At 36.7% G+C, this 72,089-nt stretch overlaps 2 protein-coding genes across 6 annotated transcripts; one reads left to right on the top strand and one right to left on the bottom strand.

The window, feature by feature from the left end:
* Positions 1–15,986: 15,986 nt before the first annotated feature.
* Positions 15,987–30,007, bottom strand: arm (armadillo). Of its 4 annotated transcripts, XM_074088156.1 has the most exons (16): positions 29,876–30,006; positions 29,520–29,586; positions 27,368–27,492; positions 26,725–26,830; positions 26,432–26,642; positions 25,353–25,935; positions 24,810–24,956; positions 24,041–24,178; positions 23,266–23,436; positions 22,277–22,447; positions 21,662–21,859; positions 21,126–21,240; positions 20,444–20,598; positions 19,355–19,421; positions 18,870–18,902; positions 18,175–18,231 (listed from the first exon to the last, which is right to left on the bottom strand). In XM_074088156.1, exons 2-15 carry the CDS (start codon positions 29,554–29,556, stop codon positions 18,898–18,900), a joined length of 2,229 nt encoding a protein of 742 aa, XP_073944257.1. In that variant the 5' UTR covers positions 29,557–29,586; positions 29,876–30,006; the 3' UTR covers positions 18,175–18,231; positions 18,870–18,897. The 4 variants fall into 4 exon arrangements, with proteins under 4 accessions (XP_073944255.1, XP_073944256.1, XP_073944258.1 ...); XM_074088154.1 differs by lacking the exon at positions 18,870–18,902 and having other exon boundaries at positions 15,987–18,231; XM_074088155.1 differs by lacking the exon at positions 18,870–18,902 and having other exon boundaries at positions 15,987–18,231; positions 24,041–24,163.
* A 413-nt stretch (positions 30,008–30,420) lies between these two features.
* On the top strand, positions 30,421–56,595 carry LOC141427822 (uncharacterized). 2 transcript variants are annotated; one of them, XM_074087409.1, is made up of 8 exons: positions 30,421–30,881; positions 33,840–33,995; positions 35,909–36,029; positions 36,344–36,447; positions 40,770–40,919; positions 46,755–46,835; positions 52,416–52,574; positions 55,784–56,595. In XM_074087409.1, the coding sequence occupies exons 1-8, from the start codon at positions 30,537–30,539 to the stop codon at positions 56,129–56,131; spliced, it is 1,464 nt and encodes a 487-aa protein (XP_073943510.1). In that variant the 5' UTR covers positions 30,421–30,536; the 3' UTR covers positions 56,132–56,595. The 2 variants fall into 2 exon arrangements, with proteins under 2 accessions (XP_073943510.1, XP_073943512.1); XM_074087411.1 differs by lacking the exon at positions 30,421–30,881 and adding an exon at positions 32,148–32,340.
* The last annotated feature ends 15,494 nt before the right edge of the window (positions 56,596–72,089 follow it).

The following is a 72,089-nucleotide window of genomic DNA, read 5'->3' as shown; positions in this document are numbered from 1 at the left end:
CGAGCCGTCTCTTTCCTGAAATGGCCTTCAATGCAACGGCGTCCATGAGCGGCGGTGTTTGCTTTCCATCAGGGGTCCACTTGTTTCACCCCCAAAAAAATCATAAGATTTTAGACTTTAGATCCTATGTCTCGTTGATGGGGCTGGGAATGTCCACAGTATCTCCATCCTCTACATTAGCATTTTGTTGTACTTTGTTTCGTTTATTTCATACTTTTTTTTACTAGAAAACCATTTTTGCTGTTTTTCTCAAAATTAAAACCTAAAATTTAAAAGTGGCTCCGAAGCATTAACGTTTCGTGTGCTCTGCCTACTTAATTTGGGAATACAGGCGTGATGTTTGTGTGTTTTTCACTTGCAAACTTTATCGGAGAACTTTGTACCTAATAATATATCACGATATGTTTTCATTTACTTAAAATTTGGAGCCCTTTATATTCCCACCCTAAATTTGCGAGTCCTCCTCGTGTCGTCTTCTATTGTCCTCACGTTTAACCCCGAAGTACACCAATTATAAAGTTGCCACCTACGCAGTGTCGTACAAAGACCGCAGTCATAGTATAAATCAGTGACATATCTACAAATAACGCTCTACGACCCGCTCTTAGCCGCACTTTTCAAGCCTTATTATAAACACAGGTCTTAAGCCCACTTTACACCGCGAGCGAAGCGGACTCCGTACGGACTCAGTTTAACGTCATTTCCTTAATGAGTCCCTTTACACTACGAAGTCCGATTTCCAATTTCGTATTGTGCCATCCCGGTTACGCTAATAGTATTTTATAGGAGAGTAATAGGGACTGCATGATACGATTTTTTTAATTCCGTAGTCGCGGCTCAACGAGCGTTTTCTTTATTCATTACGCGTAGGTTAGGTTATTTTAAGTACGTTATAAATACCTGTTTAACTTGTTTTTGAGAATACGTTAAGTAATATTGTGAAAATAACATTCTACCGCATGAAAACCATTTGCTTTTAATATGGTCCTTGCTTTTAATATGCAAAGTGGCGACGCAGGGATTTTATCAATTAGTTTTTTAATTGTGTTTGTGATTCTGGGTGTCGCTTGAAGATCGATCGCTTCTGCGAGATGTTGCGTTATTGTTATTACCCGACAGTCCAAAGGAGGGTTATTTTTAGATAAGTTAATTATTTATTTTTAAAACGATTACAAATTGAATTTACAGTAAATACCGAACCATTCACAATGTCAGTTGTAGTAAATTACTAAAAAAATGAATGTTACTAATGTCAGTTGTTGTGAGTTACTGGGTTTATACTAGGCCGCAGTATGTTATAGAAGTTGACACCTTATTGCCAATACTGTTTTGAATGGTGGCGTGTTACGAATTGCATTACGTCTCGCTGCACGCTCTGATTGACTCTTGTTACTTGTAACAATAACCAACGTTATTGTAATTTTGACACGAGTTTTTGGAGGCACAATTGTTAGTGATAATAATACGTGTGAGTAATTTAAATGTGTCTTCTTTGCTAATTGTGAGAGTTTAATATATAAATGTTGCAAATAAGGCAAAAAGACTAACGTTAAGGACTGCTAGGTAAATTGTTTTGTTGTTTATAATTTTCTGGGCTATACTTAGTAAAGGTCGCCTGAAAGAGATTGCTCTGAAGCAATAAGGCCGCCTATTGCTTGCCTTTTTTATGTAGGTACCTTACTTACTTGTGTTTTCTGTACTGTTTACTATGTCATGGTTAGATATAGTATTTAATAAAGAGCCATTGTATTTTTTTTTATTTATTTACTACAAGTTTTTATTTAACTTACAATCCTCGTATGTACGTGTGTCGTGTGTCGTATGTGTGTATTTATCTAAGTATGTTTATCCGTTGCCTAGTATCCATAGTACAAGCTTTGCTTAGTTTGGGACTAGGTCAATAGTTTCAATTAGTGTCCCATGATATTTATTTTATTTACTTCACATAAGTACCTAATCTTAAAATTATGCAAATTATATTTGGTCAACTTGAAATTTTGTACCGTCGACAAAGGAAGGAAAAACGTAAAATGATGTTTTATCAGAAATTATGAAATGGAAAGTATCGAAAATCGTAATTTACACAAGATATTTATAATACCAAAATACATCTTTTGTAACTAAATGTGCGGCTGTAAAGACCTTTAAAGTCAGTTCTAAGCAACGACCACAAACCGGCCACCTCAAACGAATTCACCTTCTTTACAACCGTATTAGTAGATATTTTATCATCAAGCCTGTATTTTTGATGCCGGGGACTGAGGACGACTTAGCAAAGTTTCAAAAGCCTCAAAGGTGGTTTCCAGTAACGAATAACTTAAAAGTTTTACCGGAGTCGAAACAGAGACTGGTACTACAGCAGGACTGTCGTGCTTTAAGCGAGAGACTACAAAATTGGACTGCTATTGGTGTGAGTGTAAGAAAAACAGGCATTTTCCTTAAGTTTATTGCCAATGGGCTTGTAAAAAAATAGTATCGTATTATATCGCTTTTTCTAATCTCATGCAAATTATTTTACAGTATTTATGGTCCTTGCCAACAACCAGTTCTATGACTGTGATTCTAGAAATCTACAATTACAAGCGAAAACCGATATACTTTGTCAAATTTCTAGCGATAAGGCCGCCTGATGCTTATTTTTTCTGTATCGCTTACGATTTTTGGTGTAGGACAAAGACTCATTGCATTGAATTGTATTGTACAGTGTACTTTTCAGGGTTCAGCACACAAAAGACCGCAGTGATAAAAAACTGTTTGGTTTGAAACATGTCGTGCAGATTTCGACTACAAATACCCGCGTGAGGGACCCGTGTAAGTAACTTATTTTAACAATTCAGTTTGTATTCCATGCTACTAGTAAAACCAATAAAAATAAAAAAATAGTAAAAATTTATCTCGAATATAAATTTAGGTCATAAACATGATCTTAGTTACTATACCTGCTGTATGTTCTGTTCACTATGAAATTATAAGACCCCTCGCGCCTTGGGGCCGCTATACGTGGCCAGATTATAATGCTGGGACGCTAAAACGCAAGAAGTAACGCAGCTTGGAAACACCTATTTTAAATAAAAAACTCTTTGAAATAAAAACAATACCTAGATTACTCTTTATTGAACACTCTTTTGTAAGCAATGGAGAAAACAAGTACAGTCTATACCTAATCAAATTCTCTATGATTTCCTTGACAAAAGTATGCGAAGCCAACATGATATTAGTAGCAGAAAGGTTCCACCCTGGCACATGATTCAGTTTGTCCGACTATACATGGCGAAAAAAGACAAGGTCTGCATAGACGTCGCTTACATTGCGAGTAAAATGCTGCCACGCTTTAGTTTAGTCCAATTAGTCTATGTAGATGTAATATAGTAGATTGTTCAACAAGGGACTAAAACAAGCCATAATGACACGAGATGTTTAGCCATCCGAGCAGAGTGGCGCTGGCTATAAATCGAGTGGCATTTTGGTTGTTTAGTCTCGCGTTAAACACTACTTTTCACTTTGAATGCGAAGAAAAAACAATGTTCTGTTCAAAATTACAATTTTGTTTTTTAAAACGTAGGTACGCTCAACTAATCGACAGGCTAGGCTAAAAAAATTGTTTCGCGGTTTTTTCTTTTCTAAAACTACCTATTTAAAAAGTAATTGGACTATATACATTCGTAATGAATAATTTGTGTTTCACGAAATTAAATCGTGTTTTTTTTAAACTAACTATCATGAACTAAAAGTACAGAAACAAACAAGAAGAAGAAAGAAGAAGAGAATGACTAAAACAAATTATTTAGAAGAGTGCGCTAGGCAAGGTTGCCACTGACACGGGATACTTAATGAGCCGCAGTCTCCCAAGTGCTCATTATATACTACGTCGAAATATCGGGAGCTTTTAACCTTAACTATTAACCTTTCCCATCTCACAGACATGGATTGAGCTCATTTTGGGAACAGTGTGACTGTGGGATAGAATAGGTTAAAGGTATAGGTAATCACGATAAACTGCCCGTAACAAATAGATATTTATCTAATGTAATTAACAGTGAATCTTTAACACTAAAATACGTCTAATATTTTCTGGAAAAATTAGTTGCAATACCCAGTAGCAAATCAATAGCTACACAATAACAAAGCCAATAACCTCTCAAAACCGCAACACTAATCCACCCAGACGCATATCCAGTGAACAAATAATAACGAAACACACTCAATCAAGAAATAATGAGGGAGCAGATTAGATAAAATAGTCTCCGTTAACTTGGCACGACAGGGCATAAATCTCTCACTACCAATTACAACTATGATCGCAGTGTGGACAATGGGCCTGCTGGGAACGGGAGCTGGGGGTTGCAAGTCTTTGCATTTATTTGTCGAGATAACCTACAGAAATGTGGATGGGAAAACTAAACTGGTACGAGGAAATACGGCCAGCTTTCTGGGCACCTTGCCCATTGACGGCGATTTAGGCCAAATTTTCTACCTATAGTTTAATTATGTTTTATTATGTTTGGTATTTGACTGATGTTTAGGATATGTTATTAGGTATCTTGTACTTGTTTTCCCTCTTCTATTTTATCCTTTGAAACTTTGTGGATGTCCCGTTGGAGATGTACTGCAATTTGATGCGGACAGAAGTAAGATAATTGATTGATTATAACGTTATTCTGCAGAGGTCAATTACTATAATTTACTATAACCTTTTATCTCGCTACTTCGCTGCGCTGCAAGACAACTATTTCTGTACCTACTTATACGCCTATATATAACTTTAAGAGAATATTCGACGTTTATTTCTCCACTGGTAGCCTTACCACAGCATGCTACTGCAAGACAACTATGGCTGTACGTATATATGTTTTGTGATTGAGAGCCTTTTGAAAGAGACTGCTTGGATAAAAAAATGCCTTCTTTTAATTGACCAAATAAGATAGGTACAATCATACGCCATTGGATAAACAAGCCCTGAACAATAAAACAAAGTCTATTTCGTCACAACCATAACACTACGACATCCATATCCGTGCAAAACAAAGTTATCAAGAGGGAAATAAACGAAAGAAATCATAATAAATCCGCCCTCGAATAAATGAACTAATCAGTGTGGAGCAGGAAAAAATCCTGTCCTATAAAAACAACACTTTTCTGTTCGTAAAAAATCTCATTTTCCTTTATTGCAGGGAGCCTAATTTGAATTGAGTGCTATGCAGTTATGAGTCAAGAAAGCGAATAATTTTAAGTACCCACAGTGGGGTATACCTACGTGCTTATTTGAGTTTATTTTACGGTTGATCGAAATGAAAACATTAATGATAGGTACTCCATTTATTCCGAGGACCTAATATTTGTAGAAGTACCACTGCTCAAAGCCTAAAATAACAGAACTTGTGTAAAGTTACAACAATTATGTCCGAAATGGGCAAATCGTTGTAACTATTATGAGGTCAATTATAAATTTTATCATAGGAAACTAACTTTTTGTTTGCACTATCATATTTAAATATTATGATTTATATTATTATTATTACTTAACATACTTAAATATTTGTTACGGGATGTAGACCGCGATTATCTTTAATCCCGTAACAAATTATATCTTATTTAATGAACCGTGAATACTTAAGTAACTAAAAATTGTCCAACGGACGGGCAGATGATATAACACTAGCATCCAGTCCGTTTATTACTGGTTTTTGAAAATATAATGTGCTATTATCCTAAATTGTCTCCTGCCTGTAGGTACGACTCCTTTTCCTCCACTCGTCCTTGTCCTCGATCCTATATATCTCTCAATATTTCCTTGTAAAATTGGCTTACATTGATTTTATTTAAAAAAATCTTGGAAACGCCATTTCCTTTTTGATGATTACAAGAAACCAAAATAATTAGCTCAATAAAACTCTTTATCTCAAAATCTGCTTTGTCTATGTGTGAAATATGTATATATGTAAATTTTGCAAACTTTAGCTAAAATAAAGTCTCATAAGTAAACAAAAATATTAAATTTTAGCAATGCACTCACAATTTCAAACTTTAAATTTTGTAAAGTTAGCTAAGATAAAATCTTAGAAGTAGGCTAACCTACGAGGCTAATTACACTCAATTTTGGCTATGCACGCACAATTTCGAACAGTACAGACGTCTACAAAACAAACTTTTTGCTGTCTTAACCCCACGTTAAGCACTCCCAAGTAAAATTCGGTTAAGATCGAATTTAAGGGTAACAGATAGGTAATTACTGGTATGAAGAATTAGGAGTACCTTCAGGCGACAGCACCCCGGCCCTGTAATTTATGCAAAAGTACTAAGATAAGAGGTAATAAATAGGCAGCAGGAATAATGTTTTAAAATAACCACCCTTAAATTGCTGTTGCGATTGAACATGAAATTCTGTGGAGCCGTTTTATTAAAACTTTTTAAGGTTTTACTATTAAAATTAAAGATTCATTAATCACGTTAAACACAACAAAGGCACGTGATACTTTGAGATTTTGTCCAGGTGTAGACCAACGTCGCTCTATATAGTTAAATAATTGCCTCTCTAAAAATCTTAATTTGTTTCATGCACCGACATTAAAGGTTGAAATAAATTCAATTTTATTTTAACTTTGTTCGTATTTTTTACATGCTTTTATTAAGTCGATGCTTGGGACATATCTAAGTTTGTAACGAAGTCTTATGATCCAATTCTTTTCTGTTATTTGGATCCAGTCGTCACTTTAAAAAAAATTGGCTCACCAATTTTCCAACATGAAAAGAGACCAAAATATTTTTAAATATCGTCTCTATTACATTCTCTGCCCCTTTCTTAGACTAAAGAAAAGAGTGGCTGTTCGAGGAACGCCGGCGGCACCTTGACTCTCGACTTATAGACACTTGCTCTTATTTTATAATACATCTCGTTCAGTTTATTACCTACTTCTTAACCATCAAAATATAGAAAATTTCAAAAAAGAAAGAAAGAGCAAGATTAATCGCTATAGTCGACTCCTACACGAAAATAAAAGAAGAAAAATGGAGTTAAAAACGTACAGGTAGGTACTTACCGAACAAATTCTGCCAAACAGTGGGAAATTCGCCCACTCATCATTAAACTGATAATGAGGGATAATACCAGAAGATGCAGCGTCTTCTTGACAACCTTTACGTAAGCGTGCAGTTTGCTACTAAAGCGTGGCGAGTATTGACAATGGCAGTGGCAGCCCCTCCTAAGGATGCCTCCAACTAAGCAACTTCGGATGTGACGAATGCCTATGTACAACAGTGGACGTCCTACGGCTAATGTGATTAACTATATACTTAACATAAGAAATTTTCAATCATAAAACAGGTAGGTATTTTCTATTCTCAGCTGTAATTGGAAATAAACTTAATTACTTTTGAGGTTTCTCCAGCCAAACTTTCTTCGGAGCTAACGGAAATAGATAACACTGAAACATCTAAAGTCTACCGTAGGTATTTAATTAACGTTCTAGGGTAGATGCGGCAACACTGGACACGGGGGACGCTGGGTCCTAATTGCAACTGTCAGCTTCAGGCACCGACACCCCGATTTTGGTGAAGTTTTTCCGATGGATGAAGACTTACGAGCCAAATTTTTTGTTGTACGTATACCTACAATGTGATATTTTTTGATTTCCGCTAACTTTAAGGGGACATTCAACAGGGCTAATGAAGTTAATTACGGGAAGACATTAGAGGTACAGTCAACATCATAAATAAGTAATCACTTTTGTACCTTGTCACTTTAACGTCATGTTTGAAAAGCCATACGAATTTGTGTACCTAACGACTGAAAGCGACAAGGTACAGAACTGATCACTTATATATGACGTTGACTGTACCTAGTCTTATTATTGATTGGTGGTGTAAAATCATCCCGAGGGAATATCGTAATAAAAAGTAGGTAGCCTATGAGTTATTTCTAAGATCCAGGCGTTTGAGAAAAAGTAACAGAAACACACAAATAATACATTTAAGTATAAACTTTCTCATTATAATAATACTAGCTTGTGCCCGCGACTTCGTCCGCGTGGAATTAGGTTATCGCGCGCTGTTCCCTCGGGAACTGTGCTTTTTCCGGTATAAAAAGTAGCCTTAACAATCTCTATGTCACTCTCTGGCTCATTAACTATCTCTATATCGAAAATACAAACTGAGACATGGATGCACAGAAAAACCAGAAAAAGAGACCAGCGCTGGGAGTGGGTGAGCGGTTGGTTCCGAAAGAATGTGACGTCTCTCGATGAGAGCGAAACATAGATGTCGCTAGTGCTGCTGCATAAGTAGCGTAGTAGAAATAAGCAACCTGAGATATGTATGCATAGGAAAAATTCGTGTCTAAATTCCTGTCCAGCGGTGGTGTAGGGGTTATAGCACGCAGCACGGATTGCTGAGGACCTGGGTTCGATTCCCAGCGCTGGTCTCTTTTTCTGGTTTTTCTGTGCATCCATGTCTCAGTTTGTATTTTCGATATGGTTTCACGGGATACCCGTAAAAGTAACAAATTTGGAGTTGAAATAAAAAATACAAAAAGACTCCAAATAACCAATCATAACTATCTCTATGCCAAAAATCACGTCAATCCGTCATACAAACACACACTTTCACATTAATAATATTAGTATGGATTAGTTGCATTTTAGGTTATTTACCACCAACATGCTGAACTAGTATACTCGTATGTTTACGTTTGTATTGTTTTGTAGCCTGTGTATGATGATGTTATAACTAAATGTTTTTTTTTCTTTCTCTTCTGAGAGTTAATACAAGTCTTAACTTTCTACTTATACAGAGTTCATACAACCTATTCATAAAGCAACCCAAGATAATCTCAAGGCGGAATATAAAATCGTGGTCCGCGCCGCGCTGCCTTTTAAAAAGTAGTAAAAACTCTCCAACATTAATCTAGTCGCAGTTGGCAGGTGCCGCTCGATACTCCTTGTTTACTCTTGCCCTTATTATAAAATTGAAGGAAATACTGCAAGGTAAGACCGTTTTTAGGGTTCCGGAGCCAAAATGGCAAAAAACGGAACCTTTATAGTTTCGCCAAGTCTGTCTGTCTGTCTGTCTATCAATGCTAGAAAGCTGTAATTTTGCACGAATATATATCTAAACTATGCCGACAAAATGGTACAATAAAAATTAAAAAAAATTTTTTTTAGAATACCTCTCATAGACGTAACGTTTTTTTTCTCATCCGACCTTGTAGTGTGGGGTATCGTTGGATAGGTATTTTAAAATCATTAGGGGGTTTCGAAAACGAGTTTTCGATTCAGTGATCTGTTTGCGAAATATTCAACTTTAAAGTGCAAATTTTCATTAAAATCGAGCGTCCCCCTCCCTCTAAAATCTAAACCGGTGGGTGGAAAAATTTGAAAAAATTCAGGATGGTAGTAAGCATATTAAACTTTCAAGGATAACTATAACGGCTAAGTTTGCTTGAGAATTATGAGTAGTTTAAGAGTAAATAGCAGCCTAAGGTATAAAATATACCTAAACTTGGAATATTCCGTACAAAATACGAAATCCTTAGAAAAATATAACTTATTTTTTTCGTAATGGCTACGGAACCCTATTTAGGGCGTGTCCGACACGCTCTTGGCCGGTTTTTATATTAATGTAATGTACAACTAGCTAGTGTTGAAGTAGAACAGCTGGTGATGCTAAGTAGGTAGATAAACATAACGTAAAAAAAAATTGTGAAAACGTGGGCTAAACCAGCTAAACGCTAAGTTGTGATATAATGATTTAGTTTAGTAGTATCAACTTTGGCCAGGGGATTACCAAGATTTAAAGGACTCTACAATCCAAAGGGTAGTAGAAAAATAATTGATGGGGTTTGGTGTGGTGCTGTGCCTCTATTTGGTCAACCGAAAAGCTTTGTCGCTTTATTGCTTCGCTTTATTGATCAAATGAAAGGACATTTTTGGATATCAAACTATAAGCCTGAATTTCTAGAGAGAAATCTACACCAGCTACCTATAATACATTCATTGAGTGGCCCGCTGAACTTCTATGAGTGGCTGGGTATAAAAAAATATGTTGATATTCGACCACTTTGTTTTATAATTCTGTTAATACTGCGGCGGTCCTTTGAACCTATTGCTACAAAATCCACGAAAACCGACGACATTCGAAACGATACTCTTACACAAGTACCTAGGCTAAGATTAATTTCAGAGCACCCTTGTCTAGGCGACAATATACCTAGCTCTCACCAGGCGCATGATAAACCTAGGAAGAAGGTAACTACATGTTATGCATGTTATTTATGGTAGTAGTGATTGGGGACCACTTCGTTGTAAACGCATTTTTTTTCTTGCTTTTTTTGTTCCACACTGACATGAAATAAATGTTTTTTTTTTCCTTTTTTACCTACCTACTAACAAGATTGTCAATACAAAACAAAAACATGAGATGTCTACCCAGTACCCGGACTCTAAATTATTTAATCAAGACCACTGATGCACATTCTGTGTTAATCATAAACCTGCATTATTCCCGCATAACCTTAAAATTTTGCTTATTAAAGTGTCGTAAAAATCCAAGTGCAGGGGACGAAGTAAAAGGGTCCAAGATCGTGAAGTAAAAACACAGGAACATCTGTGTTTACGTGAGTAAATCCGTCTTAAGTTTCTAATAATCTTCAAAAATTAAGATTAGGATCTAAGCTGAAGAATATTGTCGTTATTTGAAATAAACAGTTTTTTTTAATTTATTTTTTAGTCACTTTTCCTGCGAAGTTGTATGAAGAGCGCTACGTTATTTTTGTTGTTTGCAAATTTCCCTTAGGAACACGTATGAAGTATAAGTAGGTAGGTATATATAATATAATATAGGTCCAGGGAGGGACTGCTCTAATGCGAAATTGTCTACATCGCTTTTACGCCTTTCAAAAAGGGCCCAAGCCCTCTCAATCTAAGAGGAAGCCTGTGCCCTGCTATGGGACATACGAGTATAAAGGCAGGGATGAAATGATGTTTTGGCTAAGAGTTTCTTCATTTAAGCACTAGGTTTGTACCTACTAAAAAATTAAGTGGCTATTTTTTTCGAATTGTTGAATAACTAATTCATCCTCAAGCTTTCCATTCTGCGAAGCATTACACACCATCGCCCTCTGACGGCCGGCCAGTACCATGATAAACCAAGTTAAACACACGTTCACCTCGACGTTTAACGTGTACAAGTTTAATTCGTCGACACGCCTATGATCGTGCCGTGCTATTAAAAATGTATGGTGTAGCAAAGTTTGTGAATGTTGAATATAAAGGGTTTTGTGTTAGGTATTTATTTTGGTTAAGAAAAAAAACCAGTTTGGGTCAATTGTGTTCACATTGTTAACGAAACTCGGTCGCCCAGGTACCTACTTAACAGTAGAGATATGCGTTGATAATATACGTCAGTAGAGGTAGGTACTATCGAACCAAATGGATCGTGACCCACTTTGGAACCTTTTCTTACAAACAGTCATAGTGACATCTCATTGTTTGACAAGGGAATTAATTGTGACACTTGCTGCGAGAACGTTCTACGATGGGTCCGGATTTATGGTTAGACTGTAGGTAGGTAGGTACTGAGTAAAAGTCAGCAAAACTCTAGTACTTATAATATCTGTGAGTCCACGATAGAATCACTTTCCAGGCACATATTATGCCTGGAGAAGGAATGTGTTAAAACTAGCTACCCACCCATGATAACTATCCAGATTACTTACTACATTTGTTATCGGTCCCGTCTGGACCAATTTCAAACGAACATTTAGATGGAGACGTCAATAACTCTTAAGAGTCCACTTCCAATAATCACCGAGCCCTACCGATTGTCTTAAGCCCTCCAATGAAGATTTCAAATTCAAGTTTAAGGGTTTCAATTTGCGTTGTTCAAACGGATGGATAGAATATTGATTTTTAACGATTACGTTCGGGAAATGAATGTAAATTAACTTACTCGTAGACATTTATTTACGAGATTTTATGAAATATACCTAGGTACATTTGATTTTGAAGAAAAAAAAATCGCTGATCATCTTCAACCGGCTTTTGTAAGTACGTCCTAAACTGGCAATGTCGTCCTGAGAATCGAGTGTCGCTTCTGGTATTTGGGGTCGTAATTAAAAAAGTTTGCAAGAGCTCGAACCGCGGTCAGATGCCATTCACTAAATCCGTCAGCACCACGTCAGCACTAATTAATGATTTCATAAATTAATACTTAAACGAGAAATAATCATGGACAATCACCAGGACTGAACTTTGCAATAAAGGACTGTGGTGAGCAATAGGTACTTATCCATTATCTAATCCAAAATATGTGAAGTAAGCAAATAGACGGTACATTTGACATCATTATAAGCCACTGTAATTTTAGAATCCTTTAAAACACCACCGTTCGATGTCAGTATTTTACCTCTTCAGTTTGAACAATAATTATCAACAACATTTCACTCCTCAGTAATCACCGGTTGTTCGTCCAAAACCAATCGAACACCGACTAAAATACCTTAGAATAAGAACTAAATGTAGTTTATGACCCTAATTACCAATTGTCTCCCGGGAGTCGACCGAAAACCATTTTGGTACTCGCCCGGTTCAAACATACATGAGTAAATTTCTTGATAATTGTCAGGTACAGGTTTGTGATTTGTAAAGTCCCGCCTGAATAAGTAATGCATCGACATACGTTGCCACGAGCAAATATTAGTTCGTTTGACTAATTATAGCTGTAGGTATCGCTAATATAAGTAATCAGCGGGTCAAGGGGTTGGATTAAACTTTTGACCAAACCACGAGGGAATTGTTATTTTAAAACATATTTTTGGGTTGATAAGAGTCGCTTTACATTAAGAAGAATAAAGCCGAATAGATAATTACTTATAGCTGGAGGGTTAGATAAATATTTACAAAGGAATAATATAATATTATATCTCTCTAGGTAGGTACAGTCGAACCATTTAATTCCTGATCCACCGTAGAACGTTCTCGCAGTAAGTACCTACCTAAGTGTCATAATAAATTCCCATGTCAAGCAATGCGAAGTCACCGTGCGAAGCCATTTAACAGTTCCCCAAAATAAATAAATATACCTGTAAGAATTGCTCGTCCAAAGGTATTTTTTTAACCAGAAAACTAACCTATTACAGAATGCCAGTAACGCGGATTTGCACTTGATAAATTATGATCGTACCTATACTCTTTATGTAGATATATTTTTAGTCCATTTGTTTTCGAAATATCGAAAACGTGTGTACACTTTGACCGTTAATTCAAACCTTAAATAAAACGGAGTATAGTTCAGATATTCTTGAAAGTTTGGCTTGAGAGAACTTTCAGTCTAAGTCTAGGTGTACGGATAAAAATGTTGCACCTATGTCGATACACGCTCCAGTTGCATTAGCGACGTTAAAGTTAGTGCAAGATTAGTGCGCGTACCTCGGTTTTAGTCCTAATTGTGCATAATAACTACGTTCAAAGGTGGGGGGAGCTGCCTCGTGCGGTCTGCGGCCGCAGCTAGCTTCTGAACAATTTGCGGGGAGCTAAGTTATGTCGCCTTTCGCTGATAGACGTCTTCTACGTATACCTATTGTTTAGAACGTTTAGGTGATGCGTTAAGACTCAAACTGAGTAATGATAGATATTACAATGAACTGAAACAATTAGGTTGCTCACCCGCGACCTTATGAAAGCTACTTTTATGCAAGAAATGCGCGTCATGCAATTCTTCCACCTCCACACTGTAAGAACACACAAATCACACAGCAGCTAAGCTTTGACATTTGGTACCATTTTACATTCTGGAGAAAACTTTCTACGATTGTTTTATAAAAAAAGCTAACCTATCCTAAGCAGATAATTGAAAATAATCATGTAAAGATTACTTTTCCAGTAAATTAAATTACACTAAACTTTGTTTTTATCTATAGGTAGAGCCGCACCCAAGTTTCGGACCCAATAAAGAAAGAAAGAAATAGGTACATTTATTAACAACACAACAATAGACAACACTACACAAGACACAACCATATTATTACGATACGATACGATATATTGTATTCAGATCCAAGTTATGAAAAGCGTAAACAAAACAAAGAGGCCATTAACCCAACCATAGACATTTAGTGATGTGAAAACCTAGAACCTATTGCAAAATAATTAATATGTTCTGTAACTCGATTTATTTATTAATTGAATAGATCAACGTATTTTTGTCTATTTTATTATTTACAATACTTGATTTAATTCCAAAGACTGTTTATTCAATTATAAAAGCAGTACTTAACTATTTTTTAATTTTAAGGAAAGTAAATAAAAATCGCTTATTCATCCGCGCATTAATCGATTTTGAAAATGTCAAATTTTCCACCATCTCTACTTGATCTCTACGCTAGTCTGCAATTACAGATTATACACATGTCATGTTTCAATCAAAAAATAACGTCAGATGATTTTGACGAAGATTTTTCAAATGAAAAAAAAATATATATTGAAATCAAGTGAATTTTGGTGAAAAAAGTGATTAGACATCTATTTAAAAGACACGAATTATAGATAAATGTTTTTTATTTAATTAATTTATTGTGAAACGAAACGGTCATACAAAGGCAGGTTACAAATATTTTATATGTAACTATTACAGACCTATAGTTTCCAAAAGTACTATATAAGAAATATGAGAAATGCAGCATATTACCGCAATTTTCAAGTATTTGTTTAAAATTACAACTAAAATGTGTTATTGATTTGATCCAGTGGGTGTTTATGTTTATACAAGAATCGGTTTGTTTACACTTTAAATAAATTGGATAGGCATAACGTATACACTACAGATAGTATGTCATTAAAAAAAAAATAGAAATAGAAATAGAAGACAATTATTCACGTTCACAAAGACACACAAATACAACCAAACTAAAAAACAACAACAGCAAACACAAATAAAACAAAAAAAAAGAAATACAAAAATCATTGTCGATACTAGAAGCATTAAGAAGTTAGAAAGTCCTCATTCAAGATTTGAGGGAGGAATATACATGCATCCTGCAGCATTTTATCAGCTCCAGCCGTATGCCAAGTTTGAGTTCTCATATAATGGCAATGTACAAAAAAAAACCATGAATAACGCTATTTTACTGATAAAAAGATTTGATATTTTTATTGGACTAGATTTTATCGAGATTCAAGTAAAAATGTCCACACTTATTGCATCGTCATTGGTGAGCAGAAAGTGGGATTTTCCTCGCCTGATTGCAAGCTGCTGGCGATAGATTAGTCAGTTCCAAAAATGAAATTTCCAGAACCCTACTGTTCCATAAATCTATAGCCAAAAAAATCAGACAGCGAAAGCGTGACTACTGAGATGTTATCTATTAGGTACTTATCAATGAGGGTTTTCATAGAGGCGAAATATCGCTAGATGGCGTTAGCATTGAGAGCTACGTTTGACGTTTGCTTGCGATTGGCTCATTTAGTTATTTAACCAATCAGGAGCAAACGTCAAACGGACCTCACGAAACTAACGCCATCTTGCGATATATGGCCTGTGAAAATCCTCAATACCAAGTTTGAAGAAGATTCCAAGGAGCTAAAACTTTGGGGACCCTGAGGTTATATTATCTACGCACTCGGGATCATAATCGCTTTCATACTTTCATCGATTCTTTCTGTCGAATGGTATAAAATAAGGGTAGAAAGAGATGGTGATTGCGAGGCTCATAGCAACAATAGGACTAAGATATTGTAATGGACGCGTTCGAGACCATAGGTAACGGCTAGTTTTATGTTGCAAATCGTAAATTGCAAAATTATCATACAAATGGAATAAATGAAACAATTTTTAATTATATAATCAAATTTATTCATTATCCATACATAAATGGACACAAAATCTCATACTTCGACAATTTTTTCATAGACGCACATAAAAAAACATTGGCAATGTCTATTAAATATGTATCAATTAAAAAATTACATATGGAGGCCCTAATTGAGGGCAATTACGTAATTAACTCTAAGTTTTAATTCTTATCTAACAATTATAGCCTAAAAATTACATCTGCTATGGTTCAAGTTAATTTCGAGTGCATTGTCTACAATTGAAATACAGAACGTGCAAGGTTTATGTTAGAATGCATTGTTGATAAAATGCCAGTTATTTTTTGAATGTAAGTACCAAATGCAAAGGTAAAATATACCTGACAGTTCTTTTGTTCACTCTAGGTCACCAATCTATGGCAACACAAGGTTTAAAGCCGTTTACATTAAGTAACCTAGTGTTTAAATGCGTAAACCTCTCCACAAACCTGTATTGATTAAATAAAGATTCGTGTACTCCCTCACTATAATCAACTAGCTGTTGTCCGCGACTTCGTCTGCGATGAATTCGCTTATCGCGCGCCCTCTGAAACCGCTGATTATTTGATGTTACAAAATTACATGGCAATCGGTTCAGTAGTTGAGGCATGAATGTGGAGTAAACAAACATACTATCGTATTTATATGATTAGTAAGGATTAATGTTTGGAGTACGGGTACCTGCGTTATAGCAGGAAGTTCAAATTGTCATTGCTACTGCAACTATGGATGAATCAAACTATTCGCTTAAAACTATTGTCCGAAGAAATACTAATCACATAATTAAACAAATACTAAACTACAATAATATAAACTCAATCAAAATAGCTAATTTTCGAACATTCTCAGCCATGGCATCAATCGATTATTGAATAAATCGTAAACCATATTGATCGAAATAAAAATGGCAGTCAAAACTAAAATTACATTTAAATACACGCCTTACATAATAACAGGACAGTCTTATCCATTTAAATTTTCAATTAAAACATACATTTAAGTGTAAAAAAGTGTAACAAAAAAAATTCAAACATTCATTAGGAAGAAATGAAATAATTAAAATTTTAATACCGTTAAATACTATAATGATTTTAAAGGCTACAACACCTTACAAAATGATTTACCCTATTTTCCGAATGCACGCATGACAGATGCGCGAAAAGGACCGATATCTTCAACGCAGGGCTTGTTTCATAAATCGGGTAACATTTCAGTTTTGCGGTGGATTCAAGGTGGATTACATTTTCATAATAAATATTTAGTAAGCTGTTTTCAACTTAGCACCAAATAAATCTTCAAATACACAGGCGGTTGGATTTAATAATAATGATCTTGTTACCTAAAAAATTAAGCCATACAATGGGTTTACCAATAATTTCATAGTTTTATAAATTGGCAACATTGAATCGATATAAAGCTGCTATATGTATCACAGGTTTCTTGATTAATGCATTCGAAACATAATGCTTTGCATGGAGCCTCAGTATGCTCTGTATTTACGTTAGATAATGTTTAGAGGCGTTTGTACAGCGTTATCAGATATTACTACAAGTAAGTCGACAATTATGGAAAAATAATTAAAATTCTCCACCCTGGACTAAGTCTAGCATAGTGCAGCGTGGAAACGTCTCCTTGAACGACCTAATATTGCCGACATTGACAGAAAGATTTAAAAGATTAACACAAAGAAAGGATTCGATTTGTAGCATTCGAACATGGCGGATGTAGATAATGTCTAATTTTGCTATTTCTGTTTCTTTGGCTAGTTGAAGTATAATTTTATATTAACCTTAACAGTGAACAGTGATCACACAATTCTATATTGCTCTCGTGTCTGAAAATTTTGAATGCGCAAGTTGTCTCCACGTGGTTGCTGGAATTTTACTATCAAGTTGCAAAAACTACAATCACCGTACAACGTCCCTCTCAAAGAGAGTTTACTTTGACACTGGCGAAATTGTCCTATTAATTAAATCAGAAAAGCCATATTTTAAAAGAGAAGAAGGACACAAAGAAAATGAACGCGCCTCAAAGTAGTGTTCACCTGCCAAGACAGCGAGTGAGAATGCACAGAATTACTCAGTCAGGACAACTAGCACAAGCACTAGCACTTTGTCACTCAGTGCGTCCTTTTCTGGCTGACCCAGTGGGAAAAGGGCACACAGCGAGAAAAAGCCACGCTAGACCCGAAGTCAAAACGTGACGTAAAAATGTTCGGTTTAAAGGTCGGTGTCGTACCAAGCAGCGACGTTGTTGTTGTCGTGTGGAGGCTCTGGGAAGGAGAGGTCCGCTGACGCGGCCCCCGCCCCCTCGGTCTCACCAATATCCATGTCCATTCCGAATCCGCTGCCGATTTCAAGCCCCTGCATCGAGTCTATTGGTATTTGATCGTATCCTAAAACATGAGCGATTTTTAAATAAAAAAAAAACAACAAACATGATGTTAAGATGTGGTCAAAAAAATTCATTGGGACTATATAAAAGCTCATTAGTACAAGTATTGGCACATTTTGAAGTCACGTTACCCAATGCGAATAATTTACTTATAGTATGGTTGTTTTATAAAGCGGAATAGCATTGAACTTACACACGAATATTGTTAAGCGCAAAAAATGTTATTCCGAAAATCACAACGTATCTACATTTGCACGTTTGTTAAATGATCAGGCGTAGTAATTAATCATTTTATGTCAGACCATGACAAAATTAACTCATAAAACTGCCAGTCCTGGAGGCTTTATCAACGTCATCAGTAAATTATTTGGGCTTATTTCCTTTTAAAAATAAGTTACTTTATAATTATTTCATGGGCACTATTTCAAGTACAATATTATTGGATATATTGTAATTGAAATAGTATGGGCTCAATCTGTTAGTATTTAATTTAGATCTAATTGAAGATGTAACAGAGTATTACGAAATAATTTATAATGTATAAAATGTACATGCATGTTAGTTATTTTTTATGTAAAAGTTAATTAAGCATAGTAAATATGTAAAACACCAAACGATAATACAAATAGTACCCTTCACCTGTGTTTAGTGATAAATAGGTCCCGGATTAAGCTGCGTGTAAAGAAGAGAGAAACATAATTAAACAGTTGCACCAAAAACAGTTATAATTGCAGAAAAACAAGTGCTTTCATCTCAAAACGTGGGCGTAGTGTAGATACTTGACACCATATTACAGGACAAGCAAATCATCATAATAACCATAATAAATAAGTACTTATTACAATACTTGGATGGTATTGGCTCTTGTGTTTTAACGCCATTTTCAAATTTATATCCAGCAATGGGAACTGGTTATTGAGCTGAAACGATATGGACGCAATGTTTATTAAAGGAAGGAGTAAAGGATAAAGCATTATTTAATCACCATAAAATTCACGCCATGTTAGTTTCAGGTTAGTTTAATTTGTATTCTTATGTATTGTTAGTTCGTAAATCGTGTAATAGGTTTCGAATATCTACACAATGTTAATCTAACAAGCTGGGACACTGCGACTAGGTCTTACCTTGCTGGTGGAAGGACGGTCGGGTGCCGTACAGTCCCTCATATCCCTGCTCTGGCCCGAGCATATCCTAGCAAACGGGCAATGCACATCAAAATCAAATAAACAGGACCGGACTAAAACTATAAGTACATAATATATATGTGAATGAAGTAGAAAAAAAAATTGAGCGTTAATTTGATTTGAGCTCAAGATACGGTCAAATAAGAAGGGAAAATTACTTTTATTATTTATAATTAATAATAAATTTTATTACTTTTCGATGTATAAAAGAAAATAATTCACTCTGCAAAAATCTTTCACGCTGTTAAGACCAAACTAAAAATTAACAAAGCAATAAGCTATCTACACAAAAAACATTACATCACACTTCCAAAACCACACAGTTGGTGAAAAACAAAACTTAATTTTCATTGTATTTTGCTATCTTGTGCTGCAAATTGTTCAATAAATTATTATTATTAATACAAAGTAGGTCAAAACTTCAAATCAATATGTCAACAAAATTGATCCTTGAAATATCGATGAAGTTGACTCAATAAATTATCGAATTTGATGCAAGTTTTTTTTAAGTAGTGACGACTTGCTCTCAATTGGTGATTCCGAGTAGCACAGCTTTACCCACAGTAGGTATTGTTCAAAACCAATCATTAAAATATTGTCTAGTAGCTTTATAAACACGACCAAGTTAAGTTTGCACCTCGCACTTAACAAGAACAGCTCAAAAATTAAAAATTCAACAAAAACGAGACGAAAATACGTAAGACGCGTATCGGCGACAAAGAATGAAAGCTGCTAATGCTAAAGCTTCCGTCTCCTATTTGTTGAATTTAATTTAGCTTGGTCGTGTTGTATTTAGTCTATTTCCACCCCGCATAGCTAACTCAATTTGCATGTCTGTGCGCATTATGTATCCATATTCTTGTACAAGTCTAGTTTTGTTCAGTACTAGTCTTGTTTAGTACTGACACGCAAATAATGTATTTGTAATAAATGTGACTCCCACAGCAGCGTATCAAAATAAACGTACCATTGCTATCTTCAATCAATCAATGTATCATTTTATCCTTCTGTAAGTATATACGTGTTTACCTGTAAGTCGGGCTGCATGCCGAGATCGTTGGGCCACATCTGATGGTCGTCGCGGAAGAGCGAGTTGGTTAGCTCCATCGACAGCCGTTTCTTGTAGTCGTGAGGCTTGTCTTCGGACATGCGGAAGAGGACCGCAGCGGCGTAAGTCGCTACACCTGGCGGATGATTAAATTATATAAATGCAGCGTGTTTTTACAAAAAAAAAAGTAAACAGCTTTAAGTCTCTAATTCGAGTATCTGTATGTTGATGTTCACTATCATCATATCAGCTGTAGGATGTCCACTGTTGCTCAACAATAGAACTTCATTTTCCAATATCTAAGTAGTCAACCATTAAAAATTACCACACTTTGATCTTATTTTGTTCTATTACAGATATTTTTACATAAAATAACAGGAACTTTTTGGAGAGTGGTAAAACTGGCCCGCAATTTAGCAAGTAATTCTGCATGTTTCTTTTTTTTCTAAGTTTAACCTTTTTTTAATGGTAATCTTCAAATCATGACAAAATCTATATTGCAGACCTAGTTTAACGTAAGGTAAGGTTTGGAACAAACAAAAATCTTAACATTTAATATGAAAAAATCTTAACCGGAGCAAATTGTTGGTGGTAAAAACCCATTTTACTGGCCTAAGCTCTTATATTCAAAAATTTGGACTGTTCAAATGTTTCAGCACTTACCCTCATTACGAGAATGCAGTAGCTCGGTGAGAGGCGCGGTTGCCCCTTCGGCTTCTATCATTTCGGCGCCTTCCTTGTCGGCAGCCAGCTCACAAAGCACTCCAGCTGCCACGCGCTATAAATTGAATAAAACAAGTCATAGACTCTATTTTTCGCCCATCCTTTTCAGACTAAACTAATAGGAAAGGGATGCACCGAGCGCCCGTAAGTGCGTGAAACAGCGTCCGTGCAACTTGCACGTTGTGCTAGAGTTAAGAAGACAGCATCTAAGCGGACCCAGGGGTTTGATTGATTTATTGCATACTCAAAAATGAAACGTAGATAAAATTAAAATCCTTAGGATTTTTTGAAGATACATCCGGTCCAGGACAAACAATTACGGCGCTGGTACAATGAAAGGTGACATAGACATAATTCGAGCATTTCAACCGCCTCATATTCCTGGACACATTTTTTAATGAATGGGCTGTAGTAGCATTTGATATTTTCGATCAATTCCTTAAAATTTAAATTGAATGTTGCACTAATAAACTGACCTGTATATTCTCAATCTCATTGAACAGCAGCTGCACGAATATCGGCACGACGTTCTGCTGACGTATCAGCTGCCGGTTGAGGCTCTCGCGAGCGAGGATATGCAGTGCTCCCACTGCGCCCTCGACTATCTCTTCCATGCGCACGCCGTCGGCGTAAGCACCGCCGGTTCCCGTGCCGCCTGACACGGATGTGCGTTGCTGTAATGGAATGGAATGAGTTTAGAGATGTTTGGAATAGTGGGAATACAGTCACCTGCGTTGATATCTGCCACAGCGTAGCGCGCAAAAATATGTGACACGTCTTACCGGCTCTAGAAATAGAGGCGTATCAGATATTTTGATATTTATGCACGCTTTGTTGTGTCAGATATTGGTGCTGGTGACTGTATTTTAGTCGACTGGTAAGCAGAACGAGACTTGATGGTAAGAGCGAACTAGTGATATAGAGTAGGCCACATGCAAAAGGCAGGGGGTTGCAAGAGCTTTCGCGTACTGAATACTTTGGGGAAGAGTTGCGCCTAAGCATAGTCCGAAAAGCAACTTCCGTTTCTTTACTCGGCCAGCTAGGCACGACAGTGTGCGTGCGTGCGTGTGCATGTGTGTGTGTATACTGACCCGCTGCGTGTCGTTGAACGCGCGCATGAGCAGCCGCACCAGATGGTGCACGGCACCGTGGTCGCGCAGCGGCGCGTGGTTGGCCGGGCACAGCGCCAGGTTGCGCACGAGCCCCACCACCGCCTTCACCAGCGGCCAGCGCGACGGCGGCTGCAGCAGCTTCACTATCACCTGCGACACGATAAAACTCAATATTTATCTCTATCTATACAATAGTATAAGCGCGCCGTAGGATGTCCACCAACGAGATGGACAGATGACCTGGTAAAAGCGGGTTTACGGTGGATGCAGCCCGCTTGTAACTGAAGCAATTAGAGGTCCAGTGGACGTCCTAACGCTGATATTGTGGTGATAAAACAGTATGGAGACGGAGCGCCTGTTCTCACTTGTCGGCTGTCGGGCCCCATGAGTGCCCTAAAACCAATACAGTTTTGTATAGAAACAACCAACATCCAAGATGAAATGGATCAGCACCTCCCATCCGACAAATAGGAAGTGTCTTAAATCACTGATTGACAGAAAACACACCTCTTAAACCAAGAGTGACAAACATGAAATCTGACAGCCATATGCTTTCATTATTAGCACCGCACCAAGGAGGAACTTTTAAAATTGTCATTGGTTAAGCAACTGCTCAATTTTTTCGTTCTTTTTCTTACAGCTAGCTTCTATAAGCCAGTAATATTTAATATTGATCTGGTAGTTTTTTAGATCTCCCAAACTCTAAAGGGCCAGCTGGCAGGCCTAAAAACAGTGATGTCGATCGAATTCCTCTTAATTTCTTGTAGTTGTACCGATTGCAGTTGAGCAGGTGCAGTAAGAGTTAGGAGCGTAGAGCGTACGGAGTTCGATGTCAATTCGCTTTCCACAAGTTTGAAAGCGCCACACACGTCTCAGTGATATTTTTGCGTCCACTCCCACACGTTGACACACCATCAACAACATAACCAAAATTGACAACTGAGAAGTAACACGAAGCAAATACCTACCGGCAAGCCATAGTGCAGGCGAACAGCGTTTTGTGCCATTTCGCTTTCCACGTGACGCGATGTCAGATGACGCAACGCGCACACAGCAGGCTCGGTGATCTCTTCACGGTCCCCGGCCGACACCACGGTGCGAACCAGGGCGTCCACGCCGCCGGCCTGGCAGACGGTCACCTAAGAAACAGAGTAATTAGGTAATAAATCACTAAATTACGGCCAATGAGGTTTTACTGGTTTGCCAGTTCTGACCGATCCGGCGCTTCATATGGCAACAGAATAATTAAGAATTCGGATAGTTTTTTTTTTTATCTATATGGGCATTGGAACACCATGTATTGAATATGAATTTGAGATAAGTATTGTTTAATTGTACACTACGTACAGAACAAAATGACGTCCTAGATATATTATTACAAAACAAATTACGGCATATTTCGTTTCCTCATATAAATTCGAAAATATGCTTTGAACATAGGTATCTAACCAATTCCAAAACTGGACACAATTACGCGGAATAAAGGGTAAAATGCTGTCTACAATTCTCAGGGATAAATGACAAAAAAGATCTCCACATTAGATGGTCTGTCAAGTTACTTGCGGCGCATTATTCTTGGTAATGGTCTTTCCAAAAGTGCTGATAGTACAAAAAAAAGGATATGTAAAGAAGCCCTTTGCGGCTCATTTACCGACTCTATACAGTAAAATCTTACACACCTTTGCATTCCTCCCACAAAGCTTTCAAATAATAATAAACTACAACAACAAGTAAAATACTGACCTTGTTGCGCTGATTGTTGCAGGTCAAATTGGAGAGGATGCCAGCAGCGCAGGTGACGATGTTGACGTCCGTGGAGGCGAGGACCTGGACCAGGCTAGAGAGCAGATTCTCCAGCCCCTCCACCTGGGGAAACGTCAACTGTCGCCAATATTCACATTGTTAACTCTATTTGATGCTCGAATTTATAGCATAGTGATTTTTTTAAAGGAAATGAGATGCTAATGTTTGTTACTGCTGCTAGTTGTGTGCAATTCTAAACAGAACTCTCGGAGTACTAGCAGATAGTTCCAAATTTTCCTAGTTGTGGTATATTGTACATTGCTACTTTTTATTACTCCGCAAGTCAGTAAACAAAATCAGATTCAGGTATGCTGTTAAGAGATGTTAATTGACATATAGTATAAATTGCAAATTATATTTATTTATTTCGGGGACCTCGGTATCGGCTTTAACGATTTTGATGAGGTACGTAGAGGTTTTCGGGGATGAATAATCGATTTAACTTTCTAAGAAAACGCGTGTTTTAGAATTTGACCCTGAGCGAAGTTTGATCGCCCAGGTACTATAAATTTTAACGGTAAAGAAAGAAATTTTCAATTTCCCTCAAAATAGCAATCCGAAGAGACGAAAGGGTTTGATTGTTTAACCATAGTATATTTTACTTGTAGTTTTTTTTTATACCTTAGCCCACTCCAATACAAACACTAAACTCAAGCAACTGGCAGCACTAAAACAATAGCACCTCATTCATCATTAATATCTGTTTTACCTTGGTGGCGGCATCCGAGAGATTCCTCAAGGTCCAGAGGCAGTTCTGCACGAGCCGGCCGCTCGGGTTGCCGAGGTGCATCGCGAGGGCCTGCATGCCGCCAGCTTCTACTATAGCTGGCTTGTTGCTAGAGCAGACTGAGAGTACCTGGGAACAAAAGAAAATGGGGTTGAAGTTAAAAAATATACATGAAGACACAATCAACCAAAGAAACAACATATTTAAGTAGATATATCCCGTATATCATATCTCCCATATAATCTCCGACCTGTATACGCCCTACCATTAGGTACAGGATTTTTCTAAGAATAGAGAGGGCTCGGGTTGCAGTTCTCACGTGGGCCAAGTGCGAATCAGGGTTTACGTTGCAGCATATATTGCTTTGCAGGTGTATCCCAGTTTCCTCACGACGTTGTACTTCACCGTTAAGCACGTGGTACATTTCAAAGCATAATTTCGCACACGAATTGAAATGATGTATCGGCGAAATGTTGAATCAACTAACACCCTTTCACCCAGACAACTTTTAAAAAACAGACTTACCTTCAAAACTCTCGAAGTGGTCCACAACAGCTTTTCGTAGTCGTAGGAGCGCATGATGCGCACCAATTCGATCGGTCCTTGAGAAGCCAGTATGATAAGCTTCGACTCTTGATTCCCATATGCCAAGATTTGGAGACAGTCAGTGACAATAGCCAGGAACTTCACATTGTTTCTCTGGAGCAGGGCAACCATTTTCTGGAGTCCACCAGCCAGACGCACCGCCATTTTGGAGCCGTCTTGGTGCAACAGTAAGTTGTGTAAGGTGGTGATTGCGTAGAACAAGACAGCTTCGACTGGGGAGCTGAGTAGTTTGACCAAGGCGGGTATTCCACCGCTCTTGAAAATAGCGAGTAGACCTTGACGATGGTGAGACAAGTTATGCAGAGTTCCAACAGCCCCCTTGGTAGTTTCGAGGTCGTTGCTGTTGGAGATGGCTCGCACTAAGGCGGCCACCATTTGTGGGGAGTTCATGATGGCGTGGCGAGAGGCCTCCTTCTTGGATAATTGGTGGACCATCATGGCGGCTTGCGATACCACCACTTGATCTTCATCATTCAAGAGCTTGATCAACTCAGGAATAGCTCTGAAATAATAATGTGGAAAAATATTATTAAACCAAGTAAGCCTGTATTGTGTTTTCTTTCATGTATAAAGTCCACATAAAATTTTGACTATTAGGTATAATTTGAAAGTTGTCAATGAAGATTACAAAAGTTAACATTTGCTTTTACTTTATTACTTTTACTAAATGAAGTATGCTGGGCCTTAGGAGGTTTAGAGAAAATCTCCAAACATGACTGTTCCAGAATAAACAAGTGATATTTGAGACCAATATGAGTCACATATGTAGGTATGAGATGCCTGTACAGAATTACAACTTTATTAATACAGTACCTACTTTACTATCCTCAAGTATAATTAATTATCTTTGCAGGAAAGCATTGTAATGAAAAGAAAATACCTGAATTAACTTCACACCTTTTTAAAATAGCTTTTATACTTATTTGTGTCATATTTTTGAGAAATTTAAATAAACACACAAAAGACGAGTCCTATCAGTGGTAGTAATTTATTTTTACCTGGTAGCCAAATCAGCATCATCCTGGTAGTTGATCAGATTCACAACAGCATGCTTCAGCATCTGCGAGGGTTCTGACAAACGCTGTACAGCAGTGGGCTGAGCTGGGTCCAACTGGGTCGAGGGGATCTCAATGCCTTCTTCCAGGGTCTCCGGAAACATGGCGGCTCGGACACGCTGGGAGCGAGTTTGAGACAGCTGCTGGTTCATATCTGATGGACAGGGAAATAAAATAAAAATAAGCTTTCTCTTGTATAGCAAGCAATGTACTGTAAACACAATTACTATACATACCATCAACTTGTTCCTGGGTAAAGCCCTGGGCAAAACCTTGGTCCAGGTCAAACATGAGCTGATCACCTTCCATCTCGTCATCTTCCTTGCCAGTAAGTGATGGCACCTGTACAATAAAAATAAGTATATGATAAAGTATTCATGGAGTAAAATAAAAAAAATGTACCTACAGTTGAAAAAGAGGATTGCTTTCCTCCATGGAACATTTTTACATTATATTTTGATTTATAACGAGGATGCTGTGAAATTTCATGTACTTAAACAAGTATTACTTACCACTGTTGTTGATTTCTATTTTGTTAGCAAATTTCTTTCATACAAGTCTTGTCCTAACAAATAAATCTGTAATAGTGGTGGATGATGTGTTTTTTTTATTATGACAGAGGGAGGAAACGAGCAAGCGGGTTGTCTGATGGAAATGATAACCACCACCCATGAGTACTAACTACTTGCGGAGAGTCAAAGTCAAACTCAAAGTCAAAGTCAAAATATCTTTATTCAATTTAGGCTACAACAAGCACTTATGAATGTCAAAAAAAATCTACCACAGGTTCGGAAAAACCTCTGTTGAGAAGAGGACCTCTGTGGAGAGAAGTCATTGGTTTGTTGCCAGATTTACATACAGATTCTTTAATATAGGTACCTGTGTGGCTGCACCAGAGTTGATGCCTGAATCCACCAGGTAGGAGTTCTGCTGCCACAGCAAGGTTTGTTGCTCCTTGCTGGGAGCCATTGGCACATCAGATCCACCGTAGTTGCTGTGCGACACTGAAATATACAAAATAGTGAGATTAACAACAATACACTCACATACAATACACACACACATATATACATTTGTGAGTAATTGTAACCTAAGTAATTTGTAATGCTTAATTAATAAACTGGAACAAATTATAGTGTTTTACTTGTTGCTGTTGACTAGGTAATAATTACTTGTTCTTTATAAATACCCGAAAGTCACAGTTCAGTAGAATTAATTTTAAAAATTCGGGGTCTGTGTAAGGCTTTGAGTTTCAACTGCTGTGTCCTATGTGTTACGATATAGTATATTTGTCAAATAAAAAACCCAATAGATCATAGACTTAGTCCCGGCCCTAGGGTAGAGCAAGAAGAGAGGTCGCTCTATGGTTATTAGTTTCCAGTGCCAAATAAGTTATGTTGACGTCTTTTGAGATTTGTGGAAGCAGTATAGACAATCTTGCTCTAACTTGATCAAGAGCTAGAACCAGCACAGACTTTTTCATTAGATTGCCGTAACACATGAAAAGACACATGATGACACATGGCAGTTGAAAAGCTTCAGAGCCCCACACAGTGATTATAATTCAAGACAATTTTTTAAGCCATTGATGCAAATGTATAGTAAAAATCACTTCAAGCAGTTACTGAATTAAATATTTATATTGCTAAAAAAAACAAGATAATTCGTCATTTTTTGATATCACATAACCAATAGGTTCCCATTTATCACTATCCAAACAAAAACTGGTATCAAAAAGCCAAAGAATAAACCGCTTCTGTTTGTTTTCACATATATTTTTTTTATTAGGTACCTACCTAAACCCGGATTTTTAATCCCATGTAAAAAATGTAAACAAAGGCGTTGCCGTTATTAAAAAAACATTTGCCAATTCAAGATATTTTAATCTTTCCACATTTGCCAGAAATCGACTTCCCATTAAAAAACTGTATTTCTTAATCAAGATAAAATATTTTAATTTACTAATGAAAATCTTTACTTTGGCATTAACACTTTGATATATTAATTTACAAAGAGAGTACTGTTTTCGTATGCATAATTTGTTTCTTGTCCTGGTATTACACCCGTGTTTTTAAGCTGTGGGCCGCTTGACGCGAGACGTATTGAGTGACGTCTCGCGTCAAGCGCTCTAACATTTGAGACTGAATTCATAATTGTTTTCAAGTGACTTGTTCAGTTATTTTTTTTATTACTGTTGACATTGTTGTTATGTTCTCATTGTAGTTAAGTTGTTCATTGTTTCGTTTTCCGTTGTTTTTCGTTTATTTTTATATGAAAGGTTGGACTCCGGTCCAAGTACATCTCGTTCAAAAGACGACTTATTAGTTATCTCCCGTAAAAACGGCTCTTTTATCGAAAATAGAAATAAATATGGTAACAACAGAACTTTATATAATATTTCCAGCGGGCCCATACCTTGAAATCTCCTGAAAAGTCACTTTGAGAATGATGAAACTTTGTTTACATTTTTTCTGTGGGATTAAAAATCCAGGTTTAATGAGATATAAAAAGAATTGAACCTTATTTTAACCTAATAAATATAACACTAGTTTCAATAAGACACACTTGAAACCGAGGTCAAAAAAACTCAATTTAGTATTCAAAATATTACTTAAAATTGTTATCTCATTGAAAACTTTGTCCATAACATAGGTACTTTTATGTGTTTCACAATTTTTTTTACAATTGATTTCTACTTTATAATATATGCTAGGACTTACAAGTTAAATAAGTTAAATCATAAATAAATATTAAATCTTCACTCAATTTTTCTTACCACAAAAGGATGAATTAAAAAAGGAACATTGTGTTTAATATGTTATTTATACATGTTTTACTAGAGCAATTAATTACAGTGACCTATTATTATGATCTTGGAGCAATCTAAGAAAGTTCACACTCAATGCTTTTGACATGAGTCACCATAACAATCTAAATAGGTAGGTACCTACTTTAGCATACCTAGATATCCAACAAGTAAAGATAGTGTAATTATACATTAAAATCTAACGCATAAAAGTAGAAAACTTACTTGTGCGGCTTTGCGAAGATGGGATCTGATAGCTCATGGTTCACAGGATGCAGAGTGCACCCAGCGTCTGGGAATACAACAAAACCACAATCTAGATTACCAACGCAGACACTATCGATTCTTCTCCCCGAGAATCAGCAATTACCTTACACTTAACATAAGATATACAAACACATCCACCTGCTTCGCATTTTATTCAATCCATAGCCAAAATCAAAGGGATAAAACAAAACAAACAATTACAAAAGGGGATCGCATGAACTAAATACCACACCCGACTTTATTATTCCAATCGATTCAATGTTTCCGCGAGTGTGGCCGACAAGCACGTAATGTTAAGTTTCCTGCAATCTTACCTTAGCAAATAAGACGCACTCTATTGATAAAACACGTATTTTAACTGATTTTTATTGAAAATATCTTCGTAAGCATCCGCCTTCCACCGTCAAAACTCTGACATGACAATATGGCGTCGAAATGTGAATGTTTCGATTACAATCGGGCCAGACCGGTAGCTATATCGCTTGCTCGCACTGGCACGCTCGTTATGAATAAGTTTGTCTCTTTTAGTCATCAAAGAAAAGAACTACCAATATGAAGATACGAACAATTTAGCAATCCATTTTACGCACTAGACAGTCTGAGAATACTAAGTAAAAATATTTGTTTTGAGGAGTGAGTAGAATGAAATTTTATTTTGGGCTCCGCTGCCGCGCTTTAAGTGTAGTGGTGTATTTTTTATTATTGTACCGATAGAGCATTTAACAAAATGTTTAGCTAACCTACCAAAAACTGGGCATGAAAAATAATGCTGGGAAGGCTGGTTTTATACAAAACCATAATATTATTTAAAAAAAAAACGGCGCGAAATATTTGACTTTTCTAATCAGTGTCATGATGCCATCGGTTTTGCCCCTGAACCAAAGCCCTGAACAAACCGAAAAAAAACTAGACCTGCAAAAAGTCAATCAACAATCAACACTGTGTACTTTGTAAAAAGCAAATTAAAATAAAATAATGACTACGAGTGTGTTTAATATCTCAACTTACAGTCGATATACCTTGAACGAAGACGAATCCGACATCAATATATTTGTTAAAGAGTACAAAGAGCGAATTAAATTGCAGTTGGCTCGAGATGAAGAAAACTTAAGAAATCCTTTTGTATCATTTGCTGAGAAAAGGCTTAGTGTAGCAGAAGTAACTTGGCTCCAGGATAATGAGAGAAGGTTCTTTGTGGGCACTCCTAACGAGAGAATCCTTAAGTTGGACTATTTATCAGCTTTAGGTTATATTTTCTGTATGCTGTATTCTCCCGATGGTGAGCACATAATTGTGGGTTTTTCTTCTGGGCTGATCCAGGTAGGAAAGAGTTCCATAAGTATTCTTAATACTTTTTTCATCAGTCTTGCTCGTAAACAGTGTCGTAACATGCAGGCAGGCTACCTGTTGGTTGGTTATTTTTGTTTTTCTATTTACCTACCTAATCCCCTGCGAGAGAAATACACCTGTTACACTTTTCAAATAGTGACATTAATTAACTCATAAAGAATTTTGTTTTCGGTTTATCATCAAAATACTCGTTAACCGCAGACTTCATGTCCTCATCAATGAAAAATCGGCGTTCCCTTATCTTTCTTCAGGAGGCTGAACAGAAAATAGTTGCAAGGGGCCAGGTCTGGGCTGTAAGGAGGGTGATTGATTTCTTCGAAGCCATTTTTGGTCATGGCCAGCTTTGTTGTGCGAGCAGTGTGCACTGGGGCGTTGTCGTGCAACAGCAAAATTCCTTTGTTCAGTTTGCCTCTTCGTATTTAGGGTTTGAAACAAAAAAAAATGAAAAAAAATATATGGTAGAAGTATACAACGAAAACTATAACGGTTATGTTTTCTTGAGCATTATTAGTAGTTTAAGAGTAAATAAGCAGCCTAAGGTATAAAATATAGCTAAACTTGGAATATTCCGTACAAAATACGAAATCCTTAGAAAAATATTACTTATTTTTTTTGTAATGGCTACGGAACCCTATTTCGGGCGTGTCCGACACGCTCTTGGCCGGTTTTCTATTATTGATTCTCTAAGCTGATGTAAGTACTAAATTTGCATACCTACTCGTAATAATCAGCATTCATTGTTGTTTTTTTTTGGCAGGTAATCAATTAGTAAAATCCCAACAATCCCAACAAAATCCAAAATCCAAATCTTTCCTCTTTATAATTAACCCCCGACGCAAAAAGAGGGGTGTTATAAGTTTGACCGCTATGTGTGTCTGTCTGTGGCACCGTAGCTCTTAAACGGGTGGACCGATATGAATGCGTTTTTTTTTAATTGAAAGCTGGTTTTCTATCGATGGTTCTTGGACATGTTTCATCAAAATCGGTTCAGCCGTCTTTGAGATATTGAACTTTGAAGTGACAAAGTCGGGGGTTTTCCAACTTTTTGTTGGTTAAGGTTAGGTGATATAAGTATAGATATAGATAGACATGTACTATGTTGAATAAAATCTAGATGGCTTCATTGGGTAATAAAAAAATGGACAATTATACCTATACTCTCGAAGATTTTAAAACTCGACTTCATAATTATTACGAGAACGAAAACAACTGTCATAGTATTTGGTATCCGTTATTTTACAAAGGCAGAATAAACCGGAAAGATCGTTATCAATGGGTAAAAGATAACTATGTGACGTTTTTAAACGGAACTGCGAATATGGTTTTGTACAACAGATGGTATTTTTCGGAGTCTGGTTACGTTACGGCTGCAGTGTATTCCCGAGATGGATGTCACATTATCGTTGGTCATTCTACTGGATTAATACAGGTACATACAGATACACAATTAATTTTAGAAAGCTTCTGACTAGAATTTTTTTTTGTTAAAAATTGAATTTTTAATACAAGATTTTTTTGCCGATTGTACTTTTTGTTGTCTGAACTTGCATTGTCATCCAAACTACATTTCCGTAACAAATTTCAAGTCGATACCATTAACCGTCGAGGAGTTCCATCCTGCGGAGATGATCCTGGCTCAACCACCAGAATAATCACTGCTAGATTATTATATTGTCACCAGATTTACATAATTATGCCAAATTTCAAGTCAATCCGACCACTGGAAGTGGGTCGAATACAACTCCCTAGATTAGACCCGTAGGTTAAGTCACCAGCATTAATATCTGCCACAGCGGAGCGTGCAAAAATATCTGACACATCCTTCCGGCCCTAGAAACAGAGTCTTATCAGATATTTATGGACGCTTATTGTGTCAGATATTGGTGCTGGTGACTATACCTACATACATACATACGAGTACATTGCAAGTTAAATAAAAGATTGTAATAAAAAGGGAGTTCTTTTAATGAGCTATTGATCTCCTACTAAGCTCGGGGCCCGTTCATTCTAATTAGAGGTGAGGTAATGATAAAATAGTACCAACTTACAGCCCATCCAGACAAAAAATGGCATACTTAGTTACTTACTCTATTTTTATACAACAAAAGGTTCTTGCCAAATCTTACCTGGTGTAGGTGAAATATTGTCGTCCTGGTTATTTTCTTGTGGTTGCTCAAACAACAACGACCCCTATCAGATGAATCATTAAATTACACGTAGATCCAAGTTTAACGTAGTATATCGTTATGAGCGCAAGTGCGTGTTCAAATCATTAGGTACTACGGTATTTTTAGTTAGGTACGGCACTAAGTTAAAGTACCATATAGTATGTTTTTTAGACTGATTATTACATTCCTATCATTATAATATAATATTATTAAAAAATATGAACACGCTGCAGTGGTAAACTATTTAAACTCGGATATCGAATCCCAAGGAAAAAATGTAAACAACAATGTGACATTTCAGGGGATCTCAAGGTATCGGGCAGCTAGAAAAACCTATATAAAGTTGTTACTATGTTTTTTTTTTATATTTTTAATAAGAGCCATGATGTTGTCGTTGTTTTAACGGGAAACAACTTATAGTGAAGTCGTCTTTTGACCGAGAAGTACTCGGACCGGAGTCCATACAAAAATGACAAACACAATGATATTGTCCCGGATAACTCACGTCTTAAATCGAGTTTAGCTCCATATGTTTCGGGCTGCGCGCCACCGCTTTTAAAAAGGAATTTAACGCTGCGTTAAACGCAATGCGTTTGACGCACATCAATTTGCATCAGATAAATGAATTATCAAACATTGTCTTACGCGGGAGCGCAGCGGTAAACCTTTGATGGGTTGGTTGGATTAGATGTGCGTCAAACATGGTCAAACGCATTGCGTTTAACGCATAAAGCAACCAAGCGCATGACAAAACTTTCAGATGCGCAATGGAGCAACGGGTGCTGTGATGTGCACGCTTCGGAACGTCCAGTTTCCACCAAAGCCCGTGTACGCGCTGGAATACAGCCGCACGGAAGCCAGGGTCTGCTACGCAGCCTGTATGGATGGAACTGTTTATCGAATTGAGATACCTGATGTACGTTGCATACCGTTATTTTATTCAAAAGCAGATGCCAGCCGGATCAAAGGCCAATGGTCACAACGCTTCGACTTTTTCTTTAATTTCGTTTTCGTTTTGTCCTACCTGAGGAATGCAATTAATTTCGTTATTGCTTCATCGATTTAGAATACCAAATCGATGTATTGTTTGCTTAATTTTTAAAGTAAAAGGTAGTTGTGTGAAAGCAGTACCTAAGTTCAAAAACAGCACTTAAAATAAAACATTTACCTTTCAGCTTTCAGCTTCAATACATGCATGAAGCACAATTGAAAGGTTTACATAATTAACTAATTGTAGGTAAACAAAACAACGTCAAATTTAAGTAGTCTCTTAAATATTAAAATTCCCCGATTAGAAATATCTAAACAAATTTAATTTTCTGTATTGAAATACATTATTCTAGTTTGTATTACAATGATAGATGAGTAATTTTTTTTAAATTCTTGAATGTACAGTCGAGTTCATAAACTTGAGAGCAAAAATTTGAATAAAAATATCTGAACACGCCTTTACGCCATTAACACTTATAGTCGTGTTCAGATATTTTTGATCAAATTTTTGCTCGCAAGTTTATGAACTCGACTGTACCAAATCTGGCAACTGAAGTTCGTTTCGATCAATTAATCAAATCAGCCCACATCCACTTACTACTGAGAAAAGGCCTCTTTATTTTCACGCCACTTTGCCCCTGTTTGTTTAGTTAATTACCTAAACATTTCAAGAATACTTAATTGTGAATAATTTAACAGGCAGGCAGTTTTGACCTATTATTTCCCTGTTTCACCATCCATTGATTAAATCGTTTAGGGGGCATACATGTCCAAATGTCAGAAAGTCCAGGTGTCACATTGTCCATGGTCAAAAAGTCCGAAGGATGAAACGTCCTAGTGTCTAAAAGTCCTAGCGTCAAAAAGTCCATGGTCAAAAAGTCCGAAGGATTAAACGTACTAGTGCCTGAAAGTCCTAGCGTCAAAAAGTCCATGGTCAAAAAGTCCGAAGGCTGAAACATCCTAGTGTCTGAAAGTCCTAGCGTCAAAAAGTCCATACTCAAAAAGTCCGAAGGATTAAACGTCCTAGTTCTGAAGCCCTGAATCCCATAATGTCTCATTGTATAAAAATATGACTAACACAACTATAAATATAACTGAAATAGATTAGAGAGCTAGATTGCTCATCTGCATTATTTCCAGTCTGTTATCTAACACCCTGAGACCCATTCTCAGTAAGATCCAGATGCATCTATGATGCTTCGTACATGTCATGTCGAGTCGACAAGAATTGACCAGCTGATCCAGTCATGCAGATGGACTGGGGCCTCATTCTACATTGTCTCTTTCCATATTGTTATCGTATTGTCTACGTGGTGGCAGCTCTTATTGACTTGACAGTAAAGGCGATCGAGTCGAAAACAATTCGATTGCAATAGGTGTAAACAAAACCAAATTAGAATGAGTGAGACCCCTGGACTCTCGGACATATGGACTATCCGACATTAGGGCATTATAACCTTTGAACTTTTTGACAATGGACAATGTGACACCTGGACTCTCAGACATATGGACTATCCGACATTAAGGCATTATAACCTTCGAACTTTTTGACAATGGACAATGTGACACCTGGACTCTCGGACATATGGACTATCCGACATTAAAGCATTATAACCTTCGGACTTTTTGACCATGGACAATGTGACACCTGGACTTTCTGACATTTGGACATGTATGCCCCTAAACGGATTAAATTTATTTGACGGATAAATGTGATGCCGTCACACACTGTTTGTTTTGTTCGAATAGACGGAGACGGCATCACATTTATCCGTCAAATAAAATCAATCCATGGGTAGTGAAACAGCCCCTTAGTATCGCTTGTTGTTTCATCACCAGATTTCCATGCCAAGCGATGCACCGCAACTCTGCATTCGAGCCGACCCGGCATTAGAATGTCTGAACATGCAGTTCTACGGGGCGCCCGGCATTTCTGCCCATTCAACGCCTTTCATAAATCGTGAGTTAACCAACATTAAATGTTTTTTTTTCTTAACGAGCAAATTGTTATTGCATATCAATCACTTTCTAGAGGTTGCGGATTGCTTTACTGTATAGTCGAGAATTATACTTTTGGGAAATATTTTTAGCAAAAATATTAGAACAGAAGAAGAACTTGACTGTACGTTATAAAGTTTATTGATATGATTCCGCTAATCCATAGGTATTAATATAATAAATGTGTGTGTTTGTATGTTTGTCTCAACTTGCTTCTCTTATTATTACCCACCTTGCAATTAAGAAGCAACGCTAAACATTCAATTGTTATAACAGAGCGGAGCCCAGCACTGTCTCTAGGGCTAACGTCTGACCAAGCAAAACTCATTGTGGGATATGCTGACGCGTCAATAAAAGTGTTCGACATGGCAACCCAGGAGGTCGGTAAACATTCTGACGTACGATACTTTGAATAATAAGTAGCGTTTGTCTAGCACTTTAGAATACTCGTTTAAAGTATGTTCAATTTTTTTTTGTTATATTTGAGTGCGTTCGAATGCTTTTTCAACATCACGATACCTGAATAAGACTCGAGTCTAAGGCCAGTGACGAAAGCGTTAGTAAGACTTCTTTTTCAAGAATCGAAACAGTAGATCTAGATCCAAGAAAATTGGCTGTGATTTAGCGATCTTTTTATCTCTTAGGTCCAGACCAGAATCCTATTTTGTTTACCTTCTCTTCTTAAATTTAAAAGCTATGCTCTTGTCGGTGGAGTAATCGCCATCCGCACGGTCTTTGGCCAGCTGTTTGACTTCCTGATACGACAAGACACCCGCCCTTTCCTTCACCTGTTTAAAATAGGTCTTTCCCTACCACGTTTTCCTTCTATTTTGCCTTCCAGAAGGTTAAGAAAGAAATTGTCGTGTGGTATTAAGTGTCCTATCATATTTATATTTTATATTATTTTGTTAACCTATGAGAGATTAATTTAAAAAGGAAAATATATTTTAACGACTTTAATTAATTTTGTAATATATTTTAGATTAAACAAGGTCGAATAATTGTGTATGTACAGTCGAGTTCATAAACCTGTGAGCAAAAATTTGATCAAAAATATCTGAACACGATGCGACTCTATTGTTAACGGCGTAGAAGCGTGTTCAGATATTTTTGATCAAGTTTTTGCTCACAAGATTATGAACTCTACTGTACTTTTATGTGCTCATTAATAATGCACTACGCCTGGAAAAGGGTTAAGGTAATTTCTCTTAATGTCGCATAGTCTTGGCAAAGTCTAAAAACTTACATTTTCTTACACTGTGGTCTTGGGACGACCTGTATACCTACTATCATCATAATCATTTTTATATTTTCATGCCATCAGTTTAGCTTCCTTGTAATCGATTTTTTACAATCTAAATGTTTGTATTAATACTAGCTGTTGCCCGCGACTCCGTCCGCGTAGAAGTATGAAAAATACTTTACGTCCTATTCTCAGACCTACCGAATATACACAAAAAAAATCATAAAAATCGGTCAAGCCGTTTCGGAGTTTGATCACAAATACTGTGACACGAGAATTTTGATTTCACTTATGATCACATAAGTTATACGATTTCTTAAAGTAGGCAGAAATTAGAGAGCAAATGCTCACAATGAACACCGCAAGACTTTAAATCTTACAGGCTGATAAGTTATTAAACTAAATATTCGACATTATTATTTTGAGCCCCGTTTGCAAGTAACTTGTAATTTGTACAATAAGTTAGGCAAGTACCTTTAGCTCTACGTTGAAAAGTACAAAAGCCTCAGGCATTTATTAACTTTATTTACTCAACCAGGCAACTAAGTAAATTTATGCTCATTGAATATTTATTACTTTCAGTGGTAACTTTAAAACGTGTAATGCGTTTGGCGCTCGGCAGGTGTTGAATTTATTGTTATTAGCTTTCAATGTTTAGACTACAAATACAATTTTCATGCATTTATGAACCTTTATTGCTCTGTTTTTAACCCCCGACGCAAAAAGAGGGGTGTTATAAGTTTGACCGCTATGTGTGTCTGTGTGAGCTCTTAAACGGGTGGACCGATTTGAATGTGTTTTTTTTTAATTGAAAGCAGGTTTTCTAACGATGGTTTTAGACATGTTTTATCAAAATCGGTTTAGCCATTTTTGAGATATTGAACTTTGAAGTGACAAAGTCGGGGGTTTCCAACTTTTTGTTGGTTAGGTTATATCAGAGTAGGTACATTATCTGGTGCCTTAGTAGCAACAGCATGTTGGGCCAATGTCGATCAACCTGAGGGCTGATTATGTGTTAGAGTAAAATCCGCCATTCATGTATTTCCACCTTAACTTTCTCGTTCTGGCATTTAACATGAATATGCTAGTGCAGCCCACGGAACTCCAGTGTAGCATGACCGTTAATTCCTACGCTTGTGACAGTCCCGCACGATAATCAATTGTACACCCTACTCCACCTGTGAACATTTCTCCCTACGATACCCTATTTCGTACTTTTGCGCAATGACCGCCACCCGTACACTTAGGTACATACCTACCGCGGACTCTGTAGATGTATGTACATCATCTTCGCGGAACATTGTATTGCACTGTTTCGATTTCACCCTTCGCATGAATACAAATTAATCAAATACCTACTAATAACAACAGAACTCAACTACTAGCACATCTGAAAATTCTTATAGTAGAAATTTACTCTTTTAAAATTACATTCCTCGATTTAAGATCATTTTTTTTGCTTCTGAGAATTTTCTAATGATCTAATTTATATCCCGACCACTTGTTACGAGTCTGCGTAAAACGTAACCTCCAATAAACCGTTGAAGCCTAATCTCAGTTTATGGCATTCGTCGTAACTTCAACATTACAATGGTTTTACGGTATCCTCGAGAGCCCCTCTCAATCCTGTAAAAACTGGGTCACTGGTCAAGGATTACATTGAACGGATCCTTTCGCTGTAAAATTGTAACTGTCCCTCTTTAATTCAGTGGGTGCTATAGACTGAAACAACTTGGCCGCTTGAGGATAAAGGCAAATTTTATACGTCCAGACGAGTCAAGTGTTACCACGTAATACCTACATTACTTAATTTCGTATGGCTATGGAACCCTATTTTGGGCGTGTCCGACACGCTCTTGGGCGGTTTTTTTATTTTATTTTTTAAATATCATGGGACACTTCACACCAATTGACCTAGTCCCAAAGTAAGCAAAGCTTGTACTATGGATAATAGGCAACGGATAAACATACTTATATAGATAAATACAAACTTAAATACATATTGAACATCCAATACCCGAGAACAAACATTCGTATTATTTATACAAATATCTGCCCCGGCCGGGAATCGAACCCGGAACCTCAAGCTTCGTAGTCAGGTTCTCTAACCACTTGGCCATCCGGTCATCATTAAAAGTGCTTTTTAACTTTTTGAACGTATTCCGTGGTTTAACATCAGAAGTCCAATGTTTTTAGACAACGCCACCGCATAATTTTATTTTATGTATTTTCTTTTTCATTGATTGTTCATAATTTTGAGTTAGCAGTATGTCTTTTACGCCCTAATTTTGATAGTTAAGATTTTCAGACTGCAATAACGCTAACAGAAACCTACGTTGGTGTACATAAATACACACACACCTCTACGTAAATGTCGCTATCTTTTAAACTCTATTTGTTCTAAGATGATTCAAATGATACATGATGATTATGTAACTTTGTGAGGCGGTAACAATTTGTTTTTTTTTCTAACAGAGATAGATAATGCTTGAAAAAATGAAATCACATTAAAACTGCTGATTGTTCGAATATTTGAACTCAAATTTGCTAACAAATTGTTGAGTTACTGCGTAGATACTGTGTTAGATTAACTTACTTACTTTCTTTAATGAACGCCCTTACAATATTGTTTCAGTAGGCCACCATTGCTAGAGGTGAGTGTTATGTGTAAAAATAAAAGCGGTAAAATAAACGAACTTATTATTAATTTGCAAGATTGTTCGTCAGAGTCGGAAAGTGACACTCCAAGTGTTGAATAAATTATATTTTAATTTAAAATTCAAATAAGACTACAAAAAAAGACTCCAAAACACCAATCATAATTTGATTGCTTCGTAGCGACATCTCTTGTCTGGGTGAGCGGTTAGTTCCGAAAGAATGTGACGTCTCTCGATGAGAGCGGAACATAAATGGCGCTAGTGCTGCTGCGTAAGTAGTGTAGTAGAAATAAGCAACCTGAGATATGTATGCATAGGAAAAAATCGTGTCTAGATTCCTGTCCAGCAGTGGTGTTATAGCACGCAGCACGGATTACTGAGGACCTGGGTTCGATTCCCAGCGCTGGTCTCTTTTTCTGGTTTTTCTGTGCATCTATGTCTCAGTTTGTATTTTCGATATGGTTTCACGGGATACCTATAAAAGTAACAAGTTTGGAGTTGAAATTTAAAAAAAAAACAATCAAATAAGACTTTCAGATCGATAGCGTAACGTATAATGCTATTGCCACTTTTAGCACTAGGTACATGCAAAAGTATCGATAGTTTGCGTAACAGTATAGGAGGGACTCTAGTTCCGTCAGTTTGGCTTGGCATTTGTCATTTGAATCATGTTAGAACAAATAGATTATAAGCACAATAATCACATTAAATTTGCCTCCATAAAGCTTTATCTATATTCTAGACATTGACTAGCGTTTAATAGGTGCATACGTCTACTATATTTACTCTATTTTCTCCTCAGGTCGATCTTACGTATAAAGTGCACAAGCTACGTATCCAGTTCATACCGAAGAAGCTGCAACGCATGCATTTCGGCCAGGTGTGTGCACTGAAGTGTCACGACGACAGACCGTTTGTCTTTGCCAGCGCGGCGTGGGACAAAACGCTCAGGGTACGTAGAACTGAGGGCCTACTACGAAGTTCGATAATCGAAGTTCCTATCGTAAAGTCCCTCACTCTCGTATTAAATTGTGTAAGTGTCAGAGGGATGGAACAACTCAAACTTCGATTTTCGAATTTCATAGTAGCGCTGCTGAGGACGTATTCACTAACGCGCTGACGTTCGTGATCGCATTCGCCATCCCTTTTTACCCTCATCTTATACCGTGTGATAGAAAGAAGTGGTGAAAACGACGGTGATTCCAAATTTATATGTAGAAAATAAGGCCTATGCACTCAACCGTATATTTAGTAGAATGTAGTGCCAAGCATGCTTCCTTTGCTTTGTCATAATAACTACTAGTCATGCGTGACTCTAATTGTCTCTAATGATACTGATGACTCTTGAGTATAGTTGATTATGGGTTTTCACAAACACACCTATACCTATGACATTATCATGCCTACAAGTTGCTACTACTTATGCGATGACGACTTATGAATGACTAGTCCCATGATCAATCCTTGTTACTTTTCGATACCAGCAATAAAATTTGTACCCATAGAAAATATGCCATAGAAATGTTGACAAGGAAAACTACACATGGATTTAGGTTTAAGAACCAATCGTAAAAGTAACTTAAGTAACATTAGTGTTGTCCATAAGTACCTACCTACTGTCAACTTACCTAGTTCATTTTGTATTGGAGAAATTATCCCAGTTGGAGTAAGAAAGAATGAAAGAAAATAAAGCGAATGTGGACTGATTGAGTGTGAAAGTCAAGTTTAAACACTCTTCTCGTTTTTCATACCTAAGCATTTCTCTGAAAACAAAAATGGAGGCAAAGCATTCGTGCGACCATTACATAAAAATATTAAAAAAATGTATTTTTAATGGCCCTCTTAAAAGAACTACCCGAAACGTACCTAATTACCTTTATTAATTTACACAAAATGTTAACAAAGTACAAAAGCCCTTTTATAAATTAAAGATGTACTAAACCGGAATGTTATTTTGTTGCCAGAGAGATATTAAACTGCGCCGCTTAACCTTTTTAGCCTTTTGAAAATTTAAACGGCTAAAAAAAGGAAAATGGAATCTTTTATTTCGGAACAAGCCTGTAGTTGGCGGTTGTTTTAACAAGTGACAGAGCGTAAAAGGATTTTATGTAATTAGCACTTTTGTATGACATTTATCATTATCAACATCTAAATCCGACCGTTCCTCTGTTGAGCACAAGTATCCACTCAGGATAAGAAGGCTAGTGTGCGAGGTTGGAACTTCACACATACCATTGACCTTCTTCGCAGATGGTTGTAAGCTTACGATTTTTTCCTTTAAAAAGCTCATGGTAAATTTCGAATGTAATTTCGCACAAAAAATCTGATAAGTAACTCTGGAGTGCCAACTAGGTGCTTGAGCATGAAAGGCCCTAGGACAAACCAATACACTACCACAGGTTTTTTTTGTGAAGTCAAGTGAATAATTATAGACTATGAATTGATATTTGACCCTCTTTTTGACGAAATGTATTTATGGACACACTAGCTGCTGCCCGCGACTCCGTCGGCGTAGTATTCGTTTATCGCTATCCCGCGGGAACTAAGTATGATTTTCCGGGATAAAAACTATACTATGTCCTTTCCAGGGACTCAAACTATCTGTATGCCGAATTTCATCTTAATCGGTTCAGCGGTTTAGACGTGGTTGAGTAACGAACATCCAAACCTCCAAACATCTAACTAAACATCTTCACAAACTTTCACATTAATAATATTAATAGGATAGTACCTAGGATGATTTCGCCGGTCTAAACGTGGTTTCATATGTTTCCGTATTACGAGTACATACGGCTTCTTATAAAACGTTAAATCTGGCCAGAAACTTAATCCTCCGATTACGTGGCAATGAATTAACGTGGGCTTTAATGAGATTTACTATAGAGCTAGGATTAAATAAAGTCGATCCAGTGCCGCAAAATACGAAACGAAAATACCTACGAAATACGAAAAGGTACCTACGAAATACGATAAACAGTGCTTTGAACATCCAACTGCTGACATTTTATGATCTACAGCGGAGACTGATTGGCGTAAATTTGAATTGCTTACTTACTTCGAATTTCTCAACAGTGTCAGTTGCTAAAATGTTCAAAGCACCACTTATTTCATTTAATAGAAAGCCAAATCTGTTTATTTATTACTAATGTCTAAACACTTATATTTAATGTTACCATAAGCCGTGAGTCTAGTAGTTTTACCTCAAAGTCAAAGTCAAAATATCTTTATTCAATTTAGGCTTATATATAACAAGCACTATATCAAAAAAATCTACCACCGGTTCGGAAAAACCTCTGTTGAGAAGAATCCAGCAAGAACCTTTGATAAATATATAGGTAGATATAATCTTTATTCTTCAAAACAAAGACATGGCTTAGTAAATAAAGAGGAATAAAACTAACAATTCAGCACATAAAACTTTGTCCAAAACAAGGTACTAAATACGATAGCAAATAAAAAGATAAGTAATAACAATTAAACAGATCAGACACATAAATGAAAAGCCATGTGATGCATTGAAGAACAGGCGCTGGCTCAGCATTGTGCCAGTACCCATACCGAGTAAGGACGCCGACCAACGTGATAAACTCAGCGCAATCTCGTCATCAAACGAGTTTAATTATTTAGTGGGATCCTAAAGTAGCAAAATATATGAACTTTGAAGTGACTAATTTATTATTATTATTTTAAATGACATGATCCATATTTATACGGGCTTTAAATTAAAATTAGCTCTCAAGCAGGGGGTCACGGGCTCAAACCCGGGCTATCTCGTTTAATTATTTCGAAAATTACATTTGAAATTGAAAGTGGCTACATGTTTGAACCGTTTAGGATTGACAGTTCAGGGCCGTAGCGACCTAAAGTAACTAAGGTGCCTTTTAAAAACATTATCCTAGTGTAGATTACATATCGCTCATGACTGAAATAGGCATCTTTGAAACAGCTGGCAAAATCTGAATAAGGTAACAACAAGTATATTTGATGGAGAAAGCAATCAGCAGAAAGGGCTGAATCAGCATATACGGCTTTAATCCACGTTTCATCTTCAATCGAGACAATACGATAAATATACTGACAGTTTCATTCCATATTCACATTCAAGTTCATCACTTAGTAAGGTGAGGGAATAATTCTTGAATCTCTTGCATACCTCATGTTGTCTTTTATTCCACTGCTCCTTTACTCAGGATGCTTAGCATGCACTCTAGCGCGCATTCCGTCTCTGTTTCCCATTGCGATGCGCGGGCAATATCACCTGTGACAAACAGCACAATGCCAACCACTAAACTTGTAACTTGTAAACGCGCCCTGAATAAAACATGGCGGACAATGACCTAGGGTTGCTTCACGTAATAAACGCAGCTAGTAATTAAAGTACCTAATGAAAGTGTAATAAATAATTTGTGTAACATTGGCTGATAAATTAACTACGATTAGAGAAAAAAAATTGTGAGTGCGGAATCAGATATAATTATCTCTATGTAAAGTATCCCATTTTATTAAGCATGGTTTAGTTCATCGTTTATAACCGGAAACAATAAATAGAAGTGAAAAAAAATCTACGATTCTACAAATGTTGCATAGATTGATTTGATACAGAAATCCCAATTTATTGAAATTCCTTAGAATTTCTAAACACATAATAAGTATACTTTATAGTTATACCATTTTGTTTGACAACCCTGCGTCATTCATTCCCTCAAAGCATCTCTGTCGAGATTAAAATATTTCGCTTTGCGGTTAAACGTTCAGAGTTGAGATTATTTATTAAGCATTCCTTTTCACAGTTTTAAACGGCACCACAAGGTATTGTATCCAGTATGCTTTTAGCTTTTTGAAAGACTGAATTCCCAGAATGCTCATGTTTGTTGTCTACCTAAGTTTCCGTTCGTAGCATTAATATTTAGTTGACAGTGATGGTGATGTGGCGTGAAGGTTACCAGGGTTAAGGTAAGGACAGGACTCCAAGTTCAGTCGGGCTTAGCTCAGAGTGGAGAAGTATAGCAGAGTATAAAGCCGCGAACTGGTTGCCAGCGAGCAGCGGGACGGACAGCGGAGCGGCGAGCGTGTTCTCTGTTCATTGCGCGGCCAAGTCGCTTACCAAATAGTGGTTACTGATAGCGCACGCAATGAATAGAAAAAACGCTCACCACGTCGCAGCCCATTGTCTCCACTTCGCTTCATGAAATCAAAAACTAAAAGAAAATATTATAAGTGTAGGGGTCCAGAACTTTGTCAAGTAGTTAATGTAAAGTTCCAACAGTCTGGACCCATTACCAATATTTTTTGAGCTGGTCACGGTTTGATTGGGACCCGACTGTTGAACTATTTTCTTCCTTTTAGTTTTTAAGGCAGTCGAGTTTTGTATGTTGTATATGTGTCGAGTTGATTTTTTTAATTTAATGTTTTATTTTATACTTTTTTGATATTTATCTGAAAATGGTACACTAAAAGTATTCAAAACCATGTATATTTAGAAAGGGCTTTTTATTAACTTTTATTTGATACTCATAATATTGTTACAAAACAATTTTTTTTTCATTCCGCCATATTTTTTTATATATTATATAGCCTTTGTCACTCCGACAGTTATGACGAATCCAATGATACCTCATTGTTAAAATTGGTGTTCGTTTCGGCTGCAGCAACGACTAAAGAGAGAAAAGAAAGAAGAAAGACATATATACATACATACATACGCTCGAAACACATAACCCTCCTTTGGGCAGTCGGGTAAAAATTAGTTAAACGCCACAAAACGCCTCAAGGTCACAAAATGTAGCTGTCTCGGCGCCCAATATCATTTCTTTGCTTTCGGCGTCGAGACTAGCAGCCTTATTCATAAAAAGTTAGAGCCTCCTTGAAGGCTCCTTGAAGGCCCGATGCTAAAAAACATGATTCATAAACGTCTGTTAGCGCTAATCAGTCGATCAAGGCTCTGCTAAAGTTAGCGGACCGTAGACCCTCCTTTATCTCCCTGCTAAGTCACAAAATGGCCGCCACAAGTTTGAACAGCTGACTTTGACAAGAGCAAAAAACCATACCGAAGATATTTTAGTGAAGGGTGAAGTTACGCAAAGATTAAAAAAAAACCAGGAAAAAATATTTTCAGGAATTTGTATTTAAAAATCCTCTAAATTAGCAACAATAAATTAACAATAAATATGAAAAAAAAATATTAGGATGATTAACATAATTATGGCTTTTTGCACAACATAAACATGCGGATCGGAAATGGCGGGAAAACAAACTTCTCGCTTTTTATTTTTTTTCCTGCTAATTTGCTGTCACTGCTGTCAACTTTTTTTTTTTAATTATCGATTAGGCCATTTTTTGTCTTTGATTTGTCAAGGTGGCCAACATAACGCGTCTAATCAGTCTATCAGCGGCTCAACAACTAGCAGACTGCTAGCAAGCGTTTATGAATCATACTTCTTGACAACCGTCTAACAAGCTTAATCAGTCTGCTAAGTAACAGACCGATCAAACCTCAATTAAGGATTTTTTATGAATAAGGCTGTAGGTCCTTGGGGTAAGGGTGCGCTGGAGCTACACACGGGAGCTCACCAATAGGTTAAGGGAGGCAACAGGCAACTCTCGCGCCGGCAGCTTTCTCGCGCAGAGAATTGCAATCGCAGTTCAACGCGGGAATGCTGCACACCTCTTTTTTTAAATTAAGGTTTAGTTTTATTTATTTTAATTTAATAGTAGTTTTAGTCTTCTATTAATAAAACAATATTTTTTTATTACAGTCAAAAGGTAATATTATAATTATTGTTTACAGGTCTGGGATACAAGATGTGCCATAGGTTGTATGATGACGTTCGAAGGCGTAGATGTTTGCAGTAACAGCATAGATATTAATGTAAGTAGTTATTTACTTTGTGTTGTGTTTTGTTTTACTAACTAGGTATATCCCGCGGCTTCACGCCTAAAGAATATAAAATTGGCTACAACTCTGTATGCCTGAATTTAGTGAAATGAATTTCAGAAAACCCCTTCTTGGTGGTCCTCTGTATCCTAAAGGAATATGTTGGCTCCCTTACTCATTTATAGGCAACTTAACGTACGTGTCGCGGGAACTTTACACTTGGATAAGTAGCTAAAGGGGATAGTGTACGAGTAGTTTCAAAGTGAAATAATTTTCGATATCGGTTCAATAGTTTTACTCAGAGAATTTCTCAGAGATTACCCCAACATACAAATATACAAACAAACACAAAGTTCAACTCTGTATTATATTAATTTGGATAGCACCTATTATATAAAGCCATAATGTCTCATAACCTAAGCAACAAAAAGTTGGAAAACCCCCGACTTTGTCATTTCAAAGTTCCATATCTCAAAAACGGCTAAACCGAATTTTGATAAAACCTAATTTCAAATAAAAAACCGTATTCAAATCGCCACCTGTTTAAAAGCTACGGAGCCACAGATAGACACACATAGCGGTCAAACTTAACACCCCTCTTTTTGCGTCGGGGGTTAAAAATAGGCCATGCCAGGCCAGGCAGGTCAAGCCATGGCCCCAATATTTTATGAGTCTTCTTTAAAAAAGTTCAAGTAAGTAGGTAGTTATTTTTTTTTCTGCGTTTGTGTATAGTTCAATTGTACAGGGCATTGGTTTTTTTCTGTAAAGCTGTAATGTTTTATTGATAAATAAATAAACAAATTAATGAAATAAATCAAAAAATTTGCGGTTTGGAAATAGCTTGCTGTAATCTTTAAAATAACGTTTAAGGTTGGGAGATGACTTTACAATTCTTATTTTGTAGGGTGAAGCCAGACGAGCGAATTTTTTTTGCGGATGAAAGTGTGTCAACTCATTTTCAGCCACCGTGTGGCACAAACTGGACTTTTTAACCGACTTCAAAAAAGGAGGAGGTTATCAATTAGGTTGTATTTTTTATTTTTATGTTTGTTACCTCAGAACTCCGTCTTGCTTTCGTCTAGAAATGTCTTCAATTAGGTCCCATAAGCACCAACTCAGGATCTGATGATTGAATCTTAAGGAAATCGAGAGAACTCTTCAAATGTTGTAGCGATACCTATAGTAAATCCATACTATCCATACTAATATTATAAATGCGAAAGTAACTCTGTCTGTCTGTCTGTCTGTCTGTCTGTCTGTTACGCTTTCACGCTTAAACCGCTGAACCGATTTTGATGAAATTTGGTACAGCGATAGAATAGACCTTGGGAAAGAACATAGGCTATCTTTTATTGCGAAAAAGAGGCTTTAAGGGGTTGAAATAGGGGATGAAAGTTTAAATGGTGCAAGTTCGTCGCTGTCGAAGATAAAACCATAAAATTTGGCATTTAGGCACTTAATAAGAAATAAGTTGATAATTGTTACAGCTTTTTTGAAAATTCAGCCTGTGAGGGGATGAAATAGGGGATGAAAGTTTGTATGGAAGGTCGTCATTATAGAAGATAAATCAATTAATCTTTATCAAACTTGCCATTTCGGCACGTAATAAGAGATAAATAGATGTTTGTTCGCGTTTTTTTTTAAATTCGACATGTGAGGGGGTGAAATAGGGGATGAAACTTTATATGGAAGGTCGTCATTATCGAAGATAAATCGATGAATCTTTATTAAACTTGCCATTTCAACACGTAATAAGAGATAAATAGATGTTAGTTCGCGCGTTTTTTTAATTCTTCCGGTGAGGGGGTGAAATAGGGGATGAAACTTTATATGGAAGATCGTCATTGTCGAAGATAAATCGATGGTTCTTTATGAAATTTGGCATTTGGGCACTAATAGGAAATAAATACCTAAATATTTTTTCAAGCGTTTTTGAAAACTTTACCTGGATGTTTGCAGAGGGGACGATGCAGTGTTAGCAGAGCCTTCTAAGCTCATAAGCAAAATGTACGCAGTGTGGGGTCATTTTAGATGGCTTATTGATAAACAGTAATTGATAGACAGTCAGACATGAATAATTATGATTTTCAGATTTTTCTTATTTATTTTGCTATAAAGAGTTACCTTTATGCAAAATTCCAAGTTTCTAGGACAGCCCGAAGTACCCTATAACTTTTTCTGTTAGGCGATTTGTATGGAAACACCTTTTAATGATTGTAGCTTTGATTGCCTTGACTTAGAAGTTTCATTTTTTCACAGCTTTTGGGACTATTGACCTGAGTTTAGGGTTTCAATTTCAAGTCGATACCTATACTCCGCGCGTTTACGAGACAAAGGGTCTTGACAGACAGACGGACGGACGGACAGCAAAGTGATCCTATAAGGGTTCCATTTTTTCATTTTGAAGTACGGAACCCTAAAAATCATTTGTTCCGGCTTTTTTTATACATCGACCTATTTATTTAAGGATTTCCAAACCAATTTACTATAAGTATATTTATCGGAAATATGTGTAGCTATGCTTACCCTCCTAACTTAATAAAGGACGTAATGTGTCAAGAGTTCACTATGAAGAATTAGTCTAGCTAAAATATGGCTACCCGCAAAATATTTACGTTTTACCAAAGAACATGGATGGAGGATGGATGGAAGAACAAAAAAAAAATCATAGTTTATACTTATAGCAATGTATTAAAATAGGTTATTTTCAGTTAACCGTAGAAGTTTCTATATACTATTATTGGCAGAATAGGTATCCTAAATAAATTAAATACTTCCCAAAGTTACTATTCCACGCGGACGAAGTCGCGGGCAAAAGCTAGTTGGATATATTTAGTAATAACTCGTGCATTTGCTCTTGAAAATCATCATTTGGTGAAGTGGAACTGATGTTGAAGACCACAGTTGATAATCGGAGTTACTACTCAATAACAAGTATTTGACGGGTTGAATTTTAATAACTTTAACACAGTTGCTAAGCAATTTATTCTCCTCGTAATGCATATGGTAAACCGGATGGTGAAGCATCAGGACTCCTCAATAATGTACGTCTCTGCATCGGAAAAAGCAATCTTTTGTAAAAGGTGACGAGCAGTTGCTATTAAACTATTGTATCTTAGAATATTACACTAAAAAGCGTGAAAACAAAAGTATAACAAAAAATTGAACCGACTACAAAAAAACCATGAAAATAATTTCTAAGTACCAGTCTAAAGTCGGTCGGTGCCTCAGCACGAGCTAGCAGGAGTGATTGAAGCCCAACATATTGTGCATAGCACTATACTCGTAGGTCCACTCTTGCTGGCTCGTGCTGAGACACCGACAGACTTCAGACTGGTAGAAAATTATTTTCATAGTTTTTGTAGTAGGTTCAATTTTTTTGTATAAAACCGAATGCAGCAGAAATTAAGCAGCTGACGGCTCAAAAAATCACGCTCGTCTGGCTTCACCCTTATGTATGTATAATAATAATATTTAACAAATGTAGTATGATGTTGAGTTTAGGCCTCCTTTTTTCAGCTGATCATGTGGTAAATACCTTAAGTATATAAATGAATGAGCTAGAATTTGAATTTTATCAAACCTTATCTAAGGCGTGGAACCCTAAAATACAGTTTGAAACTAAAACAATTATAAAACCATGTCTAGAGCTTCTCTATTTTTAAAATGCACGAATGCGCTTTGTTAGAGAAGTTAGTTCTCATACTCGTATGTTGAGTTTATCTAATATTTTGAGCGGTGCCCAGCAAAGCTAATACAAAGCACTTTAATTAAAAACTTGCCTTTATACTCCTGTTGGAACTTAGCGGTCTTAGAGTTAGGGATGTGTAAGAAATATTTACTTTATTAAATAATAAATAAATGTACCAATCTGTTCAGGTACAAAATTATCTTTTAAAGTGACTTGTGTGTGACTATATTGAATGATAATTGAAGTTTCAATTCGCTTCTATTTATAATGAAGGGAGTGTATACATTTTTTCTGTTTCAACCCTGTGCACTGTACATTGGTTCATCTACAGTTCATCCGTGCCTCGCCACTCGTTATAAAGTTTGATGCTTTTAGTTAGTACTCTGTGCAGAAGAATACAATTTTCGTACTTTCATTACTTTCAGTTTGTAAAGCGATTCCATCGCTGCGGTGTGCAGACAGGTTTCCCGTCCCCGCAGACTAAGTTGACGAAGTTGTACCTATATTAATTCCATTCGGAGGGATTGTCTGAATACTGAATACTCGTTCCTAGTTTCAACCCTTCTTTAGTTTGCTTTCAACAGGTACAAGTTGTTCAGGGAACTTTGTTCAAGGCGAATTTAGAGGTCTTATATAAATTTTCATTGAATTTGCTGCTCCTATATAAATCGTGTAAAGTTTTGAAGTGCATAATTAGTATAATTATCATAAGAAATAAAAAGTAGGAAGTCTTTCAAAATAAATTATTCAACTTATTTATATTTAAACTCTACCACACAAATTGATTGTCTGTTTTTCATCGTAGATTTCAAAGTTCTACAAAATAATTTGTCGAAATATTTTTAGTATGTTATGTAGATTTAGAAATGGTACAATATAAATAACTTACTCCGATAAATAAAATAGGCTTTCGTATCACTTAAATTTTATGATTATATGCATAATATTTATAATATAATATTCACTAAAAGCTTTTCAAATTCAACTTTACTCGTATCATCTAAAAAGCGTCAACTTAGTCCATGAACTGAACGCTAGTGGGTATAGCGGGGCGGGCATCAGTGAGGCGAGAGTTTCCTCTGTTCATTGCGTATGGTTGTCAGGTACCCACTGTGTGGTGATCGTTTTGGCTGAGCAATGGACAGAAAATTTGCTGGCTACGTCGATGCCCACGTTTGCCCCGGTAACTACTGGCAGCTAGAAGAAAATTTTCACAATTCAGATAATATTCGATTCATTGTTGTCAAAAGACTTACAAGTAGGTACTTAATAAGTTTCATTGATTCTTTTTACATTTTCAATTGTTATAAGGTAGTAAGTGTTCAAAAGACGATAATAAAATAAAAAAGGATACAATTATATGAACAACTTAACCAACTTTGAAATGTCAAAAAACCCCGACATTTTCACTTGAAAGTTAAATATCTCAAAAACGGCTGAACCGGTTTTCATGAAACATAGCTATTTACAACCGCAAGAAAATTCTTTTTCTCTTAAAACGTATCGAAATCGGTCGATCTGTTTGAGAACTACGATGCAACAAACAGAGAGAGAGACATTGGCGTCAAACTTGTATCACCCTTCTTTTTCCGTCTGGTCTGGGGTTATAAATATGTAGACAGAAACGCCCTACTAAACGGTACTGTATACATATACATATCAATATTTCGTGCTCTGATGTGAAACAAAATCCATGCGAAATATGAAGCGCAATGGGTAACTATTTTAAATAATTTCTTAAATCAGGCGTCACTTTGCGGAGGACCATAATATCATTGAACTAAAACAATTACTTTGCTCATCCGGGTTTTGCTATTACGGGTGAGCAAAGTAAGTCTTTAATAAATAACGATTATTATTTAAAAAAAATTTTTCTTCAACAGAGGGACCATGTCATAGCCGGTAGTTGGCAGACCACAGAAGCTCTGTCAGTGTATGACATAGTCGCTAAGAAAAGGGTTAGCGTGGTGCGCGTGCAAAACCGAAGGCCGGACGTTGATGGCGAGTTTATCTACGCTTGCCAGTTTTGGAAAAGTAATCAGGTATACCTACATCATAGGCATTTACCTATAAAGCACGGTTTCCACCGCGAACAGAGCGGACTCATTAATGCCTTAGTTTAACTTATATCGACCAACTTCATAGAGGTTCAGTGTAAGTACCAGGGATGTTACGGAGCTCCAGTTCCGTCCGAGTTTTCGTTAATTCGAAAGTTTCGTTTGGTATTACACATCCTTTTCGGGTCCGGTTCCGTTATTTTTGAAACAGAAGTTATATCGCATGTCAATGCTTAGTGCGCCGGCGGGACTTGAGCGGTGTACATCAAAAACAAACAGGTTTATCCCAGTCATCCGCTCGTCGCCCCGCTCGCTTGTCACGTACTCCACCTATCACTCAGGCTCCGATTCTGGTTCCGGTTCCGTTTTCGGTTCCGATTCCGTTTCTTTTTCCGATAAAGCCACATCCGTTACATCCCTGCTATAAGTAGACACACGGTACTTAACGATTGTTGTGACGTCACATATATTTGTTTACATGGAAATATAAATACTTAGACTTAAAAAGTTGTAGTTTACCTTAATTTGTTATTATAATATATTAGTTTTCGCAACAGTAACACTGCCACAACATAGCATAATTTACCTTTATATTGAGGTAAAGATAAGATAACACAAACATTCACGTAATTATATTCCGATTTTCTAGGAAGGTATATTACACAAGACCTTCTTGGTATAAAATACCGACGCATTTTGAAATTACCAGTAACATTCTTGTTTAATTTGAATTTACAATTACAGAATGAACGTGGGTATCTGAGCTGAGGGTGTCTGTCATGAACAAGCGACCTGCTGAGGTTTTGTTTTGGCAGCTTGTTTTCCTTAAATTTCTCGGCTTCGTGCGAAATGTAGGTAAAATGTTTAAAGCACAAGCGGAAATGTTTAGTTCCCTTTTCAATTACTCGTTTGTTCTCAGTTGTACAAATTCCCATTTCTTCAGAATCCCAATTGTTCACACAGGGTTACAGGTATAGACTCCCATTTCTGCATATTCCCGTGTCTATACCCTCCCCGTACCGTCCCGTGTGTGTTCTGATGGGTCACAATCACGATTCATCCAACCACTCTTTTTGTTTATCATCGTACATAACGGAGATCTTATTACAAGCTTTTATTTAGTGTCACCTGTCCCGCTGTCTGTCTCTCTGTCTGTAGTCAAATCTTGCAAGTTAAATTTGACCAACTTCCAGAAGTTGGATATACTTGAAATTTGGCATACTTATGTAAATTGCGTGACAAAACAATAATCTGGTTGTGACATCCCGGTAATTCAGCCAGGATCGTCTCCGCAGGACGGAACTCCTTAACGGTTAATGGCATCGACTTGAAATTAGGTATGCAAATCTAGTTTAAGTGAAAATGCAAGCAAAGTTGATAAAAAGTACAGTCAGCTAAAAAAGCTTGAATTAAAAATTATTTTTTACCATAAACTTATTTAAAGTAAAATGAGTTGGGAATCTGTTGAGTTGGGAATCTAAAGAAATGGGAGCCTTTAAGAAAAATCTATAGAAACAATCCATTTTCGGGAGAAATGAGGAGCAAGCAGGGACGTTTTCGGGTGACAACTGACAAGAATTAAATCGCTCTGTATTAACGAGTGATAGACCACTGACATCGTTAACAATGTCTCTAGAGATCAATATGTGCTATTCTATACTACCAAACCATGGCTACTTACTAATTTTCATCAAAATCCGTCCAGTCGTTTTAATGTGAAAGAGTAAGAAACACACACTCACGCACCCGCATAAATACTAACAAACTTTCGCATTTACAAAATTAAAACGCTTGCTGAATGTATGCCCGACGGCTCTACCTATTTAGGTAATTATTTTTTTTGTTGTTTTTTTTTTAATTAATTATCAAGGCAAGGTTTGTATAACAGAAAATGTATCAAATTAAAAAAAAAAACAGCAGAAGGAGCATTTTATTTACAATATTAGTAAGATTTATTCTATCGCTGTTAATTCTATACTTGGGCCACCGCGAGCCCGAGTCCTAATATTGCTCAACTTTCCAAATCCACGGTCTTGTACAGTCAAGTTGGGTTTGTGTTTAGGCTCTTGGCGGTAAAGTTGGATCGGTAGTTTGGGCCAGGCTCGATATCAGATGTTAATTGCTTTGCGAACACGTAAGGCGTAATTAGTAAAACTTACGTAAGTAGCCGTAAGTAGTAGCAATTACATACGTGGTAGTAGGGTGTGCTTCCATTAAGTACAGTGAAGCGGAGGCGTGAAGTAGAATTAGAATCGACCAATGAACATGTCAATGTTGAAATCCATATCTTACGTCGCTACCTTTATATTCTGTATGGTTGACTTCCGTTTTCCATCACTGTTCCATCCACTCTGCCGCATTGGAAATGCACCCTAATAGTAGAGCATTTTAAGGAATATTGACACAATTAAATTATTGCTAAGAACGTCGTTTTATGGTGACAAAAAAATAGCGACTGTATCATTTAAGAATTTCGAACAAACATGTTGGTACCTATTTGAAAGTATCGACTCACTTTATTACTTTTCAGCGAGATCCTAAACTCCCACATAAAAACGTAGACATTAAAAGAAGGCATCACTTTCTATGTAACTTGCACATTGTTTGATGGAGATATTTGATTCCTCTTTCATCCGTTGTCTACATTTTCATGCGGGAATATACACTGAATTAAATGAAAACTGTAAAATATTCAGTATAGTTTCAAGCGGTATTCCTAACTATCTCTTTTGTTCACGTCCCGCGAAGTATTTCAGCCCATGACGGGGATTGCATTGTTTGAAATCCAAAAACTATGCAACATCCTGAAACTTTTGAATATATTGGAATACCTGACGCTATTTTTAAAGTTCTGTGATGCATAAAGCTATTGCACATACAGAACAATACTCGTACAAGTAAAGTAACGAGTAGTCGCTGTAACTTTATTCTGTACTTCATATTTTTTGAGCTTTTGTTTAATAACAATTTTTTGCCCGCGACTTCGTCTGCGTGGTAACCAACGGATATCAGATGTTTGATATCATGAATTTTTTTTGTAAATGAAAGAGATCAGAATCTAACGCATTTGATTATCATCATCATCATCATGATCATTAAATATCAGTCCTTCTAAAGTACGTGTTCTGTTGGACATAGGCCTGTCCTATTGATAGTTTATGTTGTCACCTCTTAACCTACTTCATGTCTTCCAGTTCAACCGCAAAGGCAAATACGGAATAATGGGTGGCAGTGGCACCAAATGTGTCGAAGTGATCAACCTACACAACCGCTACATCACTTGTTCATACCCTGCAGAAGGCTCGGTCTTAGCCATCACAAGTCACGAAGATCTCATCGCCTTTGGAGGAACAGCACCAGTCTTTACTGTTGTGAGCTTCCACGACCCCAAGCATGAAAAATACGCAGGCGATGTGGAAGAGGACTACGAATATAATAAACCGACTGACGATGTCATGATATACGAGGACGCGGATAATATTAGTATATATTCGACGGATGAAGGACATTCCTATGCTAGTAGGAAGAGTATAGTCAAATAATGTGCTCGAAATTGTTTGGTTTCTGAAACCTTTTGAGAGGTGATCAGATCAAATTGTGTTGGTTTATGGAAAGAAACCACATTTCTAAAACATAACGACTTAAATCAGCAATGTCTTCAATCATATCACAACGCAACGCAAATCGCAGAACGTTATTGATATTATGGTAATAACCTAATAACGGCCTCGTGAAATTCAGTTCGTGTATGTCATCATCATTCAAGCATTCGCTTCCCGTTTACCGCAAGGCGGAAGCTCGGAAGTTACGTTTTATGCATGGATGTATGTAATTAAGGCGAAAATTCAATTTCTGAACGCGTAGGTTGAATTAATTCATCTGAATGCGTTGCGAAAATCAAATGTTTCTTTAGAATTAATTTATGCTCATACCTAACATCTTTGTATAATGCATGTACTTATTGTATTTTGTTATATTATGTAATTAAACCTTGTAGCATGTTTAATTAACTCTCATGTTATCTGACAAAGACTTTTGTGCGCAAAATGAATTACACGTCGCATTTACGCGTAGTAGACGATCTCTCAAATGATATTCGCACGCGACCAGTCCATTACGCTGAAAAGTAATCCGTTTCAATTTCATCAAAGCGAAAATTGTGTTCATTTTGTAATAGCCCCCCGCAAACTGGGCAGCGTATCATTTGCACCGTCACGGTAATTATTAAGCCCCGTCCCAACCAAATTGAACCGCAGCAATAACCGTAAAAGTCGTTAGAGAAAACACGTATGAAACTTCGACTCTAAATTGGGGCCCAGAAAACAATCGAAAGAGTCCTAACCGTGGAAAAAAGTTCTCGCGGGGGCAACACTGAAAAATTAGACGGCATTGCGAATTCAGCCGAGACTACAACAGTGAACAAGTTGCAATAGAATTTAAATAAAGAAAACGTTCCGTTACAGTGCGAACTCGTTGGTGAACTTTCAACTTTCAGCCGGTTCGTGGAGTGCGAACGAGTCCCCCAACCTCTCCCTCTGCGGGTGGGTTCCGTACTTGGAGCGAATATTTACAGCGCAACCTAAATATAGCGTGCCTCTGCTCAGCTGGCACGGCCGTGGGTGGGGGAGGTAAACATCCCCCCACTCGGCCCAGCTCCCGTAGCGCATGGAAGGCCATTCGGGTGCCGGCTTCTGAGGTGAGCGGACGTCTCTTACATAATGCAGAGGTCGATCCGCGACCATGACCGACCGGAGGGTTGCTTGCTCACGGTAGTAATAAAGTAATTTTCAAGGTTACGCTGTTATACTTAGTGGTTCTATTATCGTTCTTTTGATAATGGACGGTAATAATATTGTGCTGACTAATGAAAACTATTATAAGCCAAACCCATTTAGAAGTAATAAAGTATAGAAGCAACTCCGTAAATGGAGTGCTGTAATAAATTAGTAGGTATCGATGTAAAAAATATAGGTCTTGGATATACAGTCATAAACATGAAACCATTTCCAGAAATAAAACTAAGTAAAAAATAAAATGTAGAATAATTTTCGTCACGGATTCAGTTCAAGATATTTTAATATTGATCAAAGTAGATACACTGTTTTTCACAAGAATTAAACGACGATAAGCAATCGTATACTAGTTCGAGAATCGAAATTTATGCGCTCTTGTGACCGAATGAAATATTGAACACTGAACTTCAGATACTCGTAGACCTTTCAGAGAGAACGTTGCGTTGTGACAGCAAAAAGCTATTATTGCAAAACGTTGGCAGACGTATTTCACTACGCACGCAGACGTATTTGGAGCATTAATTTGTGGACGTTTTTGTAAAAATGTTCGGTTAATGTGATTCTGCTGTTAAAATGCGAGGTAACTGGAGGGTTGTACGTATTTAATTTTGTTTAAATTTAGGATTTTGGCTTTGACTAACGTTCTCAGAATAAATCTGCTATTTGAACTGGGATATATCATGTCACTAATCATTTATAAAATTCAAGGATTTTTTTCCGGCTCCAGAGCCTGTTCATATACCTACATCATGCTAATTACATTATTATAATAAGATTAGTAATTTAAATCGAATTAAACAATATTAAAATTATTAAATAAGTACAGTGTATTTAACCAAAATATAGAGGTATAGTTATTGTCGCTACTTAAAAAGTTATTAGAACCGTCCACCCATTCCTCATTTTATTCTCGATCCTAAATAGCCCCACAAATACGAACCATAACGGGAAAATACCTACTACTTTTATTAATATCGATCAAAGACATTTTCCTTTGAAACACACATACCGATGCCACCAATCGAACAAAGGACCGTATTAATCTTTGCAAAAACGGAACCCATTTATATAACAAATATATTCCGTGAACGCCTTTTTCCGCATGTTTGAACAAGCCCATTAGTCAGCTTCTGGAACTGTAAATGCGAACAAATTTTATTACAGTCTTATTGCACCACTCTATCCTATTACTGTAAATTGACTGTCAAGTGCGTAAAATTAAAAATCTATACCTATAAAACAGTAGCGTGACTGACTGACTGACAGACAGCGCACAGCCTAAACTACTAGTGCTAGAGACTTGAAATTTGGCATACATAATAATATGTACGTCGAGTGTTGTAGAGGTGACTAAGGAAGGATTTTTCGAAATTCCCACGGGATTGGGAAATATCTAAACTTTTTTCGTTTCTTTGTTTGTAGTCGAATCTCTGAAATTAATGAGCCGATTTTAAAAATTCATTCACCGTTAATAAGCTACACTATCCTTGATTGACATAGGTTACTTTTATCTGGGATAATGCAAAATTTCATCGGGATAGAAATAAATTAATTCAATTTCGGAGCTGATTTAAAAAATTCTTATATATTATGTGATATGACTATCCCCAAATATGACAAAGGCTATTTTTTCTTCGGGAAATTACAAAATTCCCATGGGATATAAAAAAACTGAATTCAACTTTAAGGCTAATTTTAAAAATTCTTTCACTAACAGAAAGCTACAATATTCCTTATTAGTATAGACTACTCTTTTTCGGCAAAATTCCCGCGGTATAGAAATAAGTAAATTCAACTTTGGCACTGTTTTTAAAAATTCTTTCATATGATATTATATGACTATCCTCGATTGACATAGGCCACTTTTTTTCGGAAAATCCAAAATTCCCGTGGGATAGAAAAAACTGAATTAAATTTCAGAGCTGATTTTAATAAATTCTTCCACTAATATAAAACTACACCATTGATCATTGGTATAGATTACTCTTGTTTGGGAAAATGCAAAATTCCCGCTGGGTATAAATAAGTGAATTCAACTTCGGGTCTGAATTTAAAAGTTCTTTCACCAAAAGTAAGCTCTATCCTGATTGACATAGCATACTTTTTCCGGGAAAATGAAAAATTCCCGCGGGATAGAAATATGTAAATACAACTTTGGCACTGCTTTTAAAAATTCTTTCATATGATATAAATATGACTATCCTCGATTGACATAGGACACTTTTTTTCGGAAAATCCAAAATTCCCATGGGATAGAAAAAACTGAATTAAACTTTAGAGCCGATTTAAAAAAAAAACACTAATATAAAGCTACACTATTGCTGATTGGTATAGATTACTCTTCTTTAGGAAAATGCAAAATTTCCTCGGGATAGAAATAAATTCATTCAATTTCGGAGCTGAATTTAAAAGTTCTTTCAACAAAAGTAAGCTACACTATTTTTGATTGACATAGGATACTTTTTTCCTGGAAAATGAAAAATTCCCGCGGGATAGAAATATGTATGTAAATTTAACTTTGGCACTGCTTTTAAAAAATCTTTCATGTGATATAATATGGCTGTCCTCGATTAACATAGGCCACTTTTTTTCCAGAAAATCCAAAATTCCCATGAGATAGAAAAAACTGAATTCAGTTTCGGGGCTGATTTTAAAAATTCTTTCACCAATAGAAAGCTATACCATTCCTCATTAGTATAGACTACTCTTCTTCGGGAAAATGCAAAATTCCCGCGGGATAGAAATAAGTGAATACAACTTCGGGTCTGATTTTAAAAGTTCTTTACCAAAAGTAAGCTACAGTATTCCGAATTGACATAGGATACTTTTTCCGGGAAAATTAAAAATTCCCGCGGGATAGAAATTTGTTGTGTAGTAGTTTTGCTGTTTTTTTGTAGGTAGGTCAATTGGGTTTTTAGAAAAAAAACTGTTGCATCACCTTCCATTAAAAAATCAATATTTGTATTACTTATGTTGTCTACGCGCTCGAAGTCGCGGGTAAAAGCTAGTATTTTATAATCGGATATGGCCCAAAGATTTAAGCTCTATAGAAATTCTAAATTAATCGCTACTAAATGCAGAATTAAATCTTATCACACCTGTATTCAATCTCTTTCACAGTCACATTTACACTTGAGGTTGATTCAGACAAACGAACACCCGAAGTAGATTAGGGAATTGGGGTCTCATTAGGCTTTGATTAGTAGTCAGCTTTCAGCGAACTCCGGCTGCAGACAATGACTCGCTGGTTCTAAGGTTCATTACCGTAACTACAAATAATTGCCTTTACCCTCATCTTATTTGGAACTTGGGATAGGTAGAATACTAAGACTTCTGGGTGGAATGTTTAGCGATATTTTCGAATTGTTCAATTGTTACCTGCGTGTTTTTAAGACGTTATTATTTTAAGAAGGTATATTGAAGGTTTTCACAGAGGCAAAATATAGAGATACACGTCATAGATGAACGTCAAAACGGATCTTACGATACTAACGCCATCTAGCGATATTTCGCCTACGTGAAAACCCTCATTGGCAAAAATCAAGTGAGTCATAATGAGATTACGGAACTTAAGGCAGCCTAAAACTCCAAAACTGTGTTTTATGCTGGTTAAAATGAACAAACATCAGTAAAGTTATGTCGTAAAGATAACAGCCATGATATAGATGGCGCAATTCAAATACCTTATAAGCTGTCAAGTTCAGGGGTAACATATAAGGGTTACATTATGAATATGTAATAAAATTAATTATGTAATAAAACTGTGAAAGTAAAAAGATATGAAGCTACACATCTGATTTAGTAACATTTTGCGACATTAAATTTATACGAAAGATTCTTCTACTCGTACATATCCATTTTTACTTCATGTATGCTTTTTACCACTTACAAATTAAATTATTATCCTTACAATGAGTGGGTAATGAGCAGAATATTAATCTCAAACGTTGATTTTGAAAAGGCCAAATAATGTTTTAAATAAAAAGAAATAAGATAATTTTTCTGTAAATCAAAAATTTATATTTACTGCGGAGTTTTATTCGGTGGCCTCGATAAATACGTCTGGCCCAGGCAGACTGCCTCTCCGGATATATCCAGAGGGATTTATATTTTTAAGTCCAAAAACGAGTCCAAAATAGAACGTCTATTAAATATGGAACACACATAATTTCAATGAGAAATTCAGATTTGAACAGGATAGTGATAATAAATAATTCAGGTATACAAAGAAAGACCTGTAAGAAAATGGTCGTATTCTCATTTACGGGATGAGGTTATTAAGTATAAGACTATTTCTCAAAAAGTTGTCCATTTTTCAATTTTGCACTTGTCCACTTATTAAAAAAAAATCCTGACGCTATTTCGCCACAAAAAATAAGTAATATTGTTTTTAAATATATACAAAACCTTGTGGTAAAAGTGATAAAAAGTCAGATAATCTTTGTTTGTTGGATCCACTGGTTGGATCCAATAGAAAGTTTTGATGTAGTTACAAAATATACGATTTTTCCTCACAAGATTTCGTGACGTTTTCCTGACGTCAAGAAATTTTGGATGTTTTAAGTATGTAGTTTATGTTTTATGTTCTCGTCCTTAGGGTAATAATTTCTTGACAAAACTGATTTCTTGTGAATTTCATGACGGGACAACTTATAGAGAAATACTCATAAGTAGATTAAAAGTTGTTAAGGTAAGTACTGAAGTCAGTAAGTTAGAACTGGAGTAACACAGTGACACAGATACACTTACGATATGCGCGTATCTGTGAGCATTTCAGAAATTATTCAAATTAAAACACAAACAGGCTCAGCAACGACTTAAAATTCTTAAACGCTTAAAATGAACAATCCCAAAGTTACCCCAATTTCAAACTCAATACTTGGCTATATATTCGGGCGTAGCATCCGACGGCATAGCGGCGTAGCGGGGCGGGCGCGGCGTAGCGGGACGTAGCTCCCGCTCGTAGCTGCATCGATCGCGGGCCGTGACCTTGGCCTGACCGCGTTCCCGGATGTAGCTTGCCTAGTTGCCGTTGTAGCTCATATTATACAGCCTCTTTTTTGGCTACAATTACAGCCTATTCAAATTTCTGAACTGGAAGAGATCCCTTTATGGGATAAATTCGCGTTTGTAGATCTGTTTCTTACTGTAATTATAGACAACAGTCAGTAAAGGCTCGGTTAATCTATATATTTTATGATGAAATATTTAAGTTCGTATGTACAGAAATAATAACTTGTAAGCTCCTATATTTGAGGACTGATAACTCGTTTTACTGGGGCTTTTGAAGTTTGGCCCCATAAGTATTAGAAAATTAAGCTTATGTACCTAGCTTATACGTGATATGCATGAGATTTGTATTGGATATGGAGGCCAATTTGCCCATCATTCGATGAAGTAATCTATTTCGTTTTGCTCTAAATGGAATTCGCTTTTAAAAGTGGTAAAGGGTTAGTGACTAAAAATGTTTTTTTTTTTTTTATAAAATGGTTTATTTTCATTAATTCGTGGATTGTGGGTTTGAACCCGGGCTCACCCCTCTGTTTTTCGGAATTACAATTATAACTTTACGATGTGTTTTTCGGTGAAGGAAAACGTCATGAAATAGAATTCTACGTGTGGTCCCAATCCTCTCTTTCCGCGCCTCTGCCTTTGCCCAGCAGTGGGACGTATATTATACATATATGTAGATCAGAGATAAAGTTTTATTCTGCTTGAAATACTGATTTATGACGCTTGCTTTAATATTAAAAAATCATAAACGCGCAATAAAAGTACCTACAACAAAGATAAAGACCTAGTTGTTTTAGCGGCTAGTGCTCTGCATTTAACGCTTCTAAATAGCTATTAACAGTTTAAAAATAATAGTGCACTCCACAAAGGATACATACTACATAACTGTATTATTTATTTCGTTTGAAAATTTTACTAGTCGATATACTTACTTCACTCGCTTTTGCAACTGTTATTTAATTTTGTTTTCCATAACATCTTGATTTGGTGGGGACCAAACATGAAAGAAAAATTAGGACACTCCCTAAGAAAAATGTATAACTAGCTTCTACTTGCGGCTTTGCTCGCATTAACCATTTTTCTAAGTTTCTATGGGAATTTCCAAAATTTACATCGTTGTCTCCATTTACGTCGTACGAAGATAACCCATGCATAATTTCAAGAGTGTATGTAGACTTAGCTGTTAAAATTTTGTGATTTTTACGTAGATCTATATCCCTTAGGAATATCGGGATAAAAAGTAGGCCATAGGTTATTACAGAGGTTCGGCTAACTACAAGTTACCAAGTACACAGTTACTTGGTACAAGGTACCAAGTTTAATCCAAATTCGTCCAGCAATTTTAGCTTGATCGAGTAACAAAAACACGCACGCACAGTCGCACATCAGTAGTAGTATTATTAGGATTTGAGTCTTAAACACACTTACTTAAATGGCTTCGATGGATGTACCTACTATACAGATTTTTACCTTATTTTTTCTCGTCTTTAAATATAATATACGTTAATATTTAATTTTGTACCTTACCATACCGAAGAATCCTAGACAAAACTGTACCAACAATAAGTTTTCTGTAACTAAGTAATGTAAATGTATGCAACATGGCCGCCCGGCCGGTCTAGTGCATAACAATGTATGCTAATCAAAAGATAACAGCGAGCGACGCCGCAGGGTGGGCTTGTCCGCCAAACTAATTTGGATGCAATTTTGGTGACGAGGACCTAATAACCTGGCTGTGCTATTATATACCTCCCAGTACTAAATTTGCAAACATCATCATCATCACCATTATCACCATCATATATCAGCTAGCACATTCACTCATAATCAGTAGCCGTGCCTTCAAATAGAGAACCCGATGGTCGGGTTCTTGGCACTGAATGTACTAGAAAACGTCCAATGCCGACATGCGGGTCTTTTACTTTAAGGCGCGCCAATAGCTTCTTACAATATTTACTTACCAGATCGTCTGTCAACTTGCGGGGGAGGGGGGGCTAACAAACCAACTCTTCAGCTTTCCACATGGGGCTACTTTTACGGCTCCAACGGCAATTAGTTCTACTAGCAATGTTTACAACTCTGTTAAAAATATGCGTAGGCGGAGGTAGGATTAGTACGATTACGCTTTTGCGGAGGGATTTTTTATATTTCGTTGTTTATGTTTTGCAAACAACGCCCTCATTACTTGCCGGATCATTGGTGTTAGATATAATAAAAACAACCGGAATAAAAAACAATAAATTTCCGTTTTATTGGGTTTTTGACTTTTGCCATAATTTCGTTAGATTGGACAAGGTACGGATTTTGAACATAAAACTACCGTGAGACTCACTCATATTAAATGACATTGTAACGGATAACTCACGTCTTAAACCGAGTTTAGCTCGACATGTTTCGGGCTATTTCGTAGCCCTTCTTCTCAGGAGCACGCGAATGTGAGCGGTGGCGCGTAGTGTGCGTGTTGCGGCAGCCGCCGAGTCGCGTTCGCGTGCTCCTGAGAAGAAGGGCTACGAAATAGCCCGAAACATGTCGAGCTAAACTCGGTTTAAGACGTGAGTTATCCGTTACAATATCATTTAATAGGGTACGGATTTGTTTGATTTTGTTTTAAATACCTACTAGTACGTTGTTTCAGTTTGATTTAGTGCACTGTAGGTAGTTACACAACTAGAAATATTAATTTGAGACTATTTATGGTCCAATATTTGTCGTCAATCAAAATAAATCAGCCCACATCCATCCACTGCTGGATAAAGGACTCTTCATTTTCACGCCACTTTGCCCGGTCCTGTGCTAGTCTCATCCACAGTTTACCAACCGCATATTTGTCCTGCTGTATGACAATTATTCAATAAATAATCATCGATTATGTACATAACGTGTTCGCTATTAAATGTACCACTTAATTAAAATTGAGTTTCATAAAATATTAACTAATTGATTTCACTGTATATGTAATAGAGTAATCTGGTATTAAAAATAATTCAAAATATTAACTCTATTCTAATTATATCCACTCAAAATTGCAAAGAGCTACCTAACAATGAGCCATTATATCTAAAGGACTCCTAAATACAAGTGATCCCTCATCCCTCCCCCAATGAAACCCACTTTTCCCCCAAAATCCCATTCTCGAACTATTAGTGACCGTTATGGTTCTTAAAGCATAAGCCATGCCTATTCATTCGCAAGCTCGCCCTCCATTAGCATTGTTTTGTTATTATCTAATGAATGCCGGAGTGCCGGTACGACAATCGTAATGGCCCGGACATTGTCGTGAAACTTTATTGTTTGTGTATGGTGCCGGTTAAACCGACTATTTGCACAATTTTACTATATTACGAGTATAGTAATATTGTCGTTTTAAGAAAAGGAAATGGTTTTGTTGAAAAGTAACTATAAACTGACGTGCAACAATAACTGGTCGCTTTTCATACAAGTGTGTATGGAATCGATTTGTATTTATTGCTTGTTATTTAAATACATTCAGTACAATTGTGAGAAAAGTGATTGGTACACGAATCCAACTAGGACTGACCTTCTAAAAAAGAGGAGGAGGTCAACTATTTTATTTTTGCTACATCACAACTCCATCATTTACGAACCGAATTAAAAAAATAATAATTTTCGTTGAAATGGGTATTCCTATGGGAAATGAGAATAATAAAAATACTACAGTCAAATCTTATAGGGCAACGTAGGCATGGCATTGGGGATAAATTTAGTAATTTGCTCTTCCAAATCACTATTTGGTGTAGTGAAATTAATGAGGAAGACCACAGTTGGTCAGTCAAACCATTTCAATAAGAGTATTTCAAAGGTTGAGTTTCGATTACTTTAACTATTGCAATTGTTTGTTAAGCAATTTATGCTCATCACAATGAATTATTATAATGAAGCGCAATTGATGGTCAAGCACCAGTTTGTCTGAAACAAAAAAAAACTTATTTAGTGAAATTAATAAACCAGTCTAAATTTATCAGCTACTCGAATGCATAGGTATAAAAGCTTATTAGACAGAAATATTCCAGTAATAAATAATTTTTCCCCATTAAACCCCAACGCGTATCGGCATAAATTATCGCTCTACGCCCACTGGAATCCAATGAAAATCTAATCCTCCACAAATACGAATACCCAATCGTGCCCTTCAGGCAAATTTAATTATATATATATACATATAACGTGGAATAAACCACAAGTGCAGGCAATGAGGTTACGCGGCCAGGACAGTAATTCTATTACACAAAGTCCAAAAATACTTGTGTGCCCTGCAGGTGAATGCTGACTGGTACTTAATCGCACACACTAAGGAAAAAGCGGACACTGGTGTCAGATCAGGCCTTGGTTGTACAATGAGCCAGCGCAGTAATTTAGTAGGTAAGTTAATGACGTCAAAGTCATCGTGGTGTTTAGAAAGAAGTGTCATAATTCCTGGCGGTGATATGGTGTCGTATGGAATTCAAACTCACATCAAAATAATGTACGAAAAATGTACTAAATTGTACACTAAATAAAAAAATTTTACTACACATAGTTACGAGAAAACAGTGATCAATCTGTCACCGCTAGGAAGGATACTTCCTGGCGAGCGCTAATTTCACTATGTAGCAGTCGCAGTTTTTTTCTACGTGTAGTAGGTACCTACTCTTTTTTTAATTAGCGTACATAGGTAGAGTCATTCACGATGACGCGTGCCGTGGTTCTTATTATAATGTCATTAATGTCTAATTTTGACAAAATCACGGAGGTATACAATTTAGTAAAGTTTTCGTACATTTTTTCTGATTCACAAGAAATTTGAAAACACGACTGCTTCATAGTGAAATAGATAGCACCCGCCAGGAAGTATCCTTCCTGTCGGTGATAAATTGATGACTGTTTTCTCGTAACTACGGGTAGTACATTTTTTTTTAATTAGCGTACATTTTCGTACATTTTTTTTATGTGAGTTTGAATTCCATGCGACACCATGTCACCACCAGGAAGTATGACACAGAAATAATTCTGTTTCTGCTGTTTGACATTAGAATTTGAAGATGAACAATGAACCAAACGGTGACCGTCAGTATATCGTTTCCGAATAACGTTAAGTATAGGTAACTGGGATCCTGTTTTGATGTAGCCTTACTTTATAGTAATAAATAAAAATCATGTTATTATATTGCTTAAATCAACTAGTGCCAGTTATAAAGCTTTCGAAAACATGTAGCTCTCCTTCGGTAGAGTTTGTAAATAGATCCTAATTAGCAGTAGAAGTAGATGAGTGGCTCGAAATAATCTACAAATGACTTAAAACTTACAAGGTAATGAAAGGGAGTGTTTACCTAGAACAAACTTTGCTTAGTTTGGAACTAGGTCAATCGTTGTTGATTTTCCAATGATATTTATTACTATCTTATTTTGATACCCACAACCGCTCATTTACTTCTGCTGCCGGCAATACCTACGTACATAATATCGTTTAAAACTTTACCGAATCGCTCATGGACTATCAGATTCCAGTAACTTTTCTTATATTCGACGGATACTTTTTCTTTCGGAAGAATTAATTATTTCCAGGAATAATGGCGTGTAATTTGGCTCTGGCAAATATTAAGTACAAAAACAGGCAATCCAATTTATTGTTAGGCTCACCTTTACTATGAGGTTAGCCTGGGAAATTGCCTTTGTTCTGTGCCCTCACTTTAGGGACCGTAATCGTGTCCGGTGTACTTAATGTATTTTAAATGAACGTATCAATTATTCACGCGATAGAATCGTGCTATATGAAAATGAAACAGTCGTCGACTTTTAAGATACCAATGTAACTATAAGGATGCCTACCGTTTTTTTGTTATTTACTCGTAGGTATCTTTTTAGACAACCAATTCGTCCAACGCTTGTTTCGTTTTACGAGTACATCGTAAACTTCTGTTTAGTGCTGAAATAAGTGGATCTGGTTTGTAATTTATTGAATCAGGCGTTACTTTGCGGAGTTCCATATCAATGAACTAAAAGAATTTCCTTGCTCACCCGCGACCTTACGATAGCTAAGCTTATGCAAAATATGCGTGTTCAAATATGCATATTTTGCATAAGCTTAGCTATCGTAAGGTCGCGGTGAGCAAGGAAATTCTTTTAGTTCATTGATCTGGTTAGTTCTTTTTTAATATTTTCAGCACGTGTCATGTAAAAATAGTATTTTTTTACTATTTCACGAGCTTACAATTTATAATTTTAATGACAGTTACACTCATCCAACTAAAGGTTACAAACCACTAACATAAATCGAAGTACTCGCATCAATAATTGGGGTCGGTAAAGGACTAATTCCTGGCTTAAAAAGAGGATATAAAGCAAAAATATACATTAAAATGTTGCACGCATTTATTTAAGTTAGTGAAATAAAACTTCCTTGATGTCGGCTCGTAAACATTCATCAGGGAAATAAATTCACCCATTCAAAAGTCCGAATGTGTTTCATTGTTTTGCAAAATACCCAATTTATTTTATAAAATCACAAGCTTTTGTTTTGAGAGCAACCATACCTTTTTGCAGGTAGTAAACCCACCTTAAATAAAGGTGTACTCCACGCGCCGTTCTGTTACATAAATATGTAGGTGTCAACATGTCACAAAAATCGGACGTGTGTTGATTTTATCAGAAGCGACATTCGTGTGTATCAAAATATGTATCTACCGTATCTACCGGTCTATTTTCAGTATTTTGAAGAACTCCATACTTCTGACGCCACTGTAAAGAGTACCGAATTAAAAAGCAAATTAATAATTGTTCGTGTATTGTTATAATTAATGATTAAAGCAAAATGCATATATTATATTCCAACCGCTGCACGTCCATTTCTCTGGGGGAAACTGTAATATTATTCACTTTTAATTAATGTTACAAATGCAAAAGTATTGATCAATATTCCTGCTTGTAATTTATCATGCTACCACCATAAAAATAGTAACATTAATAATGTAAAGATAAAACCAGGTCAAAGTAAATCAAAGCCGACATATAATTAATTAATAACGAAACACTATGCTAGGGCGTACGTCGTCACATCTTTGGATAATCGCCAACTGTGTTATCTCACGGAACAACTCGTGCAGTACCTAAGAACGTGGGGTCACCACCACGAACGAATTTACATCATTTGCCCAATTCCCCAACTTAGACGATAATCAAATAGGATCGTGTCAGCCGTGAATTGAATAAATATAGCCTCTTGTGTAGCGAAATGGGGCCCATTCTCTTGTAATTAAACAGGTACCCGAGCCGTTATCAGGTTGGAGTTGACGAGCTCGGAGTACTGAATACGTTCTAGTATCTTAATCCTACTTTTTTTAATTCGTGACTTATTCTTATAGCTTTTGTTATATATATGTGAAAGTTCATTAGTCGGTTTGTTTAGTTCCATAATGCTTTAGCAGAATTTAGTTCATGAACAGACTATGACTCGTAGAAAGGTAATAAAGGTTAGTTTTATCTCGGAAAATTGCGTTTCCACTGGATAGCAATACAAAAGTCTACGTGACCTAAGTCACACTTTCCTAGATAGTAAAACCTTAAACTCGGTGTAACGACTACGCTTCTGTAGTGACGATTACTGCTAGTCACTACAGAAGCGTAGAACCTGCATTTTCAATTAAAACTGTGTTCAGACATGTTTTTGCCGTACCGGGAGTTGGGCAAGAAACTTAATTATGTTAATAAGTCTTTATGGCATAACTTTCCTGTCACAAGAGAAACATTGTTGTTAACACTAGGTACTTACTTCAAACTCTTCGAAATGAGCTGCGTTGCTATGTTGTATGTTAAATCGACTCTGGATAAAATTGATCCAATAAATTATCTTTTGTCATCTTTATTATCTACCTTGTTGTGTCATTTAATTTCTAACTTGTCTTGTCTGTCATATTTTAGATTAGGTTTGGGTTGCACATACGTTAACGACAAGACATTGTGGATGAATCGGAAAAATTGTCTATAATGGAATGGGGCCACACAAAAAGAGATGTGGAAGTCATCAAGAGCCTCAGAATCGGTGAGCGAAATAATTTGTACGACATAAAAGCAATTTACATAAACTGTCCCCAAGAGGAATACTTCAATATTATATTTATATTTTGCTCTCTTCGGCTTCTCTCTGTATAATTGCGTAAAGCAACGCTCTACTGTAAATTTCGCTAGATTATAGGACATTCTTGTGTTCCTTCTACCCACACTTGTGATATACAAAGCGAATCGAATTCACGCGACTCATTTGATTGGAAGCGGAGAGAATTCGGGCATGTTTGAGTCGCACCAGTGCGAACGCCCGATCGATTTGCCTATACAGACACATTTGGAATATGGCCAACTGTTATTGCATAGAATTGTGGGGCAAAATTGTATACCGTGACGATTGTGGACACGTTACGAAATTATACAGGGCAACAACGAGCAAACGAAAACCAGTTTTGTAGGAGCGTTATTTACTCTTAATATGTAAACTGGAGCCTTACAGAGTGATTTAATCTAAAGTTGTATAAAGATGCATACACACCGGCCCAACGAAAGCCAACAAATTCCCCAAAACACATTCGTTGGCTTTCGTTGGGCCGGTGTGTACGCAGCTTGATATGAAGGTAAATTTATCTTCTGAATCGCTACACTCTTGACAAAGTCCACGTCGTCGTCGGATGAGGATCATTTGAATCTTCATGACGAATTTTGTGGTAAATAGTGTAGTAATTTCCCCTTGCTTTCCACACTGCACAGCTGGAGTCCGGAGTTCATAGTTGACGATAGAGAGCGCTACTAACCACTCGCATTAGATCTCAGCACTGCTTTTCGGAAACCTGCACAAACCTGCGAAGCAATTCAATGGTGCGTGTGAAGTTCCCAATCCGCACTGGGCCCGCGTGGGAAACTATAACCCAAGCCCTCTTGTTCTGAGAGGAGGCCTGTGCCCAGCAGTGGGACGTATATAGGCTGGGATAGAGTAAATACGAGGTATAAAATATACATAAACTTGGGAGATTCCGTACACATCCTTAGAAAAATATTAGGTAGGTTGATTTTTTCGCAATGGCTACGGAACACTATCTCGGGCATGTCCGATACGCTCTTGGCCGGTTTTTTATTCTTGGTTGCAGTTTATCATCGTTTCTTGATGAAATTTCATCAAAGCTCACTTACGTTTACCACATGACTGCCCTGACAAGCTTAGTGCGTTTAGTTGCTTATTATAGTTAAGTCGGTTATGTTATCGTGTTAGACAAGTTCAAAACAAAGCCTGGCGGCATGCCAATGGACCCTAAAAGCCGATTAAAACGTTGATACAGCTTGAGTGAAATAACTTGAAGCAAACTTGCTCTATTTGTGTCACTATATTCTTGTCACTTCCAAATTTTGAGTTGTAGTTTTGTTGAATGGAAATTTTAGTGAAATGGTTTCAGTTTATCTTTTAAAAGGGATCACCCAAGTGTAGACAGACACATTAACGAGAAATATAAATGTATCCATAGATACACCACACAGCAACATATAACTGGACTAACTGTTTGTTACCATTGAGAAATACATTTCGTCACTTAAGTGTAGCTAAATTAGTGATATAGAAAAATGTATCTTTCTTCTTTTTAAAGACACGTCGCAACGTAAATGGGTTATGTTTTGAGCACAACCAACTAACAGTGTTAAAAGTTAGACCACTTAAATC

This window comes from Choristoneura fumiferana, chromosome 5 (assembly GCF_025370935.1).
Source record: "Choristoneura fumiferana chromosome 5, NRCan_CFum_1, whole genome shotgun sequence".
Classification (NCBI taxonomy): Eukaryota; Metazoa; Arthropoda; class Insecta; order Lepidoptera; family Tortricidae; genus Choristoneura; species Choristoneura fumiferana.
This window is presented reverse-complemented; position numbering and strand designations above follow the sequence as displayed.

Excerpts from the sequence above, each read along its gene's own strand:
- arm (XM_074088154.1), bottom strand. The coding sequence starts at position 29,556 with ATGAGCTATCAGATCCCATCTTCGCAAAGCCGCACAA. Across the intron at positions 26,831-27,367 it reads ACTCTGGTGCAGCCACACAG|GTGCCATCACTTACTGGCAA; the intron begins GTACCTATATTA and ends TTTATTGTACAG. Across the intron at positions 24,957-25,352 it reads CCACTTCGAGAGTTTTGAAG|GTACTCTCAGTCTGCTCTAG; the intron begins GTAAGTCTGTTT and ends TTTTGTTCCCAG.
- LOC141427822 (XM_074087409.1), top strand. The coding sequence starts at position 30,537 with ATGACTACGAGTGTGTTTAATATCTCAACTTACAGTCGATATACCTTG. Across the intron at positions 46,836-52,415 it reads GTAACAGCATAGATATTAAT|AGGGACCATGTCATAGCCGG; the intron begins GTAAGTAGTTAT and ends TTTCTTCAACAG. Across the intron at positions 52,575-55,783 it reads AGTTTTGGAAAAGTAATCAG|TTCAACCGCAAAGGCAAATA; the intron begins GTATACCTACAT and ends CATGTCTTCCAG.